The sequence below is a fragment of the Protopterus annectens genome, chromosome 15.part0 (genome assembly GCF_019279795.1).
Source record: "Protopterus annectens isolate FY-2018-M chromosome 15.part0, PAN1.0, whole genome shotgun sequence".
Lineage (NCBI taxonomy): Eukaryota > Metazoa > Chordata > Ceratodontiformes > Protopteridae > Protopterus > Protopterus annectens.
In genome coordinates, this window is record NC_056749.1 from 106537369 (window position 1) to 106609457 (window position 72089).

Here is a 72089-nt window from a genome sequence, read left to right on the forward strand (position 1 = left end):
AGTGAAGATCGGGAATTTTGCCCTTTCCTCACTGTAGTGCGATCTCGGAGTTGGTATATATATATAATTAATGGGGGGGGGCATAGCCCCCCACAAAACCAAGTAATGTGAATGTCAATTTCGGTATTTCTGCCTTTCGACATTCGTGCTGTTCGATAATTTAAAATAGACCGTTTAAGCATTATCTTCACTCTGTCTCCATTACCATAGCAACCTGGGAGCACCTGTTTCTGTTAGTGTGTCTGTGTATTGCATACCAGAGACTCGCAATGTACCTGAAGCAAAGTGTCACTTCACTGCAACTTCAAGGCTAAATTCCCTCCCTTTTAGTGAGGCCAGAGCTAGGAAAAGAATGAAGAGGAAACAGATAAAAAAAAACCCTCCCAAAAAGCCACCACAACATGAGATAACACATTCTTCCAGCCTTTCCACCTCTCACTGAGCAGATGTATAAACAAACTATTCTCTTCCAAAATATCCCAAATCACAGTATTATCCACCCTCTTCCCTTGGATCCAGGCTAAAACACCAAATGTCTTTCTAATACACAAGCATCAGTAAACCTTGATCACAAGCCACAACTTACAGCTTCCCAGAGATGAAAACGGTAACATACAACAGCTGCCAGATACAGCTGCATCCACACACACCATGCCAGGCTTAATCAAATGGCACTTGAGGCTATATCTGCCATAATTGATATTAACTATGTTTAGACAGAATAATAATGACATTTGTACTAGCTGCCAGACATGGCTGCATCCACGCACACCATATCAGGATTGATCAAACAGCACTCGAGGCTATGATACCTGCCACAACTGATATTAACTATGTGTAGACAGAATAATAATGACATTTGTACTAAGAGCTTACAAATATTATGTAACCGGGATATACATCACATTTCTAAATCATACTTTAACTGAAGAAGGCATTAGTCTCCATGACAGCATTTTTTTCAAAACACTCTACTGCTACTGCTATTATATATGAGGTTAATTTGTTACATTTGAGTCTGAACTCTGACTTGTTGAATTAGTTATTTAATTACTTAAGTTATTATAAGTAAAATCAATGAAAAATGAATAAGATACGTATCCATTGATGTCAAGTAGGGGAATAGAAACTTCTATGTTTTGTACTATATGTTGCTTTGTTTGGTTTATACATAATGTAAATAGTAACCCATCTTGACCTACCTTTGTTTGTGAAGAATTATTGGACTCTTTGAACATTCTGAATAAATCATTACTGTTTCTCAGTTGTTTAAGAAACCCTCCTTTTTTTAACAGATGACAAGTGATGTACCATATCAGTTGATACTTTGAGAGATGTAATTGTAAGAGTTATTTTTTTGGTACAGCTATCTTGGCGTCAGTTTTTTGTTTCTTCTTTCTAGCATCAGTCCAAGGATTTGTTTCTTTTATTCTTTTAAGAGTAGGGGCCATCCATTCCATTTCTTCTGGGATAGACACTATGTTGTTGTTTTTGATGAATACAGTAGCTTCTTCTAAGTCATTAAATGTTCTCATTTCATTGGCAAAAAATGTTTTTATCTTGGCTGGAAAGGCCAGCTGTGCTTTAATGTTGTTTTGTTTCAACAGTTTTATTACTGGCCAGCCTTTTTTCCTTTGTTCTAGTATTCTGGAAGAATAATCATTGTCAAACTTTATCAGGCTTTGACTGCATTTTAAGGGTGAGTTTCTCCAAGCAGATTTTAATATTAGTTCCTTATCCAGAAATGAAAGACATTTTATAACTATGGCTCGAGGTGGAGTATTTGTTGAGTTAGAAGCAGGTTTCCTCAGTGCGCCCTTTCAATCCCAAATGAAAGTCCCTCTTTCAAGTCTAAAAATTCAGGAATCCAGGCTGTTAAGAATGAAATAATGTCTTCACCTTCAGTGTTTTCAGGCAGACCAAAGATTCTTATATTGTTTCTCCTTTTCCTGTTTTCTAAGTCATCTATTTTGTTAAGCAGCCATATATTCTGTTTAAGCAGAAATTCTTTTTGGAATTCTTCCTCTTTGAGTCTCCCTTCAATGTCATTTAGACAAGTCTCTATATTTGTAATTTTTGTATGGTGTTGCTGTAATAGTTCCTTAAGAGTATCAGTCTGTTTTTGAGAATTTAATTTGAGGTTTTATAAGTAATTTTTAAAGCCACCCATCTTCAAAGATAGTTCCTGTAATGTAGATGTCAGCAATTGCAATTATTTTTTCAAAGCAGCATCTAGATAAGAAATCCTTTTTTTTCAAAACAGGTTTATTGTTTTAACATATAAGAGAAATATCATAACAATTTTATACAAGTAATTAAAAATAGGTATTATTATAATATTCAACAAAACAACTAAAGTATTTACAAAGACATCCACTACAATCAGATCAATTAATTAAACTAAAATATCATGCTATTGAAATTAAAATTTTTTTAACAAATTTTGTAAATTATCCCATACAATAAAATAAGATGTTTTTCTGTTTGTTCTAGTCCTAATTGTGTTTATTTCCATATGGCACACTATATTCATAACATTTTTAAATTCATTGAACGAAGGAGGTGTATCTGAAATCCAATTTCTAGTTATTATTTTCCTAGCCACTGCTAGAATAGACCATAACAAGGGAAGCTTAACCTTTTTAACACTTTGAGGTACAGGTGTGTTGAATAATATAAGAGATTTAGAAATAATGAAATTATCTGTAAAAAGAGCCTGCAAAAATTCATTAATTGACTTCCAGTATTCTTTCAATTTTATACAGTCATAAAACATATGAGCCCAGTCAGCATTAATTTCTACATTGCATCTCTTACATAGATTATCTTTATTATTTATTTTATTCATCATCAAAGGTGTATAAAAGATCTATGTAAAAATTTCCATGTATAAAGTCTCCAGACAATGGAAGACGTAGTTCTATAAGCAGATTCCAATATATATTGTTTATCTTGTTGATTTGGTGGGTCCCCATTAATAGAAGTGAAATAATTCCAGTATGAATCTACACTGTAAAAAGTTTCTTGTCTGATGACTTTATGTATGTATGAAAGTTTACCTTTATCAGAAACTTTATGTTGTAAATTTAATATCAAGTAATCAATCAGTGTTGGAATAGATTCTTTAACAGTTATAGACATTAAATCTATTTTATTAATGAGATGTTGTCTAAAGGTCTGAACCTCTAACCAGCAAGTTTCTCTTAGATCAAATTCTTGGTTTAAGAAATCTAGATTTTTAACTTTATTATCAGATATCAACTGATACCAGTACTTTAGATCATTATCTATAGCTAAATGAGTTCCTTCAGAAGTAGATGACAAAAGCATACCCTGAGTATACATTATAGGAAATACAATAAAATTCCATTCCCAATACTTAGGGTGCATGAATATAAAGTTACGATAACTAATAATAATATTTAATGAGTAACAAACCATATGTTTAGGTGTAATAGGTGAAGTACAAAATTCCTTTAGTAACCATAACATGGAGTTATTTACAATCATATTTTTATGTGTTAAGGAGATTTTCATGAAGTGTATACTAATTAGCTCCCAATAATCTTTCCATTTTGTGACATATGACTGATCTATTAATAAAGTAATAACTTTTACAATAGAAGAGATAGTATATAAATTAAAGTCTGGAAAAGAAATACCCCCTTGAGACCAGCTATAGATAAGAAATCCTTGAGTTGTTTATATTCAGTGACTCAATATATCTCCAAGTTACTTGACAGGAAAAGGTTTGTATATCTCCACCAAAATTGATATTTATGTAGTTTAGTAGTTTATCTATAGATTTCTTATGTTTTAAACTTGAAAATAATACAATTTTCCTACATTATTATACTAGTTTATGGCGCTCTCAAAATTCACTGCTCATAGTTGGCCATCTAGGCTCCGCCCCCTTGTTGTGCTTCTTGATGTATTTTAAGGGTTGTAACTTCAGACCCCTTGCATCAGGCAGCAGAAGTTTGTGTGTGTATGTGCGTATGGATCATGGACAATAGGAATTGTTTCTCCTTTCCTGCACTGTTGTATAATCTTATAATTGGTATATATGCAGTCACTCTGGAACATGGGGGGGGGGTGCAGGGGCTTGCCCCCTGTAGAAAATACTTGCAACTCAAAGTGCTGAAAGCTCAAAATACTGAAATGGCAATTTGCCCTTCCCCTCTGATGTGATATCCCTGAGCTGATATATAAAAAAAGTTACAGATGGATAAATCAGTGTTGTCCCTTTACATTAAATAGTTATTCAATATTTTGGGGTTTTGTTACTTTGGGTATTCAATATTTTGAGTTTTCAATATTATGACATAGATCTATGGATGTATACAGATATGTGGTTGATGTACAAGTGATTGAAAGCAAAGTGGTCAAAGGACATGTGATCAAATATGTTGTACTGGATGTGTTCTACTTATGGACCTATGTTAAGGTTCTTCCTAGAGTTGTGGGGCTTGGTGATTATGGAATGTGGAAAATTCCTCACTGCAGGAGCCATGTAAAAGCCTGTTCTGGATATTTTACAAATAAAGTTTGCTTTTCAATAAGTCTGCACTTCAATAATTGTTATATACTCATTTTCATAAAAATATATGTGTGTGTGTGTGTGTGTGTGTGTGTGTGTGTGTGTGTGTGTGTGTGTGTGTGTGTGTGTGTGTGTGTGTGTGTGTGTGTGTGTGTGTGTGTGCCTGTGTGTGTGTTTCTGTGTAACATGAGTGTATTAACCAAAGTAATGGATTCTAAAGACAATGTACAAAAATAAAAAAAAAATAGTAAAATGCCTCTTTATGTTTTCACTGTGTCCAAATAGGTTTTCAACAGGGTCTCCAGTTTTTTCGGCAAGGATATGCCAGTGGGTAAATTGCCTATCCTCTACACTGTCTGAAGGTGCGCATGTGTGTCTGTTGATGATCCATGTCCTATCAGGACTGGTTTTCTGCCTTGTGTATTAGTGTTTAATTGTCTGCCTCAGTTCTCAGCTGTATTGCCTTCCCCGTAAAGTTTACATGCCCGCACTGTGTTTGCATGAATATCTGCTGGGTTCTATCGTTTTCTCACACATTCAAAGACATTGATATGTGAATTGATGATTCTCTAAATCTGTCCACTCTTTATGAGGTGTGTGTATATGAATATCTGCTGGGTTCTATCGTTTTCTCACACATTCAAAGACATTGATATGTGAATTGATGATTCTCTAAATCTGTCCACTCTTTATGAGGTGTGTGTATATGAATATCTGTTGGGTTCTATCGTTTTCTCACACATTCAAAGACATTGATATGTGAATTGATGATTCTCTAAATCTGTCCACTCTTTATGAGGTGTGTGTGTATGAATATCTGCTGGGTTCTATCGTTTTCTCACACATTCAAAGACATTGATATGTGAATTGATGATTCTCTAAATCTGTCCACTCTTTATGAGGTGTGTGTATATGAATATCTGTGTGCATCCTGCTGTGTATCACTGTCCTTGTCCAGGACTAATTGTTTATTTTTTATGCTCTGCCTGCGAGGAGAGGATTTGGTCGCAGGCTTACTTATGGGTCTATATTACCAAAGGGAAAAACCCTATGCGCGAATACCAAAATATCGACCTCTATACCGCGAACCGCAAAAATCCCAAACGCACTAAACTGCAAAAAAAAATTATCGAACTGTCATAGTCAGCCAACCCCACCACCCGCTACATACTACCTACCCAAGCAAAATAAATAAACCACATACATACACTAACCAAACCCTACTTCTAACCTAAACTAAAGCACCAAACCCTACCTCCAACACTACACTAAACCCCACAAACACAACTATCTATGCACTCTCCTTAACCCCTCCCTAACCCTAAAGTCCGTAACTATCGCACACTTCCCCTACACACATACACCTAAACAAAATAAATAAAACACATACATACATTTAAAAAACACCTACTTCTAACACTACACTAACTGTTACATACATTACCTATCTATGCACTTACCTTAACCCAAATCCTAACACTAAATTCCTATCTATCACACACTTACCTTACAGAGCCATACCGCAGACGGGCCAACCAAAACAAATCAACATTTTGAACTTCGTGGTTTTGAACTTTCGCGGTTTATGTACTTTGCGCAATATGGGTCGATGTTTTCGTATTCGCCTAAAGGAATCTTCACTCTCCTAAGAGGAACCCTTACTTACTTTAGGTCATCGCCAGAAGGAGTCCACTGAGATCCGTTCATCATCCCACTTATAAACAGAAAATAAATTAATTCTGTTCTATGTATCATAACATAATAAAACACCTAGTATGCATAATCAACTTGCTTTACGATGAGCCATGATCTGATCAACACATTAAATCACACATGTTCAAATCATGCGCAGGCATTCACCTCCTGCACCATAAACTAATATAACTAACTCCAACAATGCAAAACCTTTGGGTAAATTATATAACATGGTGTGAGGCCCCTGCACTGCCCAGTAATCAAGGAGCCTCAATCCTCACCAATGGCAACAGTGAGAGACGTACACAATGGCAGAATTACAAATACATACACAGTAAAATGCAATTTCCCTTAAGAGCACACAGAGATCACAATCAGTCTGGGGCTGGTTCTCCCTCTTTCTCCATATCACCAATAAGACTCCCAACTGGCACAGCTATAGGGTTAAGATCTCAGCTGAGCGGTCAAGCCTAGACCTCCAGCACCCTCTCTGTCCAACCAGTGATTTGTCTCCCTGCTCAAGTAGCTGACACACACACACTTTGATATTTCATTTCTATACACACACACACACACACTCATGGGGAAAGCTGGCACAGGTTTACTACTTATGCTCCCTTCTGCCCAGATTATAGGGTAGTTATTACTGCCACCAACCCCTACTTATCAGCTAATATAAGGCCCTTAGAAAGGGTGACCGATCCAACTGTGTAATGTTATTATTATCCAAATAGTAGTCTGACCAAACAAGGCTATTTAGGAGTGGCGTGTAAAGTATCACCAAATAGATATGCAACTACTGTAAGAGCTTAAATGTGTCTCACAAATATCAGAGACAAAGCTAGGTTTAAATATATTTAATAATAAATAATAAAAGAACAAGACAATACTCAGAAAACAAACACAGTTACTTCAGAGATCAAAATCATAGGAAATATTTTAAGCAACATTGCAGAACAGTCTCAAATAAATACAGAAAACATTTAAACTAATCTTTACTATATTCCTATCTATTTCTAAGAGAAATACTATGCCCTAAGTCTTACTTACAGACAACACGCAGGCAGAAGTGCTGAGTGAATGTTTCTAGGTCCAAGACAAGATATAAAATGCACAGACTCTCTCTCTAATAATAAAACATTACTACATTACTACATCTAATAAACATTACTGCTGGGTTAGCATGGATGACATCACTCTTTGTCACTTGACTTCAGTTCCCAGGCTAAACAGATACTAACAGAATTTTAACATCTCTGTGTGAGTAGTACATATCTCTCAGAAGCTTGCATAGCTTGGAAGTCATTAAACAATAAAATGCTTTTCCATTTAAAACCTAGTAATTATTTCTGTTTCAAGTAAATACAAAAACTTCTCGCTCTAGACATTGTGTCTACTTGCTGCACTGAAACTAACTTTTATAGCACATTGTAAAGCATTTAATTTCAACTTATTTTCTTGAAGATTTGTATGTTAATCTTCTATGTTCCAGCAGGGTATGCTGTGGTTACATTCTTGAAGCTCAGTACATAACATACAGTTCTGTATAAATCATATCAATATTCACGAATGACAAAGAATTATTTACAAAATTCCAGATAGCTGGGCTGGCAGTGTCACATATGGTAATTCAAGTTTTTCAATTAAACAAACTCACTAGTTCATGGCTCACTGAAAAGTGACTCAATTAAACAAATACTGAATGAGAAGGGTCATAGGGTCTTATCTTTCAGCAGGTATGTTAACTGAAGGTCTCAATAAGCCACAGACTATATAAGTTTTAGAAAACATCTTAAAAAACTTCTTTTTAAGAACTCAATCCCATGGTATAAGAGGCTAAAGCTTTGACTATGACTAGATAACCCATGTTTAATTACAAGTATTGGTGCTGGAGGGAGGCCATGCAGAGAGGATGGATTAATCAAATGACACCAGCTCACTCATCCTTGGGAGGAAGGGAGGGAGGATGCCTGGTTTTCTGTGCTAGCAACAGCTGCAGGTATGTAGTTTTAGCATCCAGGAGAGCCTCCCTAAAGAGCTCCCATTGCACAATGATGTGCTGCGTAGGCAGATGTTTGGCATGTGTAGAAGCTACAAGATTAGAGACAGGAGGTTTAGGGGGAGATGGAGTCTGCATGATTGGCAGACTAGGCCTACTTTCACATTTTTCACATTTATGCCACTATGTGCTCCACCTCTAACCATTCAGATCACCCCATTTCACTACTAATTGCTTCCACTATATACAAGGACTCACCCAATCTTTATTCCAAATTCAGATTATTAAACCTTCACACCTACCACACCAAATAAAACTAACTGCTAAAGTTAAGCCAAAACAAGTTTATCAAATATATCAATTATTCTCTCTCTCTCTCTAGCTTTCTTACTACTTCGTGGGGATAGTCATCCCATTCCCAGCCCTTCCTTCCATACTGATTCCTCAATAACCTCCAAAACACATCCAGAGTCAACTCCCTCCTACTTAGCCCACCCATCTCCTTCTGAAACAGGGACCACACCACCATCACCAAAACCATCAAACTCCAATTCACCTATCTCAAACTCACCCAAACAGTTTAAATTCATGACCTTAAATACCTGTAGCATCTGTAATACAATTTCAGAACTCCATGCTTGGATCTTCCACAATAAACCAGATATTCTTGCCATAACTGAAGCATAAGTAAAACTTCTTATGCATGACTCTGAAATATCACTCCCTGGTTATGATATCATCAGGGTTGATAGAACCCAAAGAAAAGGTGTAGAGTAGCTTTACTATAACCGGAATATCTTGAAGTCCTACCCTACAATAAACCTATTCCCAAATTCCATAATGCTAAACTCCTCATTTCCCATCTTAAACTAAGTTACCATAAACAACTCAGGTAATAATGCTGCAACTCTAGAAGGCATCCTAAACTGGATTTTACATACAGTTTCTAGTGAAAGGATAATCCTAGGTGACGTTAATTTAGATTGGCAGATTATCTTCATAAAATATCCATCTACTAGTCTAAACATATTTAGTTTGACTCATCTCGTTTCCTCCCCCACACGTTATAACTATCCCAAAAACCCCACAATCCTGACTTGCCCTCTCCTCAGATAGCAAACACTCCCAATTTCACCCTAAAACTCATTCCAACCTCCTACATCAAATTACGTATTCTTAAACTGAAACTCTGTTCTCCTTCAGCAGATAATCTCCCAGCAGAATACCTCAAGCTGGCTGCCAGTTCCATAGCCTATCCTGTGTGCCCTCTAACAAATTTATCAAGGAATCATATGTTCCTTCTGAGTATACTTCAGTAAACCGACAGCCCACAAGACCGACAATGAGATCACCGACACCAGAAGACTGACGAAGCAAATACCCAAGTTGAAATCCCGACACCAAAAACATCGACAAGAGAAACGTGTGCTTGCATTTGAGCGTGACTGTGTAAGTGTGCAATAGTGATGGACTTTAGGGTCAGGGTGCGGGTAAGGTAAGTGTGCGATAGTGATGGACTTTAGGGTTAGGGTGCGGGTATGGTAAGTGTGCGATAGTGATGGACCTTAGGGTTAGGGTTTGGGTTAAGGTTAGTGCATAGACAGTTGTGTATGTAAGGTTTAGTGTAAGTTTATAAGGTTTTTGGTGTGCTTGTGCTGTCTGTGTATTGTTCGGAACAGCATTTTTTTTGTTTTGTTCACTGTCGGGGTTGTGCTTTGTCGGGCATGTCAATTTTCGTGTTTTTGCACTTGCGTTCTTGTGGTGTTGGTGATCTCATTGCCGGTCTTATGAGCTGACGGTTTACTGTAGTAGACCCATTCCTTCTCTATTGAAAAAAATCATCTCCCTTCATAAAGGAAGCACCTCATCTGACCAATTTCAGACCTATCACAATATTATCCCCTTTGAGAAAAAGTCTGTAGAAGTGAATTCACAAGCAACTTCTTCCACATATTCTTCAAGAAAATCACCTGACCCTCATGAGCACGGCTTTATACCAAGCCATAGCACTACCACAGCCTTATTAACTTTCACAGATACTATTAACAAAGCCAGAGACAAATGCAAATGTGTTTCCTCTTTATTCTTTCATCTCTCTAAAGCTTTTGATCTAGTCTCTCACCACAAACTCTTCTACCAACCATCTTATCTCAGGCTGTCACAACCTACACTACTATGGTTTAACACCTGCTTAACCAATAGAAACCAGTCTGCTAAATGGCTCTCACTTTTTCTTCCTTCTTTCCTGTCAATACTGGTGTATCTCAGGCTCCATTCTCGGCCCCCTGCTCTTTAACATATTCACTAACAACTTACATAAATCCTCTCAGCAAGCTTCCCTCACACAATGAGCTGATGATTCTACCCTAATATGCATTTCTGACAACCTAATACTTCTTCAGAGAACTACTCTGTTGGCTACAGGATAATCACTTGCTACTAAATACCCCAAAATTAATTACTTCTCTTTTTTTTCAAAATCCCATTTCCGTGAAAAAAAAAACTTTAAAATTTCTTCTTTAAATAAATACCATGGCTGTAGTTACCCCACATACAAAAGTACTTGGCATGTCAATCACTGACAATCTTAAACTTGATTTACGTATCCACAACAGCATCAATAAAATGTAGTCACCCATTCCTTACAGACTCTGCCAAGGTAAGTCTAGCTACCACTTACCTCTTACTCTCCTCCTATAATGAGTCCCCATCATGACCAACCTACAGACCTCACTTAGTTATAAACAGGAACAGTGCTACATGAGCTTCTGAAGGAGAGAAATGCAGCTTACAAGGCTAAGGACAAAGCAGCCCTAAGTGTTGCGAGAGGTAATCTGAGGAGGGGTATAAAGAAGGCTAAGAGGGAGTATGGCAGAAAGATACAGAGCCACTCTGAAGACATGAAGGATGCAAGGAGACTCTGGCAAGGCATACAGGAGATTACTGACTACAAAATCAGATCAGCACAGTGTTAAGACAGCATCGAATTACTTGACAGTTTGAACATCATCTTTGGTAGATTAAATCAGATCAGCACAGTGAGAGGACAGCATCAAATTCCTGGACAGTTTGAACATCTTCTTTAGTAGGTTTGAGGAAAGAAACAACAGGATGGCACTAAAGCTAGCCACTAATGAGAGGGATGCAGCACTCAGCCTCAGTACAGAGGAGGTAAGAAGAGAGCTAAGGAGAGTGAACCCCAGAAAAGCTGCTGGTCCAGACAACATAATGGACAAGGTGTTAAAAGGCTGTGCTGATCAACTATACACAGTGCTCAGGGTAATATTTAACACCTCTCTTTCCATGGTAAAAGTGCTCTCATTCTACAAGCAAACTAAACTCATCCCACTACCTAAAAAAACACTCCCTCCAGGCTTAATGACTACAAACCAGTCACTCTGACATCCACTGTTCTGAAATGTTTTGAGTGGCTGATCAAAAATCATATTTCATCATGCCTACCTCCTGATTTTGACCCTCTGCAGTTTGCATACAGAGCTAACCGATCCACGGCTGATGCCATATCATTAGCACTACACAGCTCTCTTGAACATCTAGAGTGCAATGACAACTATGTGAGGATGCTGTTCATAGACTTCAGCTCTGCATTTAATATGGTGGTACTGATGCAGATGATAGAAAAACTGGCACATTTAGGAATCAGTTAACATCTCTGTAACTGGATCCTGGACTTCCTGACTGAGAGACCACAGAGGGTGTGTTCAGGTAAGTACACATCAAAGTGCATCACAATTAAGACGGGGGTTCCACAGGGATGTGTTCTCAGCCCACTGTTATTCACCATCCTGACCCACAACTGCAATGCTAAGCACAAGTCCAACCATATTATCAAGTTTGCTGATGACACCACACTCGTGAGGCTCATCACAAAGGAAGATGAAAGGGCGTACAGAGAGGAGGTGGCATCTCTGATCAGCTGGTGCGAGGGGAACAACCTTGACCTGAATGTAAGCAAGACCAAAGAGATTATCATTGACTTCAGGAAAAGGAGAACAAACCACCCAGTGCTCAGGATCAATGGTGAGAGTGTGAAAAGGGTTAAGAGTATGAAATTCCTGGGTGTGAACATATCAAAGGCTCTCTCATAGTCGGGAAACACCAGCCAACTGGTCAAGAAAGCACACCAATGCCTCCACTTTTAAGAAGGTTGAAAAAAGCTAAGCGTCCTCCTTATACTCTCTCCAGTTTCTATAGAGGTGTAACAGAGAGCGTCCTCACCTGCAACTTCACTCTATGGTTTGGAAACTGCACAGTTACAGAAACAAAAGCACTACAAACAGTGGTGTGGGTTGCAGAGAAGGTAACAGGTTCCAGTCTTTCAGCAATACAACATCTTTATTCTGCATGAAGTATTCGAAAGGCCACCAGAATAACATGCATCCTGCACATGGACTGTTTAAGCATCTGGCATCAGGCAGGAGATATTGCAGCATCCTCTGCAGGACTACAAGATTCAGTAACAGTTTCTACCCTGCAGTGATTATACTTCTGAATTCGGGCACTAGTCCCAGGGGTCTGGACACATAATAAGTCAATTTTTTATTTATTTGTGCAATATATACTTACATATATTACAAGTAAATGCAACATTTATTTATTATACCCATAGTCAGTATTATTTAACTCTCTCAAGTACAATATAATACAAATAACTTAGGCATTTTAGTCTGTAGTGTGCTTTGTATTACTTTAAATAGGGTAGTTAATTTAACTCAGATTACATTAAATATGTTACTTGGCCTCTCGCAAAAAAGGACACCTCTGCCCAGTCTGACTTTACTGGTAAACATATATTACTAAATAAATAACAAATAATTAATAAAAACAAAGACAAAAATACAGGGTAATGAAGTAAAAATGAGACACTGGTGTTGTCCTACTTATCTGTTAAAACGAGAGGAATTTAAAGAATGGGTAGTGGAAACTGTTAGACTGTTATTATTGAATGTTGATGTAGGTTAAGTCTGTAGGGATGTCTCCAGGAACAGATGGTATTCCTGTCAAAGTCTGGAAGTTAGGAGGGAAGAAAGTGATAAGGATCTGGAAGGTTTTGTTTAATAGTATTTCAAAAGAGGGGAAGCGCTAGTATCTTGGAAGAAAGCTGTGGTGGCTATATTACCCAAAGAGGGTAAAGACCCATCAGACCCAGCTTCATATAGACACAGTTCAATTTTAAACCATGATTATAAAGTGTTTATGTCTATACTAGCTATGGGGAATGGCACAGGTGTTGGCAAAATTGATATATATATAGATCATTGTGGTTTTGTGGAGAGGAGGCAAACATTTGACAACATTAATAGAATGATGATCTCCTCCATAGAAGCTCGACTCAACAACTCACAACTACTCCTAAATTAAAAAAAAAAGAAATGAAACAAGTACTGTTCATCCCCAACTGTCTCTCCTCTCTCCCCCAAAATTATCGTTAATATGCTGTCATCTAGCAAGACCAATACAGAACTGATATCCCATACCAAACTACTAGGTGTGATTATAGACACCCACCTGAAATTTGTTCTCCACCTTCAGCAAGCCAAAAAAAGACACACCAACAGCTAGGCTGCCTCTAGAGAGTAAAACCCTACCTCACTGACTCCGTTAGACAAAACACAGCCACTTCTTTTCTACTCCCCACTCTATTATATGCCTCTAATATCCTAACAAATCTCAACGCCTCTCTATCAGCCAAACTAGAATAATGCTATAATAAAGTAGCCAAATTTGCAACCAAACAATAATATATAGCACATCATTGCCTCTCTTTAAAACAACTAAACTGGTTTGAACTAAATAATTCTCTATTGTAATCACAATTTGTTGCAACCTTCCAACTAGTGCAGAACCCTGAACAAGTCCCATCTCTACACTCCATCATTCAACCTTACACTACTAAGAGACCTCTACCCTCCACAGGTAAGTAATCACTCTCCATAATTAAACTAAGAAACAGTGCAGGACACTCCTTGTATTCATGCTGTGTTGCTAATAGCTGTAATACCATCCTTCTCCACTTAAGAACAATCTGCAACCTGAAAGACTGTAAATATCAACTAAAGCAACACCTGTCAGATAAAAGACTCTGCACCTGCACCACCCCTGGTTAAACTGGTACTAATATAGCTATATGAGTTTGTGCTATAAGTCTCTGTTGCACAAAACTTAATGTACTAGTATCACAACTAAACCCTCCATCTTCTCATCTCCTTCATCTTCTTTGTGCCTTCTCCTCTCCTTCCTTACTGTGGGCTGGTCTTACTCTCTATCTCATCTTTCTCTGTCCTACATTTTAAACTAGTCCTTATAGTAACTAAAATTGTTGCATAAAACCTGATAGTCTATGCATACTGATGAAATTGCAATACGTATACCTCCCAGTATTAAAAATGTATTTATATACAACCCATGCGACTGTTATTTTTAATTGAAAATGCTTGTAAATGATGAAACTGATGTCAAGGATGTCTGAATAATGGAACTGGTGCTGCGGTAGCGCTGTCGCCTCACATTAAGATGTTATCCTGTTTGATTTTCAGCTAGAGCGTCTTCTGTGTGGAGACATGCATGAATGGGCGTACCTTCGTTGAAGGTTGTGTGTCAGGGCTGGTAACTCGGCACGTAAAAATCTACTGCCAATCATTAGCAGACCGGAGTTCTGCTGTGGCGACCCCTAACCGGGAAAAGCCGAAAGACACAACAACAACAACTCATGAATGAAAGCAGTTGTAAAGGTAACAATGCAAACAACCGATACAATGTATGTATAATGGAGAGTTTCTCCATAGGCCTCCACCGAAAAAGGGCACTGCTCTGCCAGACATTTACAGTAAGCAAACGCCAACAAATAAATGATCCAGAGGGAAACAGAATCTAGAAAAATACCACTATTGCTTGGGAGGGTCTTAATGCAGAGAAAATATTTGATAGATTAAGCTGGGATTTTATGAGTAGGACAATGGAAGCATTAGCATTCCCTGGTACAATAAATGGGTTAATTAGGAGGATATATGAGAGTTTAGAGGCATGAATTATGGTGGGAAAATTTATATTTGATAAGCTGTGTTTGAAAAGAGAAACCATATAGAGGTGTTCTCTTTCTCCTTTTAATTTTGGCTTTATATTCAAAGCCACTGGCAAAGAAAATAACGTTTTCAGAAATTCACGGTAATAATTGGTATGGCAATAAATAAAAGTTAGCTTTATTTGTGGATGAAATTATTTTATATGTGATAAATCCAGAAAAGGACATTTTGAGACAGCTTAAAGTTTTTTTTGTGATATAGAATTAATGAAGAAAAAACAAAGGTTATAGTGATAAATGATGACACTACACATGAACTGGTTCATCAATACCCATATTTATGAGGACATGATAGGATGACGTTTTTAGGTGTACGGATTCTGTTATGGCAGCTAAGGATAAGTGGGAAGGGTCCAAACAAAAGATAATACACAAAATCAGAAACTGGAAGCTATGGTTTATGGATATGGATACGGATAGTAAGATGCACGCATCAAACAATGTTTTTAGTCCCTTTAGTTTACTTTAAAGGTCAGACATATTTTTATCAATCAGAGGACAAGTGCTGGACAATACTTAATAAATAGTTGAAGGGATTTATTTGGGAGGGTATGATGGCAAGGCTTGAATGGAATAAGTTGATCCTCCCCATAGAACATGGTGGTTTAGGATTACCTGATCTGAATGGATATTTTTGTGATACACAATTAAGGCTTATCTATATTAAGCAAGCAGAAGGTTATAAAGCAAATTGGAAAGGGATGATGATGAAGTATGTGTGGAGGAGTTCCATAAATATGAATACAGTAGGATTTTGGATGCAGATCCTTAAGGAGAATAACAATAACCATACAGATTATTATATTCGTATAGCTGCAAAAAGTATTCTCTGTACAGAGTCAATATGGGAACGGAGAAAGGAGGTTTTGCTAATAGGTATGACTTCAAGTAGGGGTACAGAAAAAAAGGCACATATGGGGCTGGAATTTACTGGAGAAAACTGGCAAAGGAACCAAGATATTGGGAGCAAATAACTAGAGAGGGGAAGACAAGAGACTGGGATAAAGCCAGGCATAAGTCTGTACTGCTGGTTAGAAACTGCCTTCCCTACAAGGGATTGATATCGGAGTATAGTCAAACAGAAAGGAGACGGGGAGTCCCAAGTGAAAAAAAAAGCTGTAGTAGAGTTTTTAGTTGGGCCTAGAACCAAAGCTATTTAAAAGGATAAATAGTAAAGTATATAAAACATTGCATTATAACTGTAATAATCGATCAGAATGGGTTAGAAAAGATTAGATAGAGAGATTGGAAAGCCATGTACAAGGGATGAATGTCAGAACATACAGTATGTATGTATGCCGCCCAAGAATGCAACAAAGTCCAGATGGTTTAGGATTCTTTCTTGCAAGTGCTTGCATAGGTCTTTTTTATATCCTAAGTAGAATTCAGAGAATTTTTCATCAGGTGGCTATCACATGCTGAGGGGCATATGATGGGAAAGAGAGAGATAAGTGGGAACATATTTTTGTGGAGTGCGATGAGTTGGCAGAATTTAAAACTACACTACAGGGTACTCTGTCAGAAATACTTGGGGGAGCAAATTGCTGTAACTGAGCAAACTATTCCTTTCAGCTGAGACACAGGATCCAAACTGCTAGACATAGTGAGGACGTATTAAGTTTAAACTAACTATGATAGAAGTATTGAATATTGTTACAGGGATAAAAGAACTGGAGGTGAGATCTTTGGAAAAGGGAAGGAGCAAATTACATAGAAATAAATGGAATTTGTAGGAACAATACATGCAGAATAATGTTCAGGAGGAGAAGAGAGGTTTAAAGAGAAGGCAGAAATTGTACAATATATGTCAGGTTAGAGTACATGGCAGTTGCTATAAAGAAAGCAAAAATATTCAATGTATAATGCATGAAAAAAAGCATTACTATGGTTTGTTTTCTTTTCTGTTAATGTATGTGTTCCTATATCTTAAGTGATCATTTAATAAAGGTGTTTAAACAAGTGGACATACTGTACCTCATACAGTCCCACAGCCACTACCTAGGTAGTCCACTAATGCCCACACCTCAGCCACATTCCCAGATATCCATCACTGCAATCCACCCTGTATTCTTCACACAGCTATATGCAGGTGGCTATGGAGTCCACTCAAAAAAAAAAAAAACTCACATTTATTCAGTCAATTGCCCCACCTGCATATGGCCTATCCCTTTTAACCCCATCATGTTATACCCTCCTGTAACCTCTATAGCACTGCCATAATGTACTGCAGAGCACCATCAGATATCTTCCAGTGCCCCACCCCCTATCAGCAGGCAGATGTGGAGCAATCCCTCTATAACAACAACAGCAACAACAAAAGCTTACAAGTGCTAATAACACATTTTCCCCATATGCCACTGTTCCATGTATCTTTACCAAAATGTCTGTAGACTGGACCTTCCTCTCTTGAATAAAATTTGTTGCATCCACCACTAGTTTCACTTGATATTCCAGCACATTTCTGGAGAACTGCAATGGCCATGGCTATTTTTATCATTCAGTTTTGAAGTGTACAGTGAGGCAATTATGCTAATGAGGCAACTTAGGGTAAATATCTCTGAAATACACATCAGCCCTGGATTATGACTTCAGGTTCATGCCTGCTTGCACACACTGTAACAAAAGGAGATACTGCCAGCACAGCTGTCTGGAATTTTGTAAATGGTTGTGTAATTTGTGAATATCAACATGATTCATATGCTTGTGTTACAGATGTATTAGAACTGCATGTCATATTGTACAGAGATGAGTGCTGAAGATATATTTTGTAAAGTACTGAGAAAAAAGGTATATACACTATTGTAACTGTTTAGATGTGCACATTTTAACAGGGGAACTGGAATACATGAGATTATCTTGGAAACCTGAGAAGAATAGTTGAAATTAAGTTAGTGTATGGCTTGGCCATAAACAAAAGATGTTAACTCTTAGTTTCACTGCAGTAACAAACACAATGTCTAGAACTAGAATTTTTTTGTATTGTCTTGGAAGTGTATATTGTTTTATAACTTCCAGGATCTGTCTTAGATCTAAGAGAAGTCCTTGTTTATGTATTTTCACAGATGGATAATAAATGCTAAGAGCTCCATCAGTGGGGATTTTCACCTGGGATAGTCAGATGACAAGAAGTGTCATGCTGCAAGCTACCCCAGCAGTAATATTTGAAATATTAATTTAAGAAATCTCTGAGAGAGAGAGACTGGACATTTTGTATTTTATCTTTGACATGACAAGAACATCCACTCACCACATCTGCCTGCTTGCTCTATAAGTAAGTTAACTAGGGCACAATAATTTCTATTAGATACAGTTAGGAATGTAATGAAGTATAGGTTAGATATTTTATTTATTTATTTGCGACTGTCCTGCAATGTTGTTTTAAATATTTCCTATGATTGTGATCTCTGATGTAACTGTGATTATATGCTGAGTATTTTCGTGTTCTTTTATTGTTTATTATTAAATATATTTAAACCTTTCATTGTGGTTGATATTTGTGAGACATATTTAAGTTCTGAGAGTACTTGCATATTTATTTGGTGACACTGTGAGGGCCACTCCTAACAGCCTTGCTCTTAGTCAAGCTACCATTTGGATTAATAGTAACATTACACAGTAAGATTGGACACCGTTTGTTAAAGGCCTTAAAGTAGCTGATAAGGAAGTGGCTGGTGGCAGTAAAAACTACCTTATAGTCTGGGCAAAAGGGCGCATAGCTAGTAAACCTGTGCCAGCTTTTCCAAGGTGTGTCTGTATGTGTATATATAAATTAAACCTCAAGGAGTGTGTGAGTCAGCTACTTGTGCAGGGACATAAAGCACTGGTTGGACAGAGATAGTGCTGGAGGTCTTGACTTGGCCATTCAGCTGAGGTCTCAACTCTATAGCTGTGCCAGTGGGGAGTCTTACTGGGGTTCTGGAGAAAGAGGGAGAAACCAGCCCCAGACTGACTGTGGTCTCTATATACTCTTAAGAGAAATTGCACTTTACTGTGTGTGTGTACTTGTCATCCTCCCAGTGTACATCCCTCACTGGTGCTAGTGGTGAGGATTGAGGCTTTCTGATTACTGGGCCAGTGGTGGGTCATCACATATATTGGCTGGCAGTGATGGGATATCCTCATCACATACATTGGCTGGCAGTGGTGGGATATCCACATATTAGGATTCAGTGGTGTGGATATTGAATTCCTGTAGCCTGTAAACAGTGGTCACTGAAGAAAGTGTTTGTATTCTCAATCAGCCACACAGTGAACATTCAGAGTCTCATATCACAATTGTTTAATTTTTTGTGTTAGCTTAGATTGTCAGGGTGAGCAGGCAAGGTTGTCAGCAGAGGAGTATGGCAAGCCGACAAGGAGCCAGTTAGATGAGATATTCCAATCCAAAGAACTGGAGCATACCAACCTGACAAAAGCAGAAATAATTGCAGCCTTTGTCACAGCTGCATCACAGACCAGCAACCAGGAGGACAATCAGACTGGCTTTGGGAATGTACAACTCTCAGAAAATGGATGGTTCAACCTTTTCACAGAGGACTTAAAAATCCATCTGGAGTTTAAGAGACTTGAACTGGAGGCCAAACATTTGGAACTGGAAGCAGCAGAGAGACTGCGGCAGGAGAAATAAATGGAATTGGAAGCAGCAGAGAGACTGAGACTTCTGGAAGCTGAAGTGAATGAGAGGCAGGGACAAGATGAAAAGGAGATGCTGACTCTTCGCCAGGGTCATGGAGGTAATGGGGAAGGGGGTAATCGAACCCCAGAAGCAACAAAGATCAGTAAATTTCTTCCACAATTTACAGAGGGTGATAATTTTGACAGTTTTATTCATATGTTTGAAAGGGTATGTAAACAGTATAATGTTGACAAAGGGCTCTGGGTACGGTTCCTGACCCCCTTAATTCATGGTAAAGCTGTAACTGCTATTTCTAATTTGTCTGATACTGATTGCTTAAATTATAATACACCAAAAATTTAAATTAAAACTGGTGAGATGGTGCATGAATTTCACCAAAACAAAAATAAAAATGCACCACATGGGCTGTCAGACAAGTATTTTAATAACCAAACATTAAAATATCCAGCAGTTAAAAATTGGTTAAATTGGTTAAGCGCTATCAGCAATCAAAGAATTACTTCATCAGAACACAATAACACAAATTAATTAAGCTTATATACCCTCCAAATTCAAACATTTAACTAATTAAATAATTAATTCTTAAAGCAATATACTCCATTTATACCATAGTTAAAAACAATTTTAAGTATAACAATAATACATTTCGAAATAAATAAATATGCAAGTAGATTTATATATACATGTATATTATCATTTTATATGTATTCTTGTCCACATTTCCAGGTGTGCTTTTTATTTTTTGGGCTGTTTTAATCTATTAGCCCTCTCTTTTAATACTGGTAAAATAGATAAATAATCATTCAGACCAGGAAGAAAGTTTGAAGCTAGCATAAGCTGCCACATTAACTCTTTCTTAAGCAAACAATTTTTCCAATCTCCCCCTCTACCATCAAATTCAACAATGTCAATAATACCAAATTTAAACAATACATAACCCTTACAAGCTATAGAATGCCTGTAAAGGGCATTGGTCTCTTTTTTATTTTTTATTTCATAAAAATGTTCATAAATCCTGCATTTGAGAGCCCTCTCGGTTTTGCCAATATAAAATCCACTGCAGGTATTACATAGGGTGATGTATACTAACCTGCTCATGTGGCAATTCCCCTTTCTTAAATGTAAAACATTCCCACCAATATTGTTTAAAATAATAGTTGTGGTCTGCAAAATGTGTTGGCATTGTGAATGTCACCCACAAGGTTTAGTACTTTCACCCAGATTGCATTTGATACCTCCAACTCTCTCCAAACTGGTTTTCAAACTGATGCCCACCTTAGTAATAAAAGTGGGTTGTCTGCCAACTTTCCCATATACACCACTGTTGGTTTTAAAAATGCCCCAATTTTTATATAGGACATCTTTAATTCTGTCAGAGAGTGGACAATACTGTATAACACAGGCATAGTTAAATTCCACCTGTTCTGTACTGGTTGGTGTATGAGAATTTAGATGATCTGTTTTTTGGTCTCTGTCAGGTATTATATGTCTTGCCCCATTGCCTAACAGTGGTTTATATTTACTTCCCCATTGGTCTAAAACTTCTCCTAAGACAGATTCAAGTAAGTTAATGGGGTACCCCTTCTCAGAAAACATAGTCACCAATCTGGTAAACTCATACTTGATGTCATCTTTTTCAGATGTCATTCTAGCAATTCTAATAGCCTGTCCTTTTACGATACTTATCTTTTGGCTCTTAGGATGATGGCTATAGTAGTGCAGGCAGGTGTTACAAAATGTAGGTTTACGGTATATATTAGATTTAAACCCTTGCTCCTTTTAGAAATCTTCACATCCAGTTAATTGATTTCAGACTTGTCAACTTGATAGGTAAATTTTAAAAATGTGGTGGTGTTATTTAGATATTCTATAAAATCTGGTCTATCGATAGAATTGCCACCCCATAAAACAAATATATCATCAAAAAATCTATGATATAAAATAATGTCTGGTTTATATTTGCTATTTAGAACATATTGCATCTCCTACCCAAGTAACACTAAGCTGGCATATAGGGGAGCGCATGTTGCTCCCATGGCTACTCCTTGGATTTGTTGGTAGTACTCACCCTCAAAAAATATATAATTATTATCCAACACATGGGTCATAATCTCACAGGTGAGTTGTATCCTATCAGGGTCAATGGAAGAGCATGCCAATAATGCATCTTCAAAAAATTGCATCCCCTCAACCCTAGGAATGCATGTAAAAAGATCCTTGACGTCAATAGTTAAAAATGTAACTTTGTTGGACCAATAACTCTGCTTAATTTGACCCAGAAAATCCCAAGAATCTTTAACTATATGAGGTATAGTTTCCACTACACGCTGAAGAATTTTGTCCACAAAAACTGCTAAACCATGAGTTTTAGATCCACTAGTGGCCACTATGGGCCTAAATGGTGGAGAAACAATGTTTTTGTAGATCTTAGGTATTCCAAAAAAGGTAGGGATTCTGGGGTTTGAATTCATAAGAAACTCATAAGTTTCATTACTAATACTTTGGTCCAACAAGTATTCCTCAAGGTAACTATCAATACATCGGTAGGCAATATGTATTTCATTTTTAGAGACTTGCAAGTAATTGTCCTGATCAAACATTTTTTCATTAAATTAATATAGTCATCTGTATAAAACACCACTATTCCACCACCTTTATCAGGAGCCATAATTCTTAGGGATTTGTCTTCCCTCAATTCCCTCATTAAAATTCTCTCTTTAGGGTTTAAATTGTGATAAAATTTCTTATCCTGTGCCCAAAGTTGGTATATTTCTTCTTCAACAACTTTTTCAAAAGTATGAATCAGTGGATGGAGGGTTGGATTGTATATACTGTTCTTCTTAATTGCATCTCTCTTAATAGTGTGTAACCCATCTTCCCCTTGTCCACTAAACAAAACTTTAAAATTACGTTTTCTTGTATAGAGGTGTATGTCCACCATAATATCTACTAGATCTGGAAGTTGAGTGGGTACAAATTTGAACCCCCTCTAGAAGAGGGTAAAAAATTCTTCAGAAATTTCCTTTTCAGTGTAATCATATATATTAAACCCTCTGAAGGAGTAGAGAATATTCCTTTCTTTCACACTCAAAACCGAACTCTCCCCCTCCCCCGGTTGGTGTAACCTTGCCAACCCTGATTGTAGTGAAAATTCCTCTTCTCGACATTTCTGTTCGCTAGTCTTTTGGAGCATCTGGGCACTTGAAAATCTCCCTGTTCACATTCACTTACATCAACATAGGTTCATAGGTTCATACTAGGCTATCTGCCCTAGGGCATTTACAAGCCTAGCCAGAATGTGTTTGGCTTTCGCCATCCATTTTAAATTTATTTTGCTATGCCCGTTTTCGAGGTTAGTATAATGTGCCTCTGTTTAACAGTGACACAGAAGTGATACCCGGGGTAAACCTACGATCTCCCATCCACTCATCAAGATTCCTCTTGAAGAGAGTCAATGAGGGACTCTGCCTAACCTGGACTGGGATTTTATTCCAGAGTGAAGGGAGCCTCTGGTTTATGAATCTGTCCCTCCAGCATGTCCTATTTATTTCAGTGCTGAGGTTCAAGTCTCTCGGCGTAGCTTGATGGGATTTGGATTTTCTGAGCTGCAGCATGTCCATTAATTCCGGGTTGGACATGGCTTTATATGTCAGGCACAGATCGCCTCTGAACAGGCGTTATGCCACTGAGTAGAGCTGGAGTTTCTTTAACCGGGCAGCATATGGCATCTGTTTGAGCCCTTTGATCCTCTTGGTGAGGTACTTTTGGGGTCTTTCCAGTTGTTGCAGGTGTCTGGTAAGGTACATCCCAAAAGGGCATTGTACTCAATTATGGGCCTGATGAGGGATGAGTAAAGAGGCACGATGACCTCCCCTGATCTAGATGTGAATCCCTTCATGATTAGGTGGGCTATATAAAATGTTTTTCTAACCACTTTGGCCACGTGGTTGTCAAATGAGAGATTGCTATCAACTTGGGTCCCCAGGTCCCTAATTACTTCTTCTGTACTTAATGGATTACCACCTATGTGGTAATTTGTGGGCACTTTGTTTTGCCAAAGGGGATGACTATACACTTTTTGGCATTTAGCTTGATGCCATGGCTCTGGCACCAGTTGTCTGTTTCTATGAGGCCCTTTTGGAGGATGCTTGTGTCGGCTGGAGAGTCGATTATGGCCAGTTTGCAGTCATCTGCGAACTTGGTCAGCCACAGTCCTTCCGTGTTGGCCTGTACCTCCGAGAAATATATACCGAACAAGAGAGGTCCCAGGACTGAGCCTTGTGGGACACCACTTGTAACTGGTTTGGAGTCTGACATGGCTCCAGCAATTCTAACCATGTGGGTTCTGTCCTTGAGCCAGTTTGCAATCCATCTAGTGACATAGGGGTTTATATTTAAGCTGGTGAGCTTATCTATAATGCCCGAGTGGGGTATTGTATCGAAGGCTTTTGCGAGGTCCAGGTAGGCTGTGTGGACCACCTTCCCTGTCAATGACCTTGGTGACTGTTTCAAAGAAATCAACCAGGTTTAAGAGGCAGGATCTGCCCTTAACAAAGCCGAACTGGGTAGGATCCAGTGTCTGTAGGTCCCCAATATCTTTATTTATGAGTTCCATGATGATCTTTTCCATAGCTTTGCAGACCAAGCTAGTCAGGCTTATGGGGCGATAGTTTCCAGGATCCGTTGAGGCACCACCTTTATGGAGTGGGACCACTGTTGCTGTACGCCACTCTTTGGACACATATCCTGTAGTAAGGCTGAGATTGAACAGTAGTTTTATGTTTGGGTTTAGCTCTTCTTGGAGTTCATGTAGGATGCAGCCCGGGACACCGTCTGGTCCCATTGATGCTGTGTTTTTTGCTTTGGAGAGGGCAGCTCTTACCTGAGCATCTGAGATGTCAGGGGGTCAGCACTTTGCCCTTTTGGTGGGGAGGGGGGGGGAGTTTGCGCTGAACCTGTCAGCTAGGATGTTGGCAATGTCTGTGGGTTCGGTGTATTTTTTGTCATTTTGGACTAATTCTGAGCATATCTGGGAATTACCACCCAGGTTCCTAACATAACTAAAGAAAGCCTTGTGATTATCCTTAGTGTCCTGTTCAATTTTTCTCTCAAAGCTGGCCTTAGACAATTTTATGAGTGCCCATAGTTTTTTGCTAATACTGATCAGTGATGCCTTCCCTTTTTGGGATTTTGGTCTATCATTTAGTAGCTTCCTCCTTCTATTGTATAGTTTGTTTACGGCTGGGGTCCATCAGACAGGACGTCTGCCTTTGGAGGATTGGGTCTTGGTTTTATTTGGGATCGCATGATCCATGCATTCCTGAAGGTGTTCATAGAATGCATTTATAAAGGATTCTGCAGTCTGGGCCGTATTTTCCACAGGCCCAGGGGCTTTGAAGGATTCCACCTTGGTTTTGAGGAGTGTGAAATTTGCATAATTACATAATTCTCATTGTCATCTCTTTCATCAAAATAATCCTCTTGTGTAATAGCTTCCTGAATATTCTCTCCTCCAGTTCAATTAGTTTCTTTTCAAAATATATCTTGTTAGTGGGGTATACTTCCTGGTGTTTATACTGATTTATATCTCTATCTAATTTTCTTTTTTTCTTGTGAAATTGCATGTTACATCTATATTCCACTCTGTTAATTACTTTTTCATAAAGCCCCTCATATTGTTTAAACAACAGGTCTTCAAGTATTTCTTGGTTCATCTCTTCAAGTTCTTTACCTATTTTAATTCTCATCTGTTCTTGAAACGAAACAGTTTTTTCTAGTAATTCTAAACTCCATTTATCAAAGATGTTAGCATATTCCTTTACTATCTCACTATCGTAAAGTAAACCAAAAGGAAGCTTATATACACGAAGCCCTTGTGGTACAATTTTCAAACGAATACATTCAGTGAAGTACATAATCTCAATCTGTAAAATTTTCAGTTATATTTATATTTATATTTATAAAACTTTTTTTAAAGGCAAATATGTCTTTAAGTGAGTTATATGTACTAACTTTCTTTTTTCCATTAAGAACTTCAGGAATACCATTTTTATAATCTTTAAAGTCATACTGTTTACACAAAATATCCCCTCATTTGTGGGAAATAGAGGCCTCTTTTGCTGTTAATGAACCAATAAAACCCTGGTTCAAATTGTGAGTTAATTTCGCAGCTGTTCCGGGTGGGGATTTAGAAAAAGTCACAGTACCTTGGTTTTGTAATGTACTTAGTATTTAGTGGAGCTTTTCTCCTTGGGCCTCTGCTGAAAATGGACATGTATCCAGCCAGACTAGCCCGGTCAACAAATGTAAAATAAATAAATAAATAAATAAATAAATAGTTCTACCAGTTGAACTGATATTTTTACGAAATAAAAAAAGAGAGACCAATTCCCTTTACAGGCATTCTATAGCTTGTAAGGGTTATGTAGGGTTTAAATTTGGTATTACTGACATTGTTGAATTTGATGGTAGAGGGGGAGATTGGAGAAATTGTTTGCTTACGAAAGAGTTAATATGGCAGCCTAGGCTAGCTTCAAACTTTCTTCCTGGTCTGAATGATTATTTATCTATTTTACCAGTATTAAAAGAGAGGGCTAATAGATTAAAACAGCCCAAAAATAAAAAGCACACCTGGAAATGTGGACAAGAATACATATAAAATATGTATATATAAATCTACTTGCATATTTATTTATTTAGAAATTTATTATTGCTATACTTAAAATTGATTTTAAATATGGTATAAATTGAGTATACTGCTTTAAAAATTAATTATTTATTTAAATATTTAATTTATGAAGCTTAATTAATTTGTGTTATTGTGTTCTGATGAAGTAATTCTTTGATTGATGAAAGTGCTTAACCAATTTAATCAGTTTTTAACTGCTGGATATTTTATTTATTTTATTTTTATTTTATTTTACATTTGTTGACCGGGAGGATCCGACTGGATGCATGTCCATTTTCAGCGGAGGCCCGGGGAGAAAAGCTCCAAACACATGTGACAAAAAACATTTAAATAACAGTGTAAGCAATTTTACATACAAAATTAGAGCATGATTTTAATGTTTGGTTATTAAAATACTTGTCTGACAGTCCGCGTGGTGCATTTTTATTTTTGTTTTGGTTAAATTATAATACAGTTAAAAAATATTTTTTAGAATGTTTTAAGTTAACATCTGAAGCTTATAGAAAAAAGTTTTGTGAGCAGATACAAGGCAGATGAAAGTGTGTGTGACTATATACTGCTGAGTTAAGCACTTCTTTTCATAGGTGTGTGAGTAGGTGTCAGGTCACCACTTTTGAAGGGCTGGCAGACCTCTTGGTGAGCAAATAATCCCTTAACACCTTGCCTGAGGACATGAGAATCTGGTTGGCAGATAAGGAATGCAGGACTGCAGATTAGGTGGGGAAAAAGGGAGCCCTATACCAATCAAGCAGGGCATCACTGCACATGAAAGGGATACCCAGTCATGTTCATGGGTCTAAGGGAACACATGGTGGGCTGCCCAAACTACCCCAACAGAGTCTGCCAGTAGCAGGTGAAGCCACTAGTTCAGGTAAATGGCCAGGACTGAGGGTTAAAGGTTTTAAATGCAACTGTTGGGGCCATGTAACATATAGATGTCGACGGAGGCAAAGTGGGGAATAAAAGGTGGGAGAGCCAGTAAGTGGGAATGGCAGAATGCCAGCATTAAGTTGTCTGGAGACAACAAGCATACCAAACTACCACAAGAGGTTATAGCCTATCTTAGTAGATGGGAAAGAGGCCAATGCTAAGAGAGACACAGCCTCTGACCTAATCATTGTGAAGCCTGCAAAAGAGAAGCACTACTTGCTTGGGCAGTGCACTCCAGTCAGAGCTTTAGGAAGGATCCAATTCCAAATACCTTTGGCTAAGGTTCACCTTGACTGGGAGAATGAAAAAGGAAGCCAGCGAGTAGGTGTGTTTGAGAATATCCCTGCAGATGTCCCGACAGGAAATGATTCTGATACTGCAGTACCTTGAGTGCATGCAGTGACACGCAGTCAGGCTTGGAGACAAGCATGTGGGTGTGGTAGCCTGGTGGGGGGACTCAGACAGACCGCACACTTACAGCCAGGACTGGTGAAGTTGTTACTTCAGGGAAGGAGCTCCCAGTAGCAGTGAGACTGAAGGTGAGCTGCAGCTGCTTGTGGGTGCTGATGTTCCCTTGGACAGTGACTGGAAGGGTAGAGATGAGTAGTAGTAGTACTCAGGCTGACAGTGAGGCACTGCTGTCAGAGAATACCATACTTCCTGTGGAAGGGGAGCTGGGAAGGGTTACAAAGAGAGAGTTGGTACAGGCTTAGATCTCAGACCCTACATTACAAGGCCTGAGGGAGGTAGCCAGTGAAGCACTTGATTGTCAAGGAAAAGGGGAATCTGTATATTGGGACAAAGGAGTTACTGTATAAAGAGTGGATCCCTGAGGGAGGACTAGAGGGTGAGAGAATACAGTAGATGGTAGTGCCCAGAGCCTACCATCTGGCACTACTAGCCATAGCCCATGATATTCCCTTTGCAGGTCATATGGGCATAAAGTGTACAAAGAGACATATTATGCAGAACTTTTATTGGCCTGGGACTTCCAGAGATGGAACAGGGTACTGCAGGACCTGTGAGCAGTGCCAAAAGGTAGGCAAGGCAGGATACAAGGTCAAAGCTCCTTTGATGCCTTTGCCTGTGATTATGGAGCTGTTTCAGAGGGTAGCTATGGATATTGTAGGGCCTCTAAATACCCCAAGTTCCACAGGGAAAAATTATATCCTAATGGTAATAGATTAGGCTACCAGATACCCTGAAGATGGCAAATGCTTTGTTAGAGATTTTCAGCAGGTTAGGTTTCCCAAAATAAATACTGACTGACAGAGGTGCCAATTTCATGTCAGACCTGCTGGCTTGTCTGTGGAAGCAGTGTGTGGTGAAGCACCTAAAGACCACCCCCTACCACCCCCAGACTAATGGTGTGGTTGAGAGGTTAAACTCTACACTACGGCTAATGGTCTGGTTGAGAAGTTAAACGCTACACTAAAGACCATGCTACAGGCATTTGCAGACCAGTTCAATAGGGAGTGGGACAAATATTTGCCCCATCTTCTGTTTGCTTACAGGGAGGTGCCCCAGGAGTCCACATGTTTTTCACCCTTTGAGTTGTTGTATGGGAATAGGGTGAGGGGATCTCTAGATCTGATTTGTGATGAGTAGGAGGGTGAGTGTGACTCCCTCAAGGAGTCTGTTGCAGCATATGTCCTAAACCTCAGGGCAAGGCTCAGGGAACTCATGGGCTTGGCCCAGGAGAACCTGGCAGAATCCCAACAGCAGAAAAAGGTCTGGTATGACAGGAATGCTCGAGCTAGATAGTATGCTGTAGGACAGCAGGTTATGTTTCTCATTCCTGACAGACACAAGAAGCTGCAGGCAGCTTGGGAGGGACCCTTCAAAGTGGTAATGAAGGTGAGTGATGTTAACTATATGGTAGAACTGCTAGGCAGGAGGCAGGGGCACAAACTGTACTATGTGAGCATGATGAAACCTTACCATGATAGGGAGGCCCTTGTGCTAAGTATTTGCAGTAAGAGGCAGGAGGAGTCTCAGGGGGATCTATGGTTACAGGGAGCCAGCCAGCCAAATCCCAAATTACTATGGTGGAGCCTAGGGTTGCAGACATATGATAGGAAGTGCAGCACTGTACAGGGTTTAGCAATGTCAATACAGATGGGCTGTCAAGACAGGGAAAGTGATAAGGTATTCCCAGATAGGCTAAACCCTCTCAAGCAACATTTCTCAAGGGTCACTTGAAAACTAGGAGTCTTCGGGGGGGCAGTGAAGTGTTACAAAAGGGGATACTGCCAGCACAGCTGTCTGGATTTTTGTAAATGGTTATGTGTCATTTGTGAATATCAACATGATTCATATGCTTGTGTTACAGATGTATTAGAACTGCATGTCATATTGTACAAATGTGTGCTGAAGACATATTTTGTAATGTACTGAAAAGAAATGTACATACTCTCTTGTAACTGTTTAGATGTGTATTTTTTAACAGGGGGATTGGAGCACAGGAGATTATCTTGCAAAACTTCAGTAGAATAGTTGAAATTAAGTTACTTTATGGCTGGGCCATAAACAAAAGATATTATCTCTCAGTTTCAGTGCAGTAACAGACACAATGTCTAGAACTAGAAGTTTTTTGTATCGTCTTGGAAGTGCTTATTGTTTTATGACTTCCAGGATCTGCCTTAGATCTAAGAGAAGTCCTTGTTTATGTATTTTCACAGGTAGATCCTAAATTGTAACAGCTGCATCAGTGGGGGGGGTTTCACCTGGGATAGTCAGATGACAAGAAGTAATGTCATGCTGCAAGCTACCCAGCAGTAATATTTTCAATATTAATTTAAGAACTCTCTGAGAGAGAGACTGGGCATTTTGTATTTTGTCTTTGACCTGGCAAAAATATCCATTCACCACATCTGCTTGCTTGCTCTGTAAGTAAGTTAACTAGGATACAGTAATGTCTCTTAGATACAGTCAGGAATGTAGTGAAGTATAGGTTAGATGTTTTCTTTATTTATTTGAGACTGTCCTGTAATGTTGCTTTAAATATTTCCTGTGATTTTGAACTCTGATGTAACTGTGATTGCATGCTGTGTATTTTCTTGTTCTTTTATTATTTATCATTAAATATATTCAAACCTTTCATTGTGGCTGATATTTGTGAGACATATTTAAGTTCTGAGAGTACTTGCATATTTATTTGGTGACACTGTGTGGGCCACTCCTAACAGCCTTGCTCTTGGTCAAACTACCATTTGGATTAATGGTATCATTACACAGTAAGATTGGACACCCTTTGTTAAAGGCCTTAAAGTAGCTGATAAGGACGTGGCTGGTGGCAGTAAAAATTACCTTATAGTCTGGGCAAAAGGGGGCAAAGCTAGTAAACCTGTGCCAACCTTTCACAGGTGTGTGTGTGTGTGTATGTGTGGGGGGGTTAAATCAAACCTCAAGGAGTGTGTGTGTCAGCTACTTGGGCAGGGACACGAAGCACTGGTTGGACAGAGAGAGTGCTGGAGGTCTTTGTTTGGCCACTCAGCTGAGATCTCAACTCTATAGCTGTGCCAGTGGGTAGTCTTATTGGGAATCTGGAGAAAGATGGAGAAACCAGCCCCAGACTGACTATGTCTCTGTGTGCTCTTAAGGGAAATTGCACTTTACTGTGTGTGCACTTGTCATCCTCCCAATGTACGTCCCCCTTTGGTGCTAGTGGTGAGGATTGAGTCTCATTGATGACTGGGCCAGTGGCGGGGCATCACACATGCAGACAAATAAATGATTGTAAAATGGAATGCATATGAGTAGGCAAGTCTGTGACTCCTATAAGGCTGCAGGTTTATTAATCAAACTTGTGCCTCATATTTTTGTTATGGTGCAATCGTTGACAGGGGTGTGGGATATGCAGGTAGATACATTTAGGCTAATGTGATTGTTTTACCCGCTCAATCCACCATGGCACATTATTTGGTACTTTGTTGGTAGATGATGGCACTGAGCTATGTTGAGCTGTCCTGGTGCTTGTAAATGCACCTGCACCCCACATGATACTAAAAATGTATGTGGATGGTAATCTGCTACCATTTTCCTTTAGAGTGCAACTTGTGAAATAGCCATGGCTTCTGAGGGTAATGAGTGTGGAACGACTTCCGCTTGGTGCAAGAAGGAGACCAAAATCTTTCTGCACCTATTGCATAGGGATGCCCAGGAGCAAAAAAACACAATCCACAGCACCAAGAAGAATGAGACATCCAACCAAAAAGTTTTTTTGTAAAACCAGCTTTAAGTCTTAAAAGTATAAGCACTTTCATTTTTTTTACACCAAAAACTTCTTCAGATATCTGAGGAGTTACCTAATCCATTTAAGGACACTAGAAATACTCAGGTATTTATTTAGACCTGGGGGGGGGGGTCTGCTTGCAGTTGTATCTGCCATTTCTAACTCTTTAACTAACAGTAAGTTGTCTGTGTTCCAAAAGGGGTCAGTAATCCTAGGGGATCTATGACATTTACAATTGCTGCAAACTGGAATCCGGAGAACTGGGATCTGGATGGCTCCCATATGTTCTTTTATCCAGATCCTAAGTTGTCTTGTGGTTTTTCCAATGCAGTATGCTTCACACTGACAGCATATTGAGCACAGAAGGCATTATAAGAGATCTGGAAACACAGGTTGACAGCAGCCTCTCTTTTGACCACCTCATTACCACTGTGGTCAGAAAGTCCTTCTATGTGGCACATCTCATTACTAAGGATTTTGCATCAAGGAAGAAAGTGGTCATTGTCTCCCTCTACTCTTCCCTCATTAGGCCAATCATCGAGTACAATTCCCCATTTGGCATGTACCTCACTAAACACCTGCAACAACTGGAGAGGCCTCAAAAATACCTCACAACGAGTATCCTAGGCCTTAAACACTTGTCCTATATGGACCGATTTAAAACACTCCAACTATTCTCTGTCTCATATCACCTACTTAGAGGCAATCTCTGCTTGACCTACAAAGCCATGTCTGACCCAACTCTGTTAGAAATGCTACACCTAAAAAAATCCCAATCCCTTCACACCACACTCTCCACAGACCTCAACCTCATTCCACAATCAACAGAACATGCTGGAGGGACAGGTTCATAACCCAGAGACTGCCCATGCTATGGAATAGACTTCCCATACATGTCAAGCAGAGTACCTCACTGGCCCTCTTCAAGAGAAATCTTGATGAGTGGATGGGAAATAGAAAATTCACCCCGGGGATCACTCCAGTGGCTCTACTCGACAGAGGCACTAGGAACTAAGGTCGGGTGGCACAATGCCTGGGTAATCTATGGGCTAGGCTTGTAAAGGCTCCAGGGCCATTAGCCTAGTACACACCTATGAACCTATGGAGACTAGATCCTCTGGATAGTGCCTTTCCAGGAAGAAGTCCTTGAGGTGCTGGCATTCTTGGTGGAAAGAATCTTCCTCACTAACAGTTCTGCTTAGTCGTATGTACTGCCACTTCACAATGTTCCACTTCATGAAGTGGGGGTTCTGGCTGTGGAAATCAAGGTAGTTATTTTGGTAGGTGCTCTTTCTATGGAGGGTAGATTTGAAAGTCTTGGACAGGGGATCCAGGTTTAATTCCAGATCTAGAAACTGGACTTGGGTTCCTCATCCTGAAACTGTGAACTGTAGAAACCAGATGCTGGGTTTAATCTCCTGAAGGAAGGTTTCTAGCTCTGAGCTGGTGCCTTTCAACAAAAAATAGGATGTCATCAATAAAGTGTTTATACAGACTAATTTTCTTGAATCCTTGCAGTTGTGTTGAGGATCTTGTCCTCCCATGCACTAAGGATCTCATCCTCCCATGTGCTAAGGATGAGGTTTGGATATGCAGGGGCCAGTTTGGCCCCCATGGCTACTCCTTGTTTTTGCTGATAAATTTCTTTGTCAAATACAAAGAACTCGTTGTTGAGTAGTACTAAGAAGAATTCCCTAATCATTTTGATTCTTAAATGAGTGAACTGGGTGTGCCTGTGCAAAAGAATTCCCTAATCATTTTGATTCTTAAATGGGTGAACTGGGTGTGCCTGTGAAGAAGAATTCCCTAATCATTTTGATTCTTAAATGGGTGAACTGGGTGTGCCTGTGCAGAAGAATTCCCTAATCATTTTGATTCTTAAATGGGTGAACTGGGTGTGCCTGTGCAGGTAGCTGCGTACGAGTTCAATGCCTTCTTGGTGAGGGATACTGGTGTATATAGGGCTACTACATCTAGGGTGACCAGTATGTGGTCAGTGGCCTACATTTTTTCTGGTGCAGTAGGTGGAGTAGTAGCCATGAGTCCTTGAGGTAGAATTGGTATTCCTGAACTACTGGGTTCATGATGGAGTCCAGGAACTCTGAAATGTGCGCTGTTTCTGTACATTTGGAATACACTGTGTGTCTGAATGGGTGGTATAACAAAACAAAATTTTGGACCCATCCACAGCCAAAACCAAAATTAATTTTTTTTAGGGAGAGGCCCAGCAACTCACTGTCCCAACCAGACCACAGGGAGGGGCAGAGGCTCTTATATGGTGCTGAGTTGTGACCAATCACAGCATCAGCCATGAGTTAACCTGAGGCTGCTCATCATAAATAGTTAACATGCATTCTGGGGATAGTATGGAAGAACAAGGTAAAAAAAATGAGAGCGTTAGAGAAAGAACACAATGGAAACTTTAAAATATCATTATGGAAAGAAGACTATGTTGGTTTGATCATATAAACCGCATGGAAACTGGTAGGATTCCTATACAATCCCTCAATTGGGAACTAGCTGAATACAAGGAAAAGACCAGGCAGACCTCAACAAAACTGGAAAGGAGTTGTAACAAGAGACCTTCATCGCCTGAATATCACTTGGAAGGAAGATAAAGAAACAGCAGCTGATAGGACACAGTGAAGTCAACTTGTGGCCCATTGTGTCATTGATGCAGGGTGAACCAAAGACCGAAGACTAGAAATCAAAATTTAAACCAAGTGTATTTTAAGTATTGAATATTGTTAAAGAGATGAAAAAAACTAGAAGGAGCAAATTACATACAAATAAACGGAATCTGTGGGAACAATTCATACATGCAAAATAATGTTCAAGAGGAGGAGGAGGAGTGTGAGGTTTAAGGGAAGACAGGAAATGAGCAATTTATGTAATATTGGATTGACTGACATTTGTTATAAAGAAAGAAGCATATATGTAGTGTATAATGTGTAGAAATTAAAAAAAATGTTAATATGGTTTGTTTTCTTTTCTATTAGTTTATATGTGGCTCTATCTTAAGTGATAATTTAATAAACGTGTTTAAAAAATAATGTTAAGCTTGAAGCTGTTTGCAAAATTTACAAGCTGTGAAGATAGAAGAAGGAAGCATTGTTTGGCAAGTCAGAAAATGTTAACAAGAGCAGAATATACATGATATAGAATAAAGAGGAACATGGTGCTGAAAGAGGGTGTCATGCATACGTGTGGAAACAGCATCAGCATCTAAAAATACATCTGTCAAGATTGAGTTACAGAGAAGTGCATGAATGGGCTATCAATTACTTAGCAGTATACATGCAAAGACTTTGAAGAGTGAAAACATTTGTAATGCTGAGATTCTGATAACATTAAATGGCATAAACACACACACACACATACACATGCACATACGCATGCACACACACAAGCACACACAAACACACACAAACACATGCACACACACACACAAACACACACACACACACACACATACACATGCACATACATGCACGAGCACACACACACACACACACACACACACACACACACACACACACATACACACACACACACACACAAATGCAGAGAAAGACTTAGGTTGACTGCTGAGCTATGGTATAAAAAGAGGTTGTTCAGAAATGTTCCATAGATGAGATGCAAGACTTAACAGATTTGGAGATCATCTCTAGATGTTTACTGTGTGATACGTTTCTGAAGGGATGCCTAGTGAGTTACTCGATAAGAAGCTAGACCTGAGAATTCTTGACAGGGTGGAGAAAGAGAAACTACAAAGGAATCATGTTGATCAAATGACTATAAAAATATATCCAGCCTTCCTGAAGGGCAGAGCAGAACTTTTTATAGTGAAGGAAGAATCAGACAAAATAAACATATATTTAAGGAAGGCTGGAAGTGTGGTAAAACAAAATAAACATATATTTAAGGAAGGCTGGAAGTGTGGTAAAACAAAAGAAACATATTTAAGGAAGGCTGGGAGTGTGGTAAAACAAAAGAAACATATATTTAAGGAAGGCTGGAAGTGTGGTAAAACAAAATAAACATATATTTAAGGAAGGCTGGGAGTGTGGTAAAACAAAAGAAACTTATATTTAAGGAAGGCTGGGAGTGTGGTAAAACAAAAGAAACATATATTTAAGGAAGGCTGGAAGTGTGGCAAAACAAAATAAACATATATTTAAGGAAGGCTGGGAGTGTGGTAAAACAAAAGAAACATATATTTAAGGAAGGCTGGAAGTGTGGTAAAACAAAAGAAACATATATTTAAGGAAGGCTGGAAGTGAGGTAAAACAAAAGAAACATATATTTAAGGAAGGCTGGGAGTGTGGTAAAACAAAAGAAACATATATTTAAGGAAGGCTGGAAGTGTGGTAAAACAAAATAAACATATATTTAAGGAAGGCTGGAAGTGTGGTAAAACAAAATAAACATATATTTAAGGAAGGCTGGGAGTGTGGTAAAACAAAAGAAACATATATTTAAGGAAGGCTGGAAGTGTGGTAAAACAAAATAAACATATATTTAAGGAAGGCTGGAAGTGTGGTAAAACAAAATAAACATATATTTAAGGAAGGCTGGGAGTGTGGTAAAACAAAATAAACATATATTTAAGGAAGGCTGGAAGTGTGGTAAAACAAAATAAACATATATTTAAGGAAGGCTGGGAGTGTGGTAAAACAAAATAAACATATATTTAAGGAAGGCTGGGAGTGTGGTAAAACAAAATAAACATATATTTAAGGAAGGCTGGGAGTGTGGTAAAACAAAATAAACATATATTTAAGGAAGGCTGGGAGTGTGGTAAAACAAAATAAACATATATTTAAGGAAGGCTGGGAGTGTGGTAAAACAAAATAAACATATATTTAAGGAAGGCTGGGAGTGTGGTAAAACAAAATAAACATATATTTAAGGAAGGCTGGGAGTGTGGTAAAACAAAATAAACATATATTTAAGGAAGGCTGGGAGTGTGGTAAAACAAAATAAACATATATTTAAGGAAGGCTGGGAGTGTGGTAAAACAAAATAAACATATATTTAAGGAAGGCTGGGAGTGTGGTAAAACAAAATAAACATATATTTAAGGAAGGCTGGGAGTGTGGTAAAACAAAATAAACATATATTTAAGGAAGGCTGGGAGTGTGGTAAAACAAAATAAACATATATTTAAGGAAGGCTGGGAGTGTGGTAAAACAAAATAAACATATATTTAAGGAAGGCTGGGAGTGTGGTAAAACAAAATAAACATATATTTAAGGAAGGCTGGGAGTGTGGTAAAACAAAATAAACATATATTTAAGGAAGGCTGGGAGTGTGGTAAAACAAAATAAACATATATTTAAGGAAGGCTGGGAGTGTGGTAAAACAAAATAAACATATATTTAAGGAAGGCTGGGAGTGTGGTAAAACAAAATAAACATATATTTAAGGAAGGCTGGAAGTGTGGTAAAACAAAATAAACATATATTTAAGGAAGGCTGGAAGTGTGGTAAAACAAAATAAACATATATTTAAGGAAGGCTGGAAGTGTGGTAAAACAAAATAAACATATATTTAAGGAAGGCTGGGAGTGTGGTAAAACAAAATAAACATATATTTAAGGAAGGCTGGAAGTGTGGTAAAACAAAATAAACATATATTTAAGGAAGGCTGGAAGTGTGGTAAAACAAAATAAACATATATTTAAGGAAGGCTGGAAGTGTGGTAAAACAAAATAAACATATATTTAAGGAAGGGGAGTGTGGTAAAACAAAATAAACATATATTTAAGGAAGGCTGGGAGTGTGGTAAAACAAAATAAACATATATTTAAGGAAGGCTGGGAGTGTGGTAAAACAAAATAAACATATATTTAAGGTAGGCTGGGAGTGTGGTAAAACAAAATAAACATATATTTAAGGAAGGCTGGGATATATTTAAGGAAGGCTGGAAGTGTGGTAAAACAAAATAAACATATATTTAAGGAAGGCTGGGAGTGTGGTAAAACAAAATAAACATATTTAAGGAAGGCTGGGAGTGTGGTAAAACAAAATAAACATATATTTAAGGAAGGCTGGGAGTGTGGTAAAACAAAATAAACATATATTTAAGGAAGGCTGGAAGTGTGGTAAAACAAAATAAACATATATTTAAGGAAGGCTGGGAGTGTGGTAAAACAAAATAAACATATATTTAAGGAAGGCTGGAAGTGTGGTAAAACAAAATAAACATATATTTAAGGAAGGCTGGGAGTGTGGTAAAACAAAATAAACATATATTTAAGGAAGGCTGGGAGTTTGGTAAAACAAAATAAACATATATTTAAGGAAGGCTGGGAGTGTGGTAAAACAAAATAAACATATATTTAAGGTAGGCTGGGAGTGTGGTAAAACAAAATAAACATATTTAAGGAAGGCTGGAAGTGTGGTAAAACGAAATAAACATATATTTAAGGAAGGCTGGAAGTGTGGTAATACAAAATAAACATATATTTAAGGAAGGCTGGAAGTGTGGTAAAACAAAATAAACATATATTTAAGGAAGGCTGGAAGTGTGGTAAAACAAAATAAACATATATTTAAGGAAGGCTGGAAGTGTGGTAGTGTCTGAGACTGAGGCAAGTCTTGGAAGAAGAGTTAATTAATTAATTTGTCTGGTAATTAGCACAGGAGAGTAAGGCTACAGACTACTGACACTTTGCATACTGCAAGTTTGATTTTCTTAGACTGTGTCCTACTTCTGCAGCTGAGTAAGTCACGTAACCAGAGAGTGGTCCTAGGCTTTATTTAAGAAGGTCCATGTGGATACGTGTTGAATATAAACAAATAAGTAAATAAATAGATATGTGTTAATTTTAAAATGAATAGCATCAAGGAAGGGAGAAAACATGACAGGAGAGTCCATCCGCAGTCTTAAATGTATTTATATATTTATTTCTTTTTGTTGTCATTGTCTATGCCACTGGGGAAGGGAATGTAACTATAGAGGCCAAGAAGAGGGTGTTTTATTTTCTTATATTAAGCAAGGGGTATTAGAACATGAAAAGGAGAAGACCTATCCCTAGATGAGGAAACAGTGTGCAATGATACCATATGCAAGTTGCACACATGATCCTGTGTGTGAGACAGTAAGATGTCCTCTGCATTTTTGCTTTCCCCACAGTTGCAGAATCTAAGTGGCTTGCATGTAGCCATGACAAAATACCCTCTTGGCTTTGCTAAAGGGTGCTTAGTGCCTGTAGAAGGACCATATTATCCCCCCCCATCCTGAGGAAAGAGAACTAGCAACAGCCACTCAGTGTTCCCTAACCCCCTCTCATGACCTCTGCCTGTCCAAGTTGTGAGTTGATCTTGGGATGTTGGCATATACATATATACATATACATGCATATATATATATATATATATATATATATATATATATATATATATATATACATATATAGAGATGTTGATATACATACATATACCTAAATCTTTAAAGGAAGTGATAACAGATAATAAGAAAGTAATCAAGGGATGTTGGAAAATGTCGTAATGTGTAGGAGGTGGGTGAATGGGTGCTACTGAGCTATTACCCATAATGTTTTTATATCGCCAGTGTGAATAAACTAGTAATTTTTGGTGTGGGGAAAGGAGAGCTCATATGAAAACTCAGAAGACAAAGTCTACCCAAGCCAGATTTGAGGTAAATTTGGTGTCCCAGGCCAAGGACAACTATAAGGCATTCTTTAGCTATGCCCTCAACGTCAAAGACAATACACAATTGTCTGCAGAGCTCATTGCAATTGGAGTCACCTAAACTGAGCCAGGAGATATAGCAAACCTACTGGCCAACAAATTCAGCTCCAACATTACCCCTCTCTCCTCATCAATCTTCCTTCAGGAAATAGCATTAAGTATAACTCACCCTGCAGGTTTTTAATGCTCTCTCTATGGTCAAGAACACTGCATCAATGGGCCCAGACACTATCCCCAAATGCCTTCTAAATATCATGAAACATGATCTATCAGGGCCTCTGGAATTGCTATTTGACTGTATCCTTCAAACAGGCTTCATGCCTCATGAATGGAGAACAGCAACAGTCATCACTCTGCACAAAGGTGGGCCATCTACAGACCCTGGAAACTACAGATCCACAAGTCTTACTAGTCTCATATGCAAAGCCATGGAAAGAATTAGCATGGATATGATCAATAATGACACAGGAAACCTCCAGCCACTGGACTCAACCCAGTTTGGTTTCAACAAGGGCAAGTCATGCCTACTCAACCTGGTGGACTTCTTTGAGAAGGTCACCAAAGCATAGGATTAGGGCAAAATAGTTCATACTGCCTATATTGAACTGGCCAAGGCATTTGACACAATCCCCCTCTTGGGAATTGTTGACAAACTTAAGAGGTTAGGTACAAATCCTTATGTCACCTGGTAGATAGCCAGCTGGCTCACAGACAAGACTCAGCAAGAATTGGGGAGTCAACCACTACAAATAGGCCAGTCACAAGTGGGGTCCCTTAGGAATCAGTCCTGGGACTGCTGCATTTTGGCATTTACTTCTCTGAAGTCAAGGCCAATGTCAATGGCCTCTGGCTGACTAAATTTGCAGACAATTGCAAAATAGGAGCTGTAATTTTATCGTCAACCGATACAAATGTTCTTCAGGAAGGGCTGACACAGACAAACAACTGGTGCCAGAGCCATGAACAAAAAACAAATACCAAGAAATGCATAATAATATCCTTCGGGGAGTCATCCACCCCTGGTAAATATTATATTGACAACACTCTCCTAAGACTTGACCCAGGTAGTCAGGGACTTGGGGGCAGACACAGACAGTAATCTAGCCTTTGGCCATCAGATGTCACTATAGTGAGGAAATAATTCTATGTTGTTCAATTTATAAACAAAGGTACAGCATCTAGGTCCAAGGAAATCATTGTTCCACTGTGTTTGGCATTCATAAGACCAGTCATTGAGTACAATGCCCCCTTTGATATGTACCTAACCAGGCATATGTAATAAATGGAATGTCCACAGAGGTTCCTCACTAAAAGAATACAGGGCATAAGTAACATGTCCTATGCAGATTGCCTCACGGCCCTATCCCTGTATTCTGTCTCCTACAGGCTCTTGAGGGGAGATATATGCCTGGTATACAAGGCATTGAAGAGACCTCACTCTGATGGACCTCTTGCATATTTGCAAAACAAGCAGCACCAGATTTTCCCATTCAAAAGACTTAAAACTTGCCTGTGATATAAATAGGGAGGGGCAGGTATGTATCCCAGAGACTGCCTCTTCTCTGGAACAAGCTCTCAATCTACATGAAGCAGAGCTCCACCTTAATCCAATTCAAGAATAACTTGGACAATTGGATGAGGAGGAAAAAATTCATGCCTGGTTTGGCACCTCTCTCTTTAATGGACACAGGTAACCTGTAAATGGTTCATCTTCCAGGCACATGCTTACACTTATCAAGGGTAGCAGAACTTGTCAGAGATTTGGGAATTATGGCTAGGCTTAAAAAGGCCCTTATGGTCATTAGCCTAGTAAATACCTATGAACCTATGATAACACTGATCACAAGGAGTATAGGGTCATCTCAGAGTGCTAATCAGGAATTACAAAATGTTGGCTTTCTGTGAATATAACTTGAAATCCCTTCTTTCTTGGTCTTAGAAATGCTAACATCTATAAATTTATTTTATTCATTTCAACACAATAAGTGAATTCCAAAAATTCAGTAGATTGTTCCAATAATAATACAAATTCATTAAATTGTTAATTTCTCCCATTCCATACAATAAATGTATCATTCAAATAGCGGGAATAGGCCATACAATATTAGTTTAAATACAATTTTTTCTCCCACCACCATAAAAATGGCATTAGCGAAAATATGGGAGCAGGCTGCATCCATTGCCACACCTTTAATTGCCTGAAATATTCCCCTTTGAAATATACAAAGTTATTAGACAAAATCAAGTCCATGAGCTTGGTAATGAGTTTAACTTCTACTGCTTCAATTTTCACAGAAAGCCAACATTTTGTAATTCCTTCTTACATTATATAAGATACAGCCCTGTACACCAAAAGAAGGGACAGGTGAAAAGTCACTTTATAAGGATATCTGGATTAACCTCTAACAATGTAATGTTTTAAAACAAGGTTAAAATATGTTCTATATGTTTTTAGAATGAGGTTATCATAGGTTCATAGGTACGTACTAGGCTAATGGCCCTGGAGCCTTTAAAAGCCTAGCTCAAAAAAAATTGCCCAGGCACCGTGCCACCTGATGTTAGTTCACAGTGCCTATATCCAATAGTAAAATTGGAATGATCTCTGGAGTGAATTTTCTGTTACCCATCCACTTGTCAAGACTTCTCTTGAAGAGGGCCAGTGAGGTGCTCTGCTTGACATGAATGGGAAGCTTATTCCAGAGTATGAGCAGTCTATGGGAGATGAACCTGTCCCTCCAGCATGTTCTGTTAATTGTGGTAATGAGGTTGTGATCTCTGGAGCATGTGGCTTGGAGGGATTGGGATTTCATTAGGTGTAGTATTTCAAGTAGGGTAGGGTCGGACATGGCTTTTTAAGTCAAGCAGAGATCACCTCTAAGTAGATGATAAGAGACTGATAACAGCCGAAGTTTCTTGAATCTGTCCATGAAGGACATGTGTTTAATGCCTAGGATCCTTCTTGGGAGGTACTTTTGTGGCCTCTACAGCTGTTGTAGGTGTCTGGTCAGGTACATGCCAAATGGGGCGTTATATTCGATGACTGGTCTAATGAGGGATGAGTAGAGAGGGATGATGACCTCTTTCTTCCTGGATACGAAACCTTTGGTTGTAAGATGTGCCACGTAGAAGGGCTTTCTGACCACAGTGGCAGTGAGGCGGTTGAAGGTGAGGTGGCTGTCGACAAGGGTGCCCAGATATCTTATGACTCCTTCAGTGTTCAGTGGGCTCCCATCGACATGGTTAATTCATGGGAACTAATTTTTTTCCAAAGGGGATGATAATGCATTTTTTGGCGTTATGCTTCAGGCCATGGTTCCGACATCAGTCACTGGTCTCAGAGAGGCCATTTTGTAGGATGTCTGCATCACTTGGGGAGTTGATAATGACTCTTAGCTTGCAGTCATTAGCAAACTTGGTCAGCCAGAGTCTTTCTGTCTTGGCCTGAACCTCTAAGAAGTAGATGCCAAACAGGAGAAGACCCAGGTCCGAGCCATGTGGGACTCCACTCGTGACTGATCGACAGTCTGACTTGGAATTTGCAACTTTCACTCTGTGGGCCCTGTCTGTGAGCCAGTTTGCAACCCACCTAGTGATGTAAGGACTGATGCCTAGTTTGGTGAGTTTATCAATGATACCTGAGTGGGGAATGGTATCAAAGGCCTTGGCCAGGTCAAGATAGTCTGTATGCACTGCCTTACCCTCATCCACAGCCTTGGTGACTGCCTCTAAGTCAACCAGGTTCAGCAGGCAGGATCTCCGCTTGACAAAGCCAAACTGTGTGGGGTCAAGAGTTTGGAGATTGCCTATATCTTTGTTAAGCAGGTCCATGATGATGCACTCCATAGCTTTGCATACTGGGCTTATTAGGCTAATGGGGCATAGTTCCCAGGGTCTGTAGTTGATGACTGTGGCAGTGCACCATTCATTAGGGACATAGCCTGAGGTAAAGCTATGATTAAACAGTGCTCACAGATGTGGTGCAAGTTTGTTTTGTAGCTTATGTACGACGCAGCCAGGGATATTATCAGGTCCCATGGATGCTGTATTCTTGGCTTGGGACAATGCAGCTTTTACCTGTGTCACAGAAATAGTGGGTACCAGGCTTTCATCTGGTATTGTGATAGGGCCCTTGGGGGGGGGGTAAAGTTTGAACTGAATCTGTCAGCCAGTATGTTGGCTATATCTGTTGGCCCAGTATAGGAGGTACCATTGTGCATTAACGCAGAGTAAATCTGGGTATTGCCTTTGAGGTTTGTGATATAGTTATAGAAGGCTTTGTGGTTGTTTTTGGTGTCAACTGCAATTCTGCCTTCATAGCTGGCTTTAAAAGATTTGATAAGGGATCTCAGCTTTTTGTTGGGACTGATAAGGGAGGATTTCCAGTCTTGTGACTATATTTTTTTCTGCAACAGTTTCTTCCTTCTGTTGTAGAGTTTATTGATGGCTGAGGACCACCAGATTGGCTTCCTTTTTTTAGAGGAGAGCGTCTTAGTTCTATTTGGTATGGCAAGGTCCATGGATTTGTGTACATGCTCGTACAGTGCATTGGCGTGTGATTCGGCAGTCATGCAGCTATTTTCCATTGGCATGGGTGCCAAGAAGTTAGTCACCTCTGGTTTTAGGAGCCCAAAGTCGGCTTTAGAGAAGTTTTTCAGGGTGGTCACATTAGTGGGGGGTGTAGGTGAGATGGAGATTTCCATGGTGATCAGTTTGTGGTCGTCAGATTTAACCAGAGAGGAACTGACCATAGAACACAGTCTCCCATGTTGGTGATAGCCAGGTCGAGGATGTTGCCTCCTCTAGTGGGGGTCAGAATGAGCTGGTCCAGGGCATTGGAACTGATAAATTCCAGAAAGTGTTGGGCCTGTACATTGGTACTTGAAGAGTTTTCCCAGTTGATGGAAGGGTAGTTGAAGTAACCCAGTATGAGAGTATTGGGTTGGACCTTGATAGATTCCAGGGTGCTTAGGAAATTGGTGTGAGAGTCTAGGGACATGTTTGGGGTTCTGTAGCAGGCTATGACTTGTATCGCCATCTTACCCAGTGTTAGTTGTACTTAAAGAATCTTGGATGCATTATGCTGGGCCACCAGTCTAAAGGTGTGCGTATCCTTTAAGAATATGGAGACATCACCGCCTTTGGAGTTTCCGGCCGCATTCTGTGGCCGAAAGGCATGGAATGAGTTGTAGCCTGGGAGCTCAGGGGTGCTTTCTGTCTCTTTAAACCAGCTTTGTCTAGACATTCTTTAATATGTCCTGTGTTTAAATGTTTCATATTTTAATCTTAGAAAACGTTGTGATTCCTATAAATGGAGAGGAGTGGAAGAATAGAGCACAAAGAGTTAATATGGCAGTTAAGGGTTAACGCTATGTCACCCTCCTCAGTTTAAATGATACTATATACAGTATATTGCAACTGAACTTAAGAATCAGTCTTTTAGAATATGAAGCCATTGTATTATTTTAAAATGTTATACATCATGTGGCATAATGTTCATGTGTTTTTATTTGTTAAAGTATTTGTATATATGGTTGCTATGTGAATGATGCCTCTTTAAATAAGGTCATCTGAGATTTTTAAGCAGAGGGATTTGTGTTAATATTGGTTCTAGTGATGTTCTATGAGCTATAAATGAAAGCCCTTAACCAATCTACTAGCTTAAATAAATATTGTAGATTTTTCCATGTTCTGAGATTCGTTTTTCGTCATTTTTGTGGTTGGTTATTGGATTATTGGTAATGTCAATGCCAGAGAATGCAGCCCTGCCTCTATATGGTTTTTGGATACTGGAGATAATGTTCTCTGTTTGTTAGTAATTATGAAAATAAGAAATGTTTCCATGCATACTTAATACTTCAAAAACAAGGTAGTTTTGTATGGCATTAGGTTCACATCTACTGTTACTCATATATCTCCCAGTCTCTACTCCCTGAACACTAGCATGCCCTTCCCCTATAGACTCCTACTTAACTCTAAAAACACTGTTACCAACTACACTAGTCTAATGTCCACAAACCTCTCGACCTGTATACTACACCCCAAACAAACCAAATACCTCATCCATCATCTTATTTCTATCCTTCTCTCTGAGGACATCCACCCAAAACCCAGGCCCCTCTACCACACTGCATCTAACCCCCCAAGCAAAAGGCAAAGCCCTCCACTTCTCAGCTCTAAATGCTCAGAGCCTATGTAACAAAAATTCCAAACCTTCATGCCTGGCTTCTACATAACCAGCCTCATATTCTCAACATCTCAGAAACCTGGCTTAAGCCCGACATACAAGATTCTGAAATAACTCCTCCCAACTACCGCATGTTAAACAATAACAGAACACAAAAATAGGGAGGTGGTGTAGCACTCCTTTACTTGACATCCCTCTTAGTCACCCCCTATACCAAACCCTTTCCCAAATTTGGCAAGGCAGAAATAATACCAGCCCTACTCCACCTAAACAAGCATAAACTCATATTTGTTCTCTCCCTCTATATTCCCCCTGGTGGCAATATCTCAACCCTTGAAGATATTCCCTCCTCTCTATCAACATTACTCATGAAACCATAATCCTGGGGGACATAAACATAAACTGGGCCACAATCCAATCTCCCATGAACTCACTCAGTATTAACTTATATAACTTTACACAACTAATCAGTTCCACTACCAGGCCTTCCAAGAACTCCATCACTGGAACTACAATAGACTGGATTCTAGTATCCCATCCTCACTATATCACTGACAGTGGTATTCTCCCAGACCCACTAGCTGACCACTACCCCACTTTTGCCCACCATCTCCCCTCTTCTATACAACTAACTCACACCTATATTTCCACTCGTTGCCTAAAGAACTTCAATGCTGAAACCTTCTCAAATGCACTAAAAAACACAAAATGGATCCCATTAAAAACTCTTTCCCTAGATAATGCTCTATCCTACTTTAACTCCACTTTCACAAACGTGCTCAACTCCTTTGCCCCTCTAAAACCAAAATGTATAAAAAATCAGCCTATACCCTGGTTAACCAAAAACACCTTAGCTACTATGCGACTCTGAGACAAAGCCCGGACACGTTACCATAAAAATAAAACCACTATAGCCCTAAATTAATATAAAACACTACGAAATAAAGTCAAAAAACGTATTACCTTAGAACGTAAACCCTATTTCTTCACTCTCCAAACCAACCACACCACCAATCCCAAAATATTTTGGAAAGGAATCTCATCTCTCCTAAACCCGGGAAAAAAAGAAAACCCTTGCCCCAACCCATATGCCTCTGACATAAACTTGGCCACTCAGTTTAACTCTTTCTTCATAGAGTCCATAAGCAAGCTAACATCATTCTTCACCAACACCTCTACAACCCCTCCTCAGCGTGCTCCCATCCCTTCCTCCCCTAGCATCCCTTGCCCCCAACCTCCACCTTTCTCTATCAATCCCATCTCTATATCCACCATAAAAATGTTTCCTAAAATTAAAACCTGGTTCCAATGCCCTTGATGAAATTCCCTCCTACCTCCTAAAATTAGCCAAAGAAGCCATTGCTCTCCCTATCAGCATACTAATTAATCAGTTTATCTCAGAAAGCCAGGTCCCCTAGCTCTGGAAGAAGGCCTTTATTATTCCTCTCCATAAAGGTGGCAATAATAATGACATCCCAAACTTTCACCCTATCGCCATCCTATTCCCTATTTCTAAGCTACTTGAAAAGTGTGTACACCAACAACTCTTACCCTACCTCATCAATAATCAGCTTCTTACTCCCACACAACATGGCTTTAGACCAGGTCATAGTACATCCACTGCCCACTTCTCCTTCCTAGAAAGAATCAACAAAGTCGACTCTGGCCACTTCATGTCCACTCTTTTCCTTGACCTATCTAAGCCATTTGATACTATTTCCGACAACCTCCTTCTTACCAAACTCTCTATGCTTAACCTACCCCCTTCCTCTACCCAGTGGTTCTCAAGCAATCTCACAAACAGGCAACAAGCAGTTAAATGGAAAAAAAGCTACCTCACCCTTCCTTAATACATCCACAGGCATCCCCAAGGTTCCATTCTAGGCCCCCTACTATAAAACATATTCATAAATGATTTCTTCCAAGCCTTTCCTAACTCCAGTCTCATCCAATATTCCAATGATTCTACTATAATCTGTTCCTCCCCTTCCATCACAATACTTAACAATCTAACACAAGCCGCCTTCTCTTCCACTGAACAGTGAATGCTCGACAACCACCTAGCCCTTAATGCAACCAAAACAAAACTTATGTTATTCGATGCATCCAAAACCATTTCCCTAGACAAACAATCCTTCATAATTACCAGCAATAATAATACCCCCCTAGAACTAATCTCTGATACAAAATTACTAGGAATTATCATTGACAATTAACTAAAATTTGATAAGCATCTACAAGCAAACATAAAAAAAAAACATAAAAAATTAGGTATGCTTTACCGCCACAATTGCTTTATCTCTCCCACCACCAGGATTACATTAGCTAATACATACCTCATCCCATCCCTTTTATATGGTGCATCTATCCTAACCAGCTTACAATCTTCCCTCAAAACAAAACTGTCATCTTGTTATAACAAAATATCCAAATTTGTGGCAAGTCATACAGCCTCTTCTCACCATTGTAATTCCCTTCACCAACTAAGTTGGCTAGAATTAACAAACTTCCTCACACATACCCAACTCATCCAAGCACACAAACTCATTCATAACCCGTCTCTCTGCCCCTCCCCTAACAAATACCTTTGAAATGCATAAACCAGATAGACTCCTAAGATACAATTCCCAAAACCTAATTAAATTGCATAAACCAACACGTCCTGCTGGGACTCAATTGATGTCCTTCTCTCTTGTACGCCTCTGGGACTCTCTCCCTTCTCCCATCTGCACCACCAGCAGTCTCTCCTTGTTTAAAACCTCACTGCACTCACACATTACTTCACAATGGAAATGTTCTTGCTCTCATCCAACCTAATTCTACCACACTTTCTTCCTAACTTTCCAAACTTTGTTGCCTGTCACTACCTCCTAAAGTTTTACATCCCTTGGGACATTTTCGACCAATGACTAAAAAATTATCTCATTGTAATTCCCTAAAAAAAAAAAAAAAAAAATACTACTTACTGAATTAACCTGATGTAATTTTCCTAATGAAAATCTTTTTTATTTCTGTATTATGTAACATCTATTTGAATTGTGCAATATAGGTTTGTACTATACAAAATATGTATTTAACATTTAATTGAAATGTATATTATGGATTTGTGCTCTTTCTGTACTATGCATTTGTATTTCTCTGGAGCTTTTCTCCCCAGGACTCCATTGAAAATGGGCTCCTTGTAGCCCAGTGGACTATCCTGGAAAACAAACTGCAAATAAATAAAATAAATAACTAAAATCATAGACGTCATTGATATTTACACCCCAAGATGCACATCTTGACAGATATTCAGTGCTATTTATATTGCTAATTATACAATCAAGGATATATTTTCATAATTCTATAAATATCTCAATATATATCAGTATATTAATCACTATTCTGTTGTATTTGTAATTGTTTTACTAGGCTTTTGTAACTATAACTTTAACAATTTGTAACAAGATATTTCACTGTAATTTTCTGCTTGGAGCTTTTCTCCCCAGAACTCCATTGAAAATGGGTTATTTGTGACCCAATGGACTATCCTGGTAAACCAACTGCAAATAAATAAATAAATAAAATATACATGCACCCGGAGAGGAAGTTCTTGCTATCATGTGAAAGCTGATATGTGGTTAAGAAATTTATTCCAATTTATTCCAACAGTATGTTTGTCTAGGTTGTACAGCTTCCAACATATAACAATTTGTGAAAGTTTAGCAAAAATACAATTCTGGGTTTTGTATGCATTATAATGCAATCACCTCACAGCAAGAGGTTCCTGGTTTGATTCTTGGCTGGGATGACTTCTGTGTGGAGTCTGCTTGTCCTCCCTGTGTTCACATGGCTTTCCTCCGGGTACTTCGGTTTCCTCCCACATTCAAAAGACATGCAGCAGATGGATTGGACACACTAAACTGGCTATAGGTGTGAGTGTATGTGTGAGTGCATAGTGTGGAAGAACTATGATGGCAGGGCTAGCCACCAAGCAGTGTAAACCTTGGCTGTAGATGATTGCCACTGTTAAAGTGACACCATGCAAAAATGGGAAAGAGGTTGTTGTAGATGGAAGGATTTATGGGAAGATTATGACTGCATTGACTATTACAATTTAAAGAATATTTATTACTGATAGCACTGCCATTTTTCAGCCTTAATAGCTTTTATTGTTCACAAAATATTTACATTTGTTTCTTTTACACTTTTTTCTAAGTTGATTTTTCAGACAATGCTCTCGAATCCAAGGATGTATATAGGCTGCTAGAGGTGTGACATTCTGCACTAAATAGGTATTAATGAGTTTGTGGCTGCAGCATTGTCAGGGGAGGTGGATAAAGGGTTAGTGAGTTCAGAAGGGAATGGACTCAACAGAGTGAAGGACTTGATGCAGAAAAATGGACGATGGGCTTTTGGAGTCAGTCATGCCAAGGAAGTCCCTTAGAAGGGGAAAGTGGTTGTTGCACAGAAAGACGGCATTTAGAATAAAACAGAGGTAGAGAGAGAGGAATGGTTACAGGGGAGGGAGTGAGGGTGAGTGAGAAAGAGAAAGGGATAAGACAGTATATATATATATATATATAGAGAGAGAGAGAGAGAGAAGCTCCTAAGAAAGGATAGGCCTGATATCTAGACAATAAGGACTAACAAAGGCTAGGGAAGCTATTGAGAAGTTGAAAGGACAATGAAGCAAGGCCAGTGAGAAATGGGGATGGGAAGATTTCTGAGATGGGGTTCTAGAGGTGGCACACTGCTGGGGAAGTGGGTCTGGTGTGAGGCATGCAATGGATAACTGTACACATGAGGTCTCAGACATCATTACAATAACAGAGAGAGAGAGAAAGAGAGAAAGAGACAGACAGACCTGGCATTTTGGCAGAGAAGGTGCTTGTAGTCACAGGCCAAAGGAGCCATTACACAACCAAAGAAGCTATTACACAACCAAAGGAGCCATTACACAACCAAAAGAGCTATTACACCACCAAAGGAGCCATTATAGAACCAAAGGAGCCATTACACAACCAAAAGAGCTATTACACAACCAAAGGAGCCTCTACACAACCAAAGGAGCCATTACACAACCAAAGAAGCTATTACACAACCAAAGGAGCCATTACACAACCAAAGGAGCTATTACACCACCAAAGGAGCCATTATAGAACCAAAGGAGCCATTACACAACCAAAAGAGCTATTACACAACCAAAGGAGCCATTACACAACCAAAGGAGCCATTACACAACCAAAGAAGCTATTACACAACCGAAGGAGCTATTACACAACCCAAGGAGCTATTACACCACCAAAGGAGCTATTACACCACCAAAGGAGCCATTACACAACCAAAGGAGCCATTACACAACCAAAGAAGCTATTACACAACCAAAGGAGCTATTACACAAACAAAGGGGCCATTACACAACCAAAAGAGCTATTACTCAACAAAGGAGCTATTACACAACAAAGGAGCTATTACACCACCAAAGGAGCCATTACACAACCAAAGGGGCCATTACACAACCAAAGGGGAGTAAGATGCAGCTGCACTGCATTACTCAGTCTCAGGTGCTTGTATTGTTACCATTTTTGGGGGTGGGGGGGTAGAAGGGATGTACTGAGATGGGACAGGGAAGGTTTATATGAAGCCTTAATTGGTTGCATAAATAAAGGTTCAGTATGAGGACTGCTGTGTGCTACATGTTTGGTACTCCATAGAATGAAAATATAAAATGACCTCACTGCTTCTATATATGCCCTTCTACTCCTTGTTTCCTACTTTCCCATCTCTATTTAACATTTAGCCCCATTCCCAACCTACTTCCCGTCTCTATTTAATGTTTAGCCCCACTCCCAACTATCTTTCTCCTTCCAATATTTCTTTGCATTATATCCATTTACACCCTCCCTAACAGTACCTATCCATTCCACGCTGTATATTTTTGTTTTTCAAAATAACCCCCTATTTCCTCTTGTTTTAACTATATCATTATACTCCAGCATTTAATATCCCTCTATTCCATGCATTCCAGATGGGTCAACTTCACTTCAAAAAGTGAAAAACCTTTTAGTTGAACACGTGTTTGTCGAATGCTAATTGTTGAAACCTCAATCCATTGAATAGTCATTTTAGCAATTTTTTTCCTAGGGGAAAAATGCTTGGCCCTTTTCCCTACTGTAGTCCAATCTTGAAGCTGGTATATTTAGTTGGGTTGGGGGAGCACAGCCTCCCACGGGTTTTAAATTTTGTGAAGTTTTTGATGCTTGTTAGTATGGCCAAGCATTTTTTTACCATAGGAAAAAAATTGCTAAACTGACCACTCAATGGATTGAGGTTTCAACAATTAGCATTTGACAAAGAGGTGTATGACTAAAAAGCTTTTGGCTGAAGTGATATAGACCCACCAGGACAACCTACCTCTTTTCTTTTATAGAAAATACTTTCCTTCTTACCTGTCCTCTTCTGACATTCAGAATCTGCTATCACAGAATCTCCTACTGCCCTGCAACATCATTTCCTTCCTCATTGCACTACTTCCCCACCACCTGACATCTATAAAATAGTGATTTCTGTACTTAATTGTGCTAGTCTTCAGCTTATCCTCTGTTCTTTTACTCTTACTGTGCCATCTCTCATCCTAGCATGACTCAGTACCTTACATCTCTCCAACTCTGCCCCAACCACCTATCCATACTTCCTCTTTACAGTCTCCACACATCACACCAAACCTATTTAATATCGCCCTTCACCTTTATACCAAATATAGGCTGATTAGCAATCGTATCTCCCCTCACCAAAATACATGAAAATGTATTCAAAAACAATTGCTAGACTACCTCCGCAGAAATAACTCCTATCCCTTACACAACATGGCTTCCCTCCTTCCCATAATACTAGCAATGCCCTTCTAACCTATATAGATACTGTCAATAAAGCTAGAGAGACTGGCACACTAAAGTCTTCCTTATTTCAAGACTTGTGTAAAGCCTTCGACACAGTTTATCACAGCCAACTCCTACTTCCAATGTCCTCACTAGGTTTGTCTCAGCCCACCCTTCTGTGGTTCAAAAGCTACCTGTCCAATAGGTATCAGTCAGTAAAATGGCATGCCATGTTCAATCCTTACATCCTAGTAACCACAGGTCTACCACAAGGATCTATCCTTGGTCCCCTCTCTTTAACATTTTCACCAACACCCTCTATATGTCCACACAACAGGACACCCTAATACAATATGCAGATGATTCCACTCTCCTTAGGACATCTGACAACATGGTACACCTCCAAAAAATTACTCAGAAAGCTTTAATAGCCACTGAAACATGGCTCCATAATTCACAACTCATGGTCAACCCAAAAAAGACAAACTACTATTTTTTCCCTAAACCCCTTTCTCATGAAAAAACTAAATTTATAGTCCTCTCTCTTGATATAACAACCATTGAAGTCACTTCTCATAGCAAACTATTAGGGGTGATAGTGGATGATAATCTGACATTCCACCTCCATATACAAACTTGCATAAGAAAAAAATCATCAAAAACTATGGATGCCGTACAGAGCCAAAATGTTTTTCAACGACGCAACTAAAACTACACTGCCACTACTTATCTCCTCCCCGCTCTTCTTTTTGGCAGTCCCATGCTTACTAATCTCCAGGCTTCACAAAAATTAAAACTTGAACAATGCTATAACAAAGTTGCTAAATTTGCAGCATGTACCCCTTTCAGAACCCACAACTGTATAGCACTGAAAAGTCTTAATTGGTTAGAAATGCCACGTCAACTAACACATGCACAACTTACCACCTATAGAACTATCCAGCATCCATTTCCCTATTCTGAATTAAAAAGATATCTGCACAACTATGTTCCCAATCAACCATTGCAATCTAGTGGCCAAAAACTCCTGTCCTGTCTGTCTACAAAACTAGTAAATCCGCTGGGAATTGTCTGTACTTGTACAAGGTTGCTAAGGTCGGACCTCCTTACCTGTATCCATCAGGTCAATACCCTCCCTCCCATCTTTCAAAACCACTCTGAAAGACTCCCTAGTTAAAATCTGGCTCTGTTCTTGCTGAAAACTAGAATAAACTATATCCTTAAATGTGAACAAGTACATTTTTATTCCTTATACCTCCTTACTTTCCCATCTTCACTTACTTCCTTACTGCTATCTAATTCTCTTCCCTGAGTTTTTCTCTAAATATATCATAAGCCTGTTTTTCCCTGACTTCACATTGCAGTTCCTATTTGTATTAATTTGTCTACTACTGTCTAAAATTATTCTAAATATTAAATGATTGTCATACACATTGTATTGATTCGTAACCAATATTTTATACTATGTCTAACTTGTTATAATTATTTAAATTGCAGATGTTTTTGCTTTAGTTTTGAAGATTGTAAAATTATTGCTCTTAAATATTTTGTAGTAATTTGGAGCTTTTCTCCCTGGGGCTCTGCTGAAAATGGACTTCTAGCCATAGGACTTTCTTTGTAATCAAATGTCAATAAATACATACATGCATACACACATAAACAAATAAATACTTACAAAAACACATGCATATGTATGCAAAATATAAATAAAAAGTATAAATAAATTAAAAAAAAAGAAATGCAGTAATCCTATATAACGGAAATGTTACAGAAGGCAGCTATGAATCCAAAGGTCAGATAACAACCAGAAGAAAGAGATGGTCCTAACAGTACACATCAGAATACAAAGGGTTCGAGTAAAGTCTAAAAAGAAACAGAGGATAAAGGATTACTCCAGATAAAATCACTTTAGCTAGAAGATCAAGGAGACTTTGTCTGAGGCCCTCCCTGTGGGAGGAATAAAGACACCTTGTTGGAAGTTTTAAGTAGTTTCTTCAGTTAATTAGGTAGAGAGCTGAGTACTTATCCATCTACCAAAATTGCATGAAGTTCTGAAGTTGCTAACTGGAAAAATAATATTACACTGGTAAACGTCCAACCATTCAGCACATAATGGAGAAAAAGTTAAAGGAACAAACATGAATATGGTCCAGTATGTTGGTACCTAATACACCAAAGTCCATTTTGTTTGAGTCTAAGTGACCATTTATTACATGCCAATGGCAAAGCCCTTGCATATCCTCATGTTGGAAACAGACCTCCTGAATCCCTCTGTCTGATTTACTTAATACAAAAGTTATCAAACATCTAACTTATAGAAATATTTCTGGATTGCAGGTTCAGCCTGTCAAGCAGCCCCAAAAGGGCTTTGATGTATTAGACATGTGAAAGACACCTGCTTATTGGAGAAAAGCAAAGCTGAAGAATATAATTGGGGCATGAGAGTACGTAAAAACACAAAAAGAGAAATTAGAGAAGAAATATTTAGCTTTAAAGGGTACATAAGGGTCACATCCATTAAAAGGATATGGAGACTTAGAAAAAGAAGAAGAAATTAAAAGAGACACTTCTCGTTTGAAAGGATAGTGAAGATGTAGCCTGAACTACTGGAGATGATGTTAAAGAAAGTTATCACTTTGAAGATGTGACTCTAGTGTAAAGGACAAGTTTTTGACATTTAGGCAACAATGGTGCGAAACAGGTAGAAAGTTCACCTCTGAGTGTTACTAGAGTGTTCTCTAACTACTAACTGTGTGCACGGGCTCAGTTTGTTGCGACAGCTTAACACAGCTGACTGTTTCACTAATTTTATATATATCTTGACACAGAACCACCTATCATCAAGCTCTTTGCTTGGAATTGTAAGAGTTATAGAAGACAGCTTGACCAACTATATTTCAAAAGTAAGAGAAAAAAATTAAAAAATGAATACAGAAATTACAATGGAATAACATGTAAATGCCAAATCAGTTTACAGTATGACACCAGTTGTCACCGCATCCTGTTTGGACGTCTCAGCCTAGCTTACAGAAATTGTTTTGCGCTGCACAAATCCAGTCTAGTTAAATGGCTAATACAACAGTAAGTACAAATGTAGTTGTCAAGTTAAACTGAACAAATGTGTGAGGTAAATTAAATGCTTTTTCATTTTCTGAAAAATGATTTATCTTACAGGGCTTTGTACCACTTAATTAAAGTACAGGTATGTTATACATTCAGTGACAAAACTGTAATGCCTCTGAAAAGGTGAGGAGGTAAACAACTTAAACCTTGTGACAGCTGATCTAAACCACTCTCTTTTCTACGGTCAGCATCAGTTCTCCTTCACTCAGGTTTAGAGCTTCCAATCTGCTAAAATGCTTGAATTTACAGACTGACTAGAAATGAAACAAGACACTTCCACACAAAAACAGCTGATGTTATCAGAAATAGAGTTCACTTCCTTTTTCCGCCAACTACATTTACAGCTCAAAAACAGCAAAGCAGTGTTACTACTTTGCTAAAACATTTTATAAAAGTTTCCACAAGATTCTTATTTCATGTAAACTTATAATTCATGAGCATAATCACAGGTCAAGTCAGACACAATAAAGATTCTTGCATCAGCCTTTGGTCTGTCTTAAAGCAAGACTTTCACTTATTTTATAAAAGAAACTACTGCAGACTTATGCAGTGCAGGCACCAATGAGCTTGGAAGCACAGAACACAAAAACATAATTAGAAATGTGATATTAAGGCAGAGTTAGCGGTTGACTGATCAGTGCCCTTCTTTGCTAAGAACAACATCTTTGTTACTCTGCTGTGAAAGTAATGCATGGGAGGCTACACATGAGACATTCCCACCTGTAATGCTTGTAACGAAGGCCATGTATGATGTGCTGTGTGCGTCTAGCTGAGGATGCATAGGTATTCAACAGTGCTTCAAGCACTCATTAAGAGATTCAGACAGTTATGCTGTAATCACCTGTGTACATGAACTGCAAGAGCAGGTTGTAACCTCATTGCCATGGCAATGAGCACTACAATGATGCATACATGCTTCACAAAAGGTATGGTTTCTGATGTGTATGTATAGATTATGCTATAAATGTGCATTTTTTCTTATATGATTACTCTACTCAGACTCTAATATTCAGTGTTGCCATGTGTTTTTATTTGGTCTGACAATAGTGTCTTCTGTTTAGCAGTATTCTGTGATATTAAAGGTATATATTACTGTGTTTGTATGACAGAGAGTGACTTTGCTCAGCAGATTAAGCATCTAATAGCACCTAAAAGATCTCGATATGTGTTGCATCCCTGTGATACATCAGAAGCAGTGATGACAAAGATGAAAAGCATACAGTTACTACACACTTTTTCCCAGGTGCAGCACCTCAGTTTTCCAAGTGTTAAATGATGCAGATTTGTACTCTGGTCTCCGTAAACTTCAGTCTCTCCTATTGTCCTAGCCTGGGAGTTTGCACACTAAATAAGCAATTCTGCTACCCCCCTCCCTCAGGGATTCAAAATAAATCACCTGAAAGAAATTCTGGGACCCCCTCAACTCTAAATTACAAGGCACCCCCCCTGGATAATTTTAAACACTCAGGGATTAAAAGAATCACCTGAAAGCTCACTGCAAACCTGCCAAAATGCTTTATAAATAAGAAAGTGTGCACAAACTTTTTTCCTATTAATTGCTTATTCAATATGCAATGTTTTTTTGGCTTGAATAGTTCTTTTAATATAATGTGTTTTTTTTTTACACTTGTAATCTGTATAGTGTACACACACCCACAAAGTGTGGCTATCCCCCTCCCAGTTTAATTTAATTATGAATTGTACTTGCAGCAATTTCTAATTTCACTGTGCTTAGTTAAAAGGAGTACAGAATGACCTTAAGCTTATATTCTTTAATGTTGTGTATGTAATCTTATATACCTTACTGCTGTGCTCCCAATACTTAACTGGCCCCATAACAAGCATTTTAAATAGATTTGCTGTTGGCTCACTGAGTACTCACCTGGAGATTTTCAGTCTCTGGGATGTCATTCCACTTCTTTCACCCTCTGGGCTCACCTTGCTCCTCTACCCTGCCCCACATCTAACCCTCCCTCACTTCCTCTAAATTTAAACCTATCCACACCACACCCCTTCCTCTGTTAGCTCCACCCCTCCTTATCCATACACTCCATCTCTCAACATACTTCTATTAATATCACACTAGTATCCTATCTACAGTACATACTACTCCACTTCCTTTCTACAAACTTTAATAGTCTCCTCCAGTTATCCATGTAAGTAGTTTTTCTAATTACCTCTCTAATAAACCTTAATCTAAAATGGTTCTCCTTATTCTCCTGTCTCTAATGCTCTTCTCCGTCTCTTCACTTTCATCATATCTAATTCCTATCTAACCTATGTTAAGCTCTCCTATGGACACTACCTCTTACACCAATAATACAAATCACTACTCCCTACCATCCACCCTAACCTTGGTCCCAACATCACTCAATTCCCATCATCAGCCCATATTCCAAGTTCATGAAATATGCTTAAATTTATCTCAGTAAACACACATAGCATGTGCAACAAAATCTCTGAGTTGCATGTTTGGATAACTGCACAATCTCCAGACATACTAGTAATCACTGAAACCTGGCTTAAACCACACAAAGTATACTGAAGTACTTCCTCCTGGCTTTAATATGTTCAGAGCTGATTGACTTAAAAGAAAAGGAGGTGGTGTTGCAGTAATATTTCCTGATTCTATTTCCTTAACCCTTCACAACCAATCCTTACCCTCCATTAACAAAGCTGAACTATTAATCACCTACCTTAAATTAAACAATAAAAGTCTCTGCATTATAGCTTTATACATATATTCTGGCAATAACTTATCAACTCTGGAAAGTTTCCTATCATGGGTGTCAAAATATATCTCTCTGGAAGCATCCCCTTTACTTGATTGAAATTACACTTACCCAAAAGTTAAAAGGACGAGATGACTTTTCAGAAAACTTCCTTTCATGAACGGTCAGATCACCAGAATTTTACTCCGGGAAAAGAGGCATTTGGCCAACATAGTGAACTTTGCCTTTTCCTCACTGTAGTGGTATATTTAGTTAGGGGAGTGTGGGTTTGATTTATTCAGTTTTTTTTTTTTTTTTTTTTTTTGTAGTGGTGGTCAAGCGTTTCCTTTTCCCGAAGTAAAATTCCGATGATCTGACCATTCATGAAAGGGAGTTTTTGGTGAAGTTGTCTCATCCTTTTAACTTTAGGGAAAGTGTAATTCCAATCAGGTAAAGAGGATCCCTCTAGAAACAATAATATTAGGTGATGTCAACACTACCTGGCAGAAACTTAACTTTCAGTTCCCCACAGATAGCATAAACCTATTTGGATTTTCTAAACTAATTACTCACTCAACCTTTACCAGTTCTTCAAACCAAAATGGCTCGATTATTAATTGGATTTTGGTCTTTCATCCTAGCAATTTCTCTGTATCCAAAACATTTCCAGTCTCTATCAGTGATCACCACCCCATCTACACAACTAGACTTATCTCTCATTCATGCAGAGAACAAACCTACAAGACAGTATAAAAGCTATCCAACTTTGACCAACAGGCCTTTACAAATATAGTTGTTGTTGTTGTTGGTCTTTCGGCTTTTCCCAGTTAGGGGTCGCCACAGCAGAACTCCAGTCTGCTAATGATTGTCAGTAGATTTTCATGAACGCCGAGGTGCCAGCTCGACGTTCAACCTTCAACGAAGGCACGCCCATTTACGCACGTCTTTCAAACAGTAAACTCCATTAATTGGTCCTTCCTTAAATACTTATTGCTAGATGATGTAGTTGAACAATTTAATTCTACATTCATAAACACCTTGGACAGTTTAGCTCCAACCAGAAGGAAAAAGTCAAAACCAGATCACTCATTCAAAAAGAAACAAGGCTTGGACAACCTACCTAAAACATAAGACTCGTAATAATTTACAGCATTTCAAAGCACTGCATAACTTGTAAAGAAACAGGTTAATTTAGATAAAAGACAATTTTATGCAAAGCCACAAGATCAGCACAAATCCAGTCCAAAAACTTTCTGGCACACTATCAAAAAAAATCCTACATGCAGGAAGTCAGTTCTCCCTCAAACCCTCCTGTGATAATACCTCTTCTGACATAGCATCTCAATTTAACTCTTACTTCATCGATAGCATAGCTTCACCATTAACAAATTCCCTCCATCACCATCTACTTCCTCTCACCCTCCTATTACCTGTCACTTCACATTTTCCCTTCAAACAGTTCCCACTTCCTTCATCAAATCCCTCTTGTGCAAGCTGAAGCCATGTTCCCCCTCTGCAGACAATCTTACTAATGAATTCCTAAAAATGGCCGCTGACTCAATTGCCTGCCCAGTCTCCATAATCATTAATAGATCTATCAGGGAAGCTTATGTTCCCTCCCTGTGGAAAAAATCCTTCATCCTTCCCCTCCATAAAGGTGGCATCTCCTCAGAAATTTCTAACTTTAGGCCAATTGCTATTCTTTCACCACCATAAAAACTTCTAGAAAAATGTATCCATAAACAACTTCTTCAATACCTACTTGACAATAATCTTCTCTCTCTCACCCAGCATGGATTCAGACCAGCACACAGCACTATCACTGCTCTACTATCCTTTACTGACACTGTCAACAAAGCTTGTGACTCAGGAAACTTTGTCTCTTCTCTGTTCTTAGATCATTCTAAAAACTTTGATACTGTCTCCCACCCCAGACTCTTATCCTAACTCTCTCTTCTGGGATTAACTGTAACATCCTTACAATGTTTCACTAGCTATCTCTCTCTAACAGATGTCAATCTGTCAAATGGAACTATAACTTCACCAGTCAGCACTGGGGTACCCCAAAGCTCAATACTAGGTCCACTCCTCTTCAACATTTTTATTAACCATCCTAATACTGCCAGGAATCTACAGAGCTTAACTCAAAAAGCATTCAATTCCATTGAGTCTTGGCTCACCAACAACCATCTACTACTTAACCCCCCAAAAAAGCTAAATGTCTACTATTTTTACCAAAACAATTTTCTGCAGATACTTCTAACTTTGCTATTACTTCTCTGAACAATACTTCAATCGATGTGGTTTTACACACAAAATTGTTAGCTGTAACTATTGACAGCAATCTAAAGTTGACTTGCATATCAGCAACAACATAAAAAAAAAACTAATCAAAATTGGGCATGATGTATAGGGCTAAGAACTTCATCTCTAACTCCACAAGAGTAACCCTTGCTACCACTTATCTCTTATCATCTCTTCTACATGCTTCACCTATTCTAACCAAACTTCACTCTTCCCTCAAAGCAAACCTTAGGCAATGTTATAATAAAATCGCTAGATTGCTAAATTTGCCACAGGCCAAGCCCGCTACTCTCACCATTGCTCTCCTCTCAAGTCCCTAACACCCCCCCCCCTTGACTTGAACTGCTCCACCTTCTCTCCTGTAATCAACTAACACTAACACACAAAATACTGTACAATTCCTCATTTTCACAAACGACATCATCACTACTTCAGCACTATGTTCCATCTTGAGACCTTCGCTCTTCTCACAAATATCTACCATCTATTTGCAAACCTCAAAGATCTAATGGTGTTAGTCTGTACTGTCACTGTGTTGCCAAATCATGGAATAACATTCCATTGTCAATCAGATTTATACCCCACTACTATTCCTTCGAGTCTAGGCTGAAAGGACATCTAGCCAATAATTGGCTCCGCCCATGCTCCCCGCCATCTTAGTACTCTTTTCCATTCCCTTCTCCCCAGTCTTAATAGACGTTTTCTTGATCTATCCTACTTCCCTTCCTGCATTACCTTCTTTCTAGCCTAACATTTCTATAATTCTTTGACCTTGTAATGTTCCTTCTTTCTATTCTTAAACTAACTTTTATCTATCCCAAAAATTATGACTTTAATTTACTACCTAAGTTTCTTGCCAGAAAGTCTATATAGTTTTTATGACTTATTACTTATTCTGTAATATATTTTTCATGCATTATTTATTATGTAACATGCATAATAGGAACTCTCTTCTATCTTCTATATAATGTATTAGGAACTTGCTTCCATCTTCTATAATGTATTAGGAACTCTCTTCCATCTTCTATATAATGTATGTTCGACTTTATTGCTGCTTTATATTTGCTTATTTTCCTCTTTTCTTGTATCCAGAAATTGTACTGCTGTGTGATTGTCTTAGTCTTTGTAACCAATGTTGATTTGTAATTCTCTTTAAATTGTACATTGGAGCTTTTCTCCTTGGACCTCCTCTGAAAATGGGCTCATACGCAGTCAGACTTTCCTGGTACACAAATGTCAACTAAATAAATAAAAAGATGCAAATGTGCAAGGTGCAGAGAAGCTGTCTCTTGAGTTGCTTCATATTTAATTCTGTTATTTGCATTTGATTGTTCCTTTATTAACATACTCTGCACAAGGCATAGACAGACACTTGTGCTTATCTGCATCTCGGGTTTATGAATCAGCCCCACCCTGTGCATCACCACAAACTGGGCAAACTGGTGTTGTGCATATGCAAAATGTCTGTAAATTCCATCCCAAGTAAGGGACCTGTTATTCAGGATGTAAAGGATAGTACTTCTTACTTTGTTTGTAACCATTGTGTTACTCTGCACTGGTTCATGATGGCCCAAAGATTTTGTTTTGTTTACTTACTGTGGAACCAGTGAAATGGGGATAATCCATTCAAAGTATTTAGAAGGGCAGATGTCAAGGGGTAGCAGGAATAGGTAAAAGAGGATAGGCAATGCCTCTTTAATTTCTCCAAGTCTTTTGGGTCTAATACTATAACAGGTATGGCCCCCATTACTAAGTCAAAGTATGATTAAAGTTCATGAAATTAATATTGTTTCAATCATTGATGTTAGCCAGAAGTGCTCTTCATAACACCCGCAGTGTTCCCAGAATTGAGTCCTTCTGCAATTCATACAGAGTTGCATGTATCGGTAAGGTGTCTAAGTATGGCTGTACATTCTTTTTTATAAGATCTGTTGCTCCTACTACTCCTTTCTCCCTGCAAATTCTGGCATATTCTGACTTTGTGTCTCTCTGTATGTAAGACACTGTAATCAATGGGTGTAACAATTTCAATGATCAATGCTACTTTTGTCTTCTTTTCATGGACTGCTATGGTTTTCTCATATCTGTTTTTTGAACTGTTGGTGATGGATGACCCCATTGTGATATAAACTTCATAATTCTCTATAATGCTTTGTGCGGCTCATGTTTCCAATGTTTTTCTGCAACTTCAGTATTATAATGTTTGCACAATCCCCAGTGCAACAGTCTTGCCACATTATGATGCCTTTCAAAATACAGTCCTTTTGTCATTAGTATATCAAAACCAGCAACAAGATGTGCAACTGTTTCCAATTCTGTTTTACGAATCCTACAGTTGTCTGTTTCTCCCATATGTTCAACAGACTTTGTAAACCAGCCTGCATGTAGTCCCCTCTCTTGGACTACCAATATTAACCTTTCATCTTTTGTTTTGAATTCACCTCTTCTTAACCATTCCTTTGTTTGATCCTGATCAACATGAGGTTGTTCCAGGAGTTTTCTACATTGCAAATATATTTATGCATTTTCTACATTTCTTGCCTTCTCATCTGATCCTTCACCTTATTTTCTTTCTTTTGTTTTTTGGCACATTCAGTTGCTGCCTGATTTTTATTTAGTTCTGGTTTGATTTCCATTCTTGCTTAAAACTAAGCCGGGAAGTTATCTTAGACTTATTCTCCTCATGTTTTAAAATTTTCACTATGTTTGGATCTTGTGAGGTCAGCAGAAATGTATGCAGTCCTACAACTGCTGATCTATACATGTAATCAATTTCAAGGAGGTCCATACCTCATTCAGAACACAGAATACATAATGTTGGTATGGACTGATTTTTATAAATCATTTGACGAGCATGAAACATCCTTCTTGTTTTCCTGTCTAATCTATCCAACACCTTTTGAGCCCAGTTAATTACTCCAGAACTGTAAGTTAGGACACTAAGTGCAGATTGACTGATAGTTTGAACTTTGTTCCTTGATGTCAGAGCTGTTTTCAGTAATAATTTTAGTCTTCTAAAATATTTGGTACTAAGTTTTTTTTCGCATTCATTCATGTTTTATTGTTGAACCTTCATCAATTCCCAAATATTTATATACTCCCTTTTGTTCAAGTTCTTTTATATCACAGTTCAAAGCTGATGTTTTCTTGGTGCTGGAGCTATCCTGCTTTAAAGGTTGCTTTTGCCTTTTTGTCCTTTATCATGGCTTAACTGCAAAGTGGTTTGTCACTGTTTCATGGTCACTGTGATGTAATTTATCAGTGTAGGATGTATTTTATACATTTTTAAGCACTCTTTTATCCATGAATGTGGGATACTGTCAAATGCTTTTTGTAGTCTATCCATGCCATACTTAGATTCTTCCACATTTTACAGTTCTCCATTATAACTTTATTTAACAACAAATGATCCTTTGTTCCAAATGACTTTCTTTTGTTACCCTTCTGTTCTGTTGCCATGATTGAATTTTCTTCTAAATGACTATAAATGCTGTCAGCATCAATTCCAGCGTAGAGTTTATACATCGTCGGAAGGCAAGTTATTGGTCTATAGTTTTTAGGTTAGCTTACACATTCACTCTTAAGGAGGAGTATTATTTTTCCTGTGGTTACCCCAGTTGGCATCTATTCGAGCTGAGCATATGAATAGTTTTTACTCATGTCCAAATCTTCATGTAAAGATGTTAATACTTTTAGCCTGTAATGAGGTACAACATCTGGGCCTGGGGTTTTCCAGTTAGGAGCTTTTCTTAATATAGTTTCAATTTCTCTTGCCATTACTTCATCCCATTTCATATCCTGTACATTTGAACTTCTTATTATTTTTTGTAGTCTATCCATGCCATACTTAGATTCTTCCCAGTTTTATAGTTCTCAACTATGACTTTATTTAACAACAAATGATCCTTTTAATACCCCTTTTGTTCTATTGCCTTAATCGAGTTTCTACTAAATGACTATAAACTCTGTCAGCAACAATTCCAGTGTATAGTTTATAAATCGTCAGAAGGCACGTTATTGGTCAATAGTTTTTATAATAGCATGCAGGTTTGGTCTTAAGTAGGAACATTGTTTTTCCTGTTGTTAGCCAGACTGGTGTCTGTTCAGTGTGCACATATAAATAGTTCTTACTCATGGCTAAATCTTAAGAATTTTTTTATTTTATTTTTAACAAGAACAGTAACAATAATAACATATTTACACTTATAATATTGAACCATATACAGTGTCCATAACAAAATAAACATTTGTATACTTTCAGGAAATCACTTAATATTTTTGCAGTAATACTTGTAACTTTTCCCAAGCAATTAATTTGTGAGTTGAATTCTTTGTTCTGAGCTTTATGCTAGAAATTTCATTATGACATAAAGTACTGGCTAAATGAATAAGATCATTTTTAAATGAGAGATAAGAATTAGTCTTCCAATTTCTTGTTACAATTTTCCTTGCAACTGCAAGAATTGACCATAAAATATGTATTTGTGTTTTAGGTATTACATCTGGTATTGGTACATTGAACAAAATGAAAGACTCGGAGATAACACACTTCTCATTCCATAAGGCCTTACAAAAATCTCTGAAATCACTCCAAAATTGAGATAACACTGTGCATGTAATAAGCATGTGATACCAATCAGCTTCTGTTGGTTTACACCTCCAACATTTCGTGTCATTCTTTTTGTATATTTGGGCAATTCTTTGTGGTGTAAAGAAGCATCTATTGAGAAATTTCCAAGTGTAAATCTTCTAATATGGGGAAATTGTTGTTTTCTCTATTGACCTTAGAAGAAGCTTTTTGTTATTAATGGTAAATTCTTCCCTGTTAATTTGAATAGAATAATCCCAATAGGAAGCAGTTATAAAATTAAAGTCTGATCTGATAGCATTGTAGATTAAGGATATAAATAAGGAGGCTTTTAAAGAGCCATTGGTAATGTTAAACATTATGTACAAAAACAGACAAAACACTGAACACTCCTTGAATCCACGAACAAAATACCAAGCGTCTGTGAAACAACCAGTTTATTAAAACTGATATACTGAAGCGCTTTTCGTTCAAGTAATACACAAACTTCATCAGATACCATAAGATTAAATAATACTGTTTAAATAGTATACATAATCAGTCAGCTGGCAAATTAATTAAAAGCATTAAAGGAATACATTTCTTATATCAAATCAACCCATAAATACCATAAATTATTGCAAAATTCTATAAAATGCATAAATCTCCTATTCAAAACAGATCAACTAATTCAAAAAGCACAAATAAATACAGAGAAAACAGCAGTCTAACATAACTAACAGCTACCGCAATATAAACATGTTTTTATGTGGGCAAAACTATTCATAGCATAAGGGACAGAATCTACGAACATACTTATAGTATAAATAAAGGTAAACAAGAAAATGCATTAGCCAAGCATGTGTTAGAGCATCCTACACATGTATTTAAATTTTGGATCCTCGACCAACTGTTACATAATATAAGAGGGGGACCTGTTGAAATAGAAATTGAAAGGCAGGAATTATTATGGCAGATCAGACTATATGCATATAACTGGCCGGGCCTTAATGATATGTGTTCAATTATGGCTATATTAAAACTTAAAAGCCTTCGGAGGTAATTTGGTTCATAAAATATTTGTATATGTAAGACCTGGGTAATAAGTATAGAAGTCCAGTGGATGTTCCTAAAATGAAATAAATATCTAATATAATATGGAATGTATATATGTGTGTGTGTGTATGTATATATATATATATATATATATATATATATATATATATATATATATATATATATATATATATATATATATACAACACTTGTATATGTATATATGTATATATATTTGTAAATATATATAGATAAACAAAATTTTTAAAAATACAGATATAAATATGGAATTAAAAGAATAAGGTTATTTCATGTTTATATTGCGGTAGCTGTTAGTTATGTTAGACTGCTGTTTTCTCTGTATTTATTTGTGCTTTTTGAATTAGTTGATATGTTTTGAATAGGAGATTTATGCATTTTATAGAATTTTGCAATCATTTATGGTATTTATGGGTTGATTTGATATAAGAAATGTATTCCTTTAATGCTTTTAATTAATTTACCAGCTGACTGATTACGTATACTATTTAAATAGTATTGTTTAATCTTATGGTATCTGATGAAGTTCGTGTATTACTTGAACGAAAAGCGCTTCAATGTTAAACATTAATTCTAATATTTTAGGAGTGCTATTTCTATGGGTTTGCAAGGAGAATATTGTTTTATTATAAATGAATTCTCTACATGTTTGCATATCTATCCAATTATTATTATGTGCAGTATAGCGAGCAATTAAGTAATTGGCAGGATATTATTTACAGATAAAAATTGATTCCAAAATAGTAGATTATTTTCCTTGAAATCTCTCATCTTATTCAAGTCAAAGGTAGTTAAGCACTCATTGGTTTGAGCAATTGGAAAAATAAAAATCAACAAATTTTTGATTACTTGGTTAGACTGAATGAATATTTTAAAATATATTAGTATTTGATTGATGAAAAAGCAGGATTTTATTTTTTGTTTATCTTGCATATATATTGACAAAGACCATATAAATGTATTACTGTGTATTTTAATAATGGGGTTCAATTAGTCTTTTATTATTATTAAATAATATTGCTTCATGTATTAGTTTCCAGGATGTGTTGTATAAAGAATTTAACCATAAGAAGATTGTGTTAAGGATAGTGGCATTAATGTAAAATTCAATGTTAGGAAAGCTAATGCCACCTTCTTCCCAACTTGCAGTATGCTGTTGTGCAGATATCCTAGGTTTTTACAGGATGCCAGAGGAATTTTAATAAAATGCTATTAATCTTTTTTGAAACTTTTTTGGATGGGGGGGCAATCAGGGATTGGCAAACGTAAAGAATTGTTGGCAATAGTATCATTTTAATTAACATTAGTTTGTCTTCAAAGGTAAAATAAAGCTTATTCTAATTATCTATGAGATGTGTAATTGAGTTAAATTGATATAGTTAATCAAAACCTTTTCCTTAAGATTGGAGGTAAAGTGAATACCTAAGTATTTAATTTGTTTTATATCCCAGTTAAAATGTTTATGTTTACTCATTTTAGAAGATATAATTTTATTTATTAGGAGAGCCTGGGTTTGATCATGGTTAAATGTTAATCCTGAAAAGCTTTTAAAGGTTTCTAATATATTAAGTAAATGACCTAAAGATGTTTCAATGTCCCTACTAGTTAGTAAAAAATTATCAGCAAACAAATGAATCTTAGGAGGGAAGTCATTATTGAGATTATAACATATGATATTTATATAATTTATAATATAATTGGCTAGTGGTTCCACAGCAAGAGCAAACATTAAGGGGGAAAGAGGACAGCCTTGTTTTGTACCTTTTATAATTTTAAAGGAAGAAGATAAAAAGGAGACTATATTTACAAAGGAGTTAGAAGTCTCATATAGTTTATTAATTCATTTTATTAATTCAGGAGAAAAGCTGTACTGTTCTAATACTTTAAATTAGTAAGACCAGCTGAGTGAATCAAACGCTTTGTTTATATCAAGGCTCATTATAGATAATTCATTATTATTTTTGTTGGCTATATCTATTAGAGAGAGGAGTCTTATTATATTACCTTGGACCTTTCTATGCTTAATGAAACCTGTTTGGTCTTCTCCTATTAAATTGGGCAAATAGAATTGATTTTGGCTGCTATTATACTCATAAAAATCTTATAATCAATATTTAAAAGGAGATTGGCCTGTAAGAACAGCAAGAGGTAGGTTCATTATTAGGTTTGAGAATTTGTGAAATAAGGGAGTATTTCCATGATGGTGGGACAATAGAATCAGATTTAATTTCATGAAATGTGCTCAGTAAGATTTTTAGTATATTATCTGGGAAATTTTTTTATAAATCTCTGGAATCAGACCATCTATTCCTGGTGCCTTATTGTTTTTTAATTTCTTTATTTGGTCTTTTAATTTGTTAAATGTGATAGAACTATCAATTTGAGACTATTTTCTGGAGATAGAGTCTTGGGAATATTTTCTGTTAAAAATGTATCTAAATTCATTATTTTGTTCTTATTGGCGGGATTAGAGGTATTATTATTCTCGTGATGTTTCATAAAACAATTAATATATTTTTCATATCCGATAGTTTTATTTTGTTATTTTCTATGTATATGATTTCTTTTATATGTTTTTTTCACTTAGACATTTAGATCTTATTGCTATTTTGTGTAGAGATTTAGGGTTACTAGAGTATGAATATAGTTTGATTTTCGCCAGGTTTATAGAGATTTTTTGCTGTAAAATGTTGTGATATTCTTTATTTAATTTATTTATGTTGTCTAGTGTTACCCTGTCATTAGGTTTGAGGTTTCTTTTTATATTGTCTATTTCATTCTGAATATCATTCAATCTTTTATCCCGTTCTTATTTTTTTGTATATACCAACTTTTAATCTTTCCATACAGGAAAACCTTTAAGGTTTCCCATAAGACTGTATCTGAGACCTCTCCATTGTTATTAATTTCCATGAATCCATTTATTTCAGTTTTCATCCAATCTTTTAAGCCATTTATTTTTATAATATAAGCTGGACTTCTCTGCCAGTGAATTAAGACTTCTTGCTGGAAAGTTATATTAAAAGTGATGGCATTATGGTCTGATAAGAGGCAAGATACTAATACTACATTTTCTATTTTGGATTGTAAAGAACTAGATATCAAAACTTTGTCAATGTTGGTTTGCGTCCCAAATCTATATGAATAATGAGAGAATTTTAGGGAAGAAGATAATTTTATATGATAAATATCTTTTAAATTTCTAGTATTAATATAATTTTGTAAATGCTTTGCTATAGAGGACATTTTAAAAGGTTTAGGGTTTGTTGTTTCACTGGAAGAAAGTATACAATTAAAGTCTCCTGCCAATATCATCTCACCTCTAGAGTGTAGGGTTATAATGTCTAATATCTTTTTACCTCTTTTGTACCAATAGCTGGAATCCAATAAGAGTTAACAAGTGTGTAATATTTATTCTCAAGCTTAATTACTGCTAACGCTAGCATTCCATCATTATCTATATATCAGTCTATAACTTCAGGTATGCTTAGGGTTTTTTCCAATGAATTAATACACATCTTTTATGAGTGAATTGGGAACTAACTATTACTTTATAATTTTTCAGTAAAAGCTTATTTAGGTCTTATGTTATTAAATGTGTCTCCTGAAGGAATACTATGTCTGCTTTATGCAAGGAAAGGTATTTGTTAACACTTGCTCTTTTTATCATATTATTTAGCCCATTTATGTTTATTGATATGCATGTATAAGTAGGCATTAATCTATATATTGAGTATTAAATAGCAGTCAAAAGGATTTCCTGAGCATGTTATAGTAGATCTAGGAAAAATAATTGTTATGGACAAATATTGCGTAGTTAAAGTAAAATAAATAACCTTACATAAGAAGCCGCAGTAGTGCAGTGGTAGCAATGTCGCCTCACAGCAAGATGTTCTCCTGTTCGATTCTTGGCTGGAGCACCTTTTGTGTGGAGTCCGCATGTCGCAGTCGAGTGGCATTCGAAAGACATGCGTGAATGGGTGTGCCTTTGTTAAAGGTTGGGTGTCGAGCTGGCACCACTGCACCGTAAAAATCTACTGCCAATCATTAGCGGACCAGAGTTCCGCTGTGGCGACACCTAACTGGGAAAAGCCGAAAGAAGAACATATACAATGATAACTTTCTTCATGGAACCTAGTGTTCCTGACCTAGTTTGCATTACATAGAAGTCACAAGCTAACCAGATCATATCAACCAAAGGTAAGTCTCCTGCATATTGGCTATAATTAGATGAGGGGAGGGAGGAATATTGGAAAGTTAAAACCATCTAACATAACATTTAAAGCTAATATATATATATATATATATATATATATATATATATATATATATATATATATATATATATATATAAAACATTGTACCCTTGAAATTAAGTATGTAGATATTATTAAAGTAATGGTAACATGTTTTAGAAAAAGAACATTTATAATATTGAATGATTCTATATTATAGTACGCTTTCCATTGCAAATTTTAACAACTTGGTGAACAAGTAAAACAGTTCAGTAAACACATAATATTGTATACTACAGAATTCCATAAGATATTTAACTTCTTAATAATCTTCTTCTTCTCTTTTGGCTGTTCCCATTAGGGGTCACCACAGTGGATCATCTGTTTCCATTTCTTCCTGTCCTCTGCATATTGCTGTGTCACACCAACCACCTGCATGTCCTCTCTCACTGCATCCATAAACCTTATCTTAGGCCTTCCTATTTTCCTGTTACCTGCCAGCTTCATCTTTAGCATCTTTTCCCCAATATACCCAGCATCCCTCCTCAGCACATGTCCAAACCAACACAATCTCACCTCTCTGACTTTGTCTCCAAACCGTCCAACCTGAGCTGACCCTCTAATATACTGATTCCTAATCCTGTCCATCCTTGTCACACCCAGTGCAAATCCTAACATCTTTAACTCTGCCACATCCAGCTCTGACTCCTGCCTTTTTTTCAATGCCACCATCTCCAACTCATACAACATAGCTGGTCTCACTACACTCTTGTAGACCTTCCCTTTCACTCTTACTGGTACCCATCTGTCACAAATCCCTCCTAACAATCTTCTCCACCCATTCCACCCTGTCTGTACTCTCTTCTTCACCTCTCTTCCACACTCACCATTACTCTGAACTGTTGATCCTAAGTACTTTAACTCATCCATCTTTGTCAACTCTATTCCCTGCATCCTCACCATTCCTCTATCCCCCCTCTCATTCACACACATATTCTGTCTTAGTCCTGCTGACCTTCATTCCTCTCCTCTCTAGAGCATACCTCCACCTCTCCAGGGTCTTTTCAACCTGGTCCCTACTCTCACTACAGATCACAATGTCATCTGCCAACATCATAGTCCATGGGGCCTCCTGTCTGATCTCGTCTATCAACCTGTCCATCACCATTGCACATAAGAAAGGGCTCAGAGCTGATCCTTGATGTAATCCCACCTCCATCTTAAATGCATCTGTCACTCTCACTGCAGACTTCATCACTGTCACACTACCCTTGTACATATCCTGTACCACTCTTACATACTTCTCTGCCACTCCTGACTTCCTCATACAATACCACAACTCCTCTCTAGGCACCCTGTCATATGCTTTCTCTAAGTCTACAAAAACACAATGCAACTCCTTCTGACCTTCTCTGTACTTCTCCATCAACACTTTCAGAGCAAACATTGCATCTGTAGTGCTCCGGCA